The sequence below is a fragment of the Podarcis erhardii genome (assembly GCF_964252035.2).
Source record: "Podarcis erhardii genome assembly, chromosome: 1".
Classification (NCBI taxonomy): domain Eukaryota; kingdom Metazoa; phylum Chordata; class Lepidosauria; order Squamata; family Lacertidae; genus Podarcis; species Podarcis erhardii.
The window spans coordinates 133,957,266-134,029,354 of NC_138497.1; the positions used below are offsets into that span (position 1 = coordinate 133,957,266).

Here is a 72,089-nt window from a genome sequence, read left to right on the forward strand (position 1 = left end):
AGCTATCCAAGCAGATTTAATGTTTGTGCAATAATGACATCTCTCTCTCTCTTTCCCTTTGTTCCTTTCCCTTTCTTAAATTGTTAAAGAAGAGTTCGCGCCTACCTAGGAAATGACCTTAATCAATTTAGTTCCAGAGACAAGGATGAAAACTGCAGTTCTTGGGTTTTTTGCTTCTTCACAAGAGCAAATCACTATTGTGATGATCAAGGTGGCAGAAACTTTTGTTGCATTTCCCAGCAATTCAGTATTCTTGTTTTGTGTCACTTGGATTTGATTGGCAGGTATTTTGAATAGCAAGCTGATAAGCAAATGATACTAGAAATATCCTGGAAAGACGCAACACCAACATGCATATATTGGACAGTGACTCTGGCCTGGTCTGGCGTATTTGGGTGTTTCCTAAGTGAAGCATTTGACTGACACAGGCCATTTTGAGGAGGTGCCATTTTACTAGGGCTGCCATAAGTCCTGATTTTCCAGGACACATCCTGGAATTTGCCTCTAAAAATGGTGTCCTGGATTATTTTTCAGAAATCAGGCAAATGTCCTGGAAAACTGTCAACAGGGGTTATATCGTGCCCAAAATGCATTAAAAAGCTCCAAAACTAAATTATTGTAGCTTTCAATTTAAAAAAGCTCAATAATTTTGGTGGTTTCCTAAAAAAAAAAAAAAATGTCAACAATTTTGGGGTCTTCCTTTTAAAAAACTCAGGAGTTTTCAGGGTGTGCTGGTTTTTACTTTTTGAAATATGGCAACCCTACATTTTGCAATGCTTAAAATCCTGAAAAATGGTCTTGGCTTACTACAATGTACAGTATGTTGCATTTCTTTTGTATATTCAGTCCAAAAAAACCCACCCAGAAACTTGCTATCCTCTAGTTACTTACTAATTGGAAGTTCAGATGTCTAGTGTCAGTCATGCCTTTCCCAGATCAAACTGGTATTTCAGAAGCCCTGTCTCTTGTTGACCTTGTTTTGTTCTTGGGTCCAATTCTGGTTGCAGAATCTGGATTTTCAAATCCAGGGATTTGAGACTACTTCTGCTGTGCTACATGTTTCAAGAGCCTTGTGGCAACAGCCTTTTTCAAATGGTCTGTGCAAGGTATCTTTGAATCTGTATGATTAAAGTATGTTATTCAGATTCCAAAAATCTTTATGCAAGCTTTTCTCCAGGTTTTGATGATTTTTGGGGGGTAAAATATACAGTGGTGCCTCGTAAGACGAAATTAATCCGTTCCGTGAGGCTCTTCGTATAGCGGTTTTTTCGTCTTGCGAAGCAAGCCCATTGACAGCTTAGCGGATTAGCGCTATTAGCGGTTTAGCGGCTTTTAGCGATCAGCTGTTAAGCGGCTTATCAGCGGATCAGCTGATAAGCGGCTTGGCGGCTTAGGAAAAGGGGGAAAAAGGGGGGAGAAACCCGCAGGAACTCGCAAGACATTTTCGTCTTGCGAAGCAAGCCCATAGGGAAATTCGTTTTGCGAAGCGCCTCCAAAACGGAAAACCCTTTCGTCTAGCGGGTTTTCCGTTTTGCGAGGTGTTCGTCTTGTGGGGCACCACTGTATTGTGTTTTGGTACTTCTCCAAACCTTTGGGTTCCACCAAGTCTATTGATACCTTCCTCTGGTATATGGATGGTGGTGATTTGGTTATGTAAGGACTGGTACTCAGACACTTGAGTTACACATGATTATAAATGATGATGGATCCCTTAGTGCTCATCTTGGGATGGTGAAGATAGAAGAGGAATCTTTTCTTAGGAGCATTCTGAAGAGGTGGCACTCACAACACATGACCCATTTAACCGGTCAGTGGGATAGTGATAACCTGCATAACACTTAAGTATGTCTAATGCTAAATGGCTTCTTCACAAGGAGACAAAGCAATGCTCATTCCCTTGCATGCCCAGGGGCCGTGTGCCTGCCCCCATCGGCTGTAACAGTAAACATAGACACAGACAACACTGTTGAGTTAAAATTAGGCCACAACTTTACTGATTACAAATGTGAGGGAGTTTTGGCTTGACATTGTGTAGTCACCAACTCCTCCAGCCCACCTGCTAGAGGGATACCAGAGGTCAAGCCTGATCTGGGTTTGACATACATCAAATAGCTGCAATCCCTACAGACTAGCCGCATTAGAATCGTAGAGTTGGAAGGGATCCCAAGGGTCATCTAGTCCAACCACCTGCAATGCAAACATCTCAACAAAAGCATCCCTGACAGGTGGTCATCCAACCTCTGCTTAAAAACCTCCAAGGAAGGAGAGTCCACCACCTCCAGAGGGAGACCATTCCACCGATGAACAGCTGTTACCATCAGAAAGTTCCTCCTGATGTTTAGTCGGAATCTCCTTTCTTGTAACTTGAAGGCATCAGTTTGGGTCCTACCCTCTGGAGCAGAAGAAAACCTGGAGTTACTGAGGGCCCTGCCCTCTCAGGCCAGGTGGGAAAAGGCCTGCAAGGCAGGGAGCAGGTCTCCCAGGACTCCCAGCCATAATAATTTCTTGGCAAAGGCCATTTCCCACAGTTCCTGTCATCTGGAACTGGATTTTCCACCACCACACTGACTTCTAGCAACTTTTTTGGGCAGGGCTGGAAGAATAAATTCAGCAGATGAAGCTTTTCACACCACTGTATCTCCATGACAGAGAAGCGTTTGCTGCCAAATTTCTGATTGGATATACAATGGATTAAGATAGTTGAATTCAGAGAAGTACTGAGAATGATCGTGAAAAGGCAGTTTTTAAAAAGGAAAAAGTTTGGGGTTTTCTATGAATAATAGTATGGGAAGTGCATTTGTTTAGTGTTTAAAATGGCAAAATCTTAAATTTACAGGAGGTTTAAGGAGAAACAGGTTAGCAGATTCAGTAGGTAGGAACTCCATGAAGGAAGTGGGCTATGTATAGTGAATACTTATCTAAAAAATTTTCTCCTATGATCCTTTTCTTTTACTTCTTTATTTTTTCTTTGTTCTTTTTTCTTTTTTCTGATATCTTATCTTTCATTTCACTCCTTTATTGTGAATAGCATTTTATAGAGGTATAAATAACTGTAAATATGAAAAGAGACAAAGTATTTTCTAATTTTTTTCCCTCGGTTATATGTATTTTCTTTTTCTTTTGTATTTTCTTTTGTTGTAAATATGTATGTTTTCTAATTTGTACTTAATCAAAAAAATTTTTTTAAAGAAAAAGGAAGTGGGATAATATGTCTTTAAAATGCAAGCTGCCCTGAGCCTAGAAAGAGCTAGATGTGAATGGGAAATAAGGAAGGAACAGACAAATATTTACACGGTAGCCTCATACGTCATAAAGTCAAATATTATGCTCTTTCCTGGCAAATAGTCCCACATGAATTGAATGGAAAAAATTAAATAAAATGCACATTCTTAGAAAAAACCAAGAGCAGTAGCACCTGCATTTTCTCCTGGCCCAGACAAGATTGGATGCAGGAGTATGTTCAGCATTCCTTTCTGTGTATAGGGGCACAGTTTGAAGGGAATCCAGATGTGAAGGTCAGCTTCCAGATGTGGGTTGTATTTACTGGATCAGGAGTCTCAGCATAGGAAGTGTGTCAGCACTTTCTTCCAGTATCTTAGGCTGGTCCACAAATGGGTGGGGACTGGAACATCGCACGCAGGTGATCATTCCACCAGTGCAAGAATCTCTGCTTACCAGAGCGAACCATCTCCCCACGCACTGTTCTGGGGGGGATATCCTGACCCTCCTGAGCAGATCTGGATAGTATGTGTGGGGAACATGGGTGGAGGAGAGGGAGTGAAAGTCCCATTGCACTGGCTTATGCAATAACTTAGATTAATCTGTTTCTTTTGTATTATTTATTTACAAAAGAACCAACTCACATGCAATTAGAGTTTTCAAATACTATGGTCAAAAATATTTTACAGCAGTTTCAAGACTGCAAAGAGGCACCAATAATGCCCAAGGTTGCTTTTTATAATCATTATCATTATTATCATTAATTTAATAGAGCAAAGCATCTGTCAAATGAAGGAAAGTCATCATACAAAAGAAAAATGCAGAAACTCGGTATGAGGTAAACTGCCATGATACCAGTGTCTTCACCATTAAATTGCACAATGAATGAAGAGTATTCTCTTCTGGAACAAAGAAATGGCAACTTGCCTGATTAACCAATTCACAAATGGGGAAAAAGAGGTATAAATCCTAATGTTCCAACCAACTTACTGAAGCAAAAACTTTGGGTTCTTGATGTACTTATTAGTGGAGCTTAAAAGAAACGGTAGTCAGTGATCCCAAAAGTTTGCAGAATTGATGCTTCCAAGTGACTGCCTTTCTAAATCTGTTTGCTGCTTGATAAGAGTCTCATTCACCAGCCTAGAAGCCTAAAATGTTGAGCTACAGGCAGAATCAGCATCCGCTTGCTATCAGCAGGTATGCTCAGAATTCTTAACCCTGATTAAAGACTGGGAGAGGTGAGAGAGGCTGAGAGGCTTCACATGCTTGGATGAAACAGACACTATACAAATTGTTGTGATTAAATCTGAGCCAAGGCCCAGAGGGGGTCCAGTGATAAGACCTGTTTTGACTATCAGGCCTCCACCTTAAATATTTGAGCAAATAACATTGTACATCTGCATATGCACAGAATGCATTTCTAGCCCTATTTTTAACACATCTGTCTAGAACATACTTTACTAATTAAAGTCAACTTACCCTTTGATGAGGGATGTGGGTGGCACTGTGGGTTAAACCACAGAGCCTAGGACTTGCCGATCAGAAGGTCGGCGGTTCAAATCCCCGTGACGGGGTAAGCTGCTGTTGCTCGGTCCCTGCTCCTGCCAACCTAGCAGTTCGAAAGCACATCAAAGTGCAAGTAGATAAATAGGTACCGCTCTGGCGGGAAGGTAAACGGTGTTTCCGTTCGCTGCTCTGGTTTGCCAGAAGCGGCTTAGTCATGCTGGCCACATGACCTGGAAGCTGTACGGGGTCTCCCTCAGCCAATAAAGTGAGATGAGCGCCGCAACCCCAGAGTTGGTCACGACTGGACCTAATGGTCAGGGGTCCCTTTACCTTACCCTTTGATCAATATGGGGATACTTTAGCCCTAGGTAGCAGCGCTGTTGACCTTGGTCAGGCAACGCCATCCTAACTCAAATAATCAGATCAGTCAAGACAAGCTGATGGCATGTAGCGGTTTGTGGCAGCTAGACAAATCCATCCTTATTGAAATTCTTTTGCCCAAGGAGAAAACACTACAGTATCAGATAAGTGATATTGATTGCCACATTTGGGAATGCTGGGGGTGAGGGTGTCCTAAAAACTGTGTTAATTACAATATGATGCCCCGAGGGCAGGTCATATAAATAAAAAGCTGGCTTCCTTATAAGATTTGTCCAACAGCTCCACTATTTCTAAGGCCTGGTGATTCAGCAAAGTTGATGCACTTAGCTAAAAGATAGCAACAGTTTTCACACAAGGAATGAATGTTGTGCTTAGATGTACAGTCGTACCTCGCAATTCGAATGCCTTGCGACTCAAAGGTTTTGGCTGCTGAACGCCGCGAACCCAGAAGTGAGTGTTCCGGTTTGCAAACATTCTTTGGAACCTGAATGTCTGACGCGGCTTCTATAGTTTCCGATTGGCTGCGGGAGCTTCCTGCAGCCAATCGGAAGTCGCACCTTGGTTTCTGAACGTTTTGGAAGTCGAACGGACTTCCGGAACAGATTCCACTTGACTTCCGAGGTATGACTGTATTCCTATTCTACTAGCAAGGGTGAAGCTCTTGGGATGACTGAACTGTTTGTTGGTTAGCATGCTGCAGGATTGCTAATTGAAATAGTACTTTGTGAGTAGATTTGCACATTGCAAACAAGTAAGAGATATGAAGAAGGAGTTACCGCTGTGCCCTCTCTTTGTGTGCCTTCTGTGTATCTGAAACACATGAACTCCAGCTTCACAGTTACATAGAAAGCATGAAAAGAAGCAGCCCGGTGTTTGCGGTCTGGTGCCGCCTCCACTGCCATCCTCTGTCCCATGGTGTGGCTCTGGTGGTCATCGGGAAACACTATAGGCTCTCCCACTGGCCCCAGGATTCAAATTCACCTGCCTACAATCTTTGACCAATCATAGGTGGACTTGGGGGCATTGCCATGGGGGGGGGGGCTGAGTCAGACTCCTGGAGTCCTCACTCAAGTCCACTTCCTGAGGAGGAAAAGCCAGGTTGGTCTCAGCCTGAGACCGCAGTTGGCTTCAGATTTCTCTGCCACCCTCCCCATAATTCATTATATAGTGTTCTGCTTTGCAACTGTGCTGTTCCTGGATTGACCTTGCTATGGTTCTTATGGTCATCGTATTCAGGGCCAGGGAGAAATTTCTCCATCAGACAAATTGGGCCCTTCTGAGGGTTTGGCCTTCCTCATAGCAATTGTCACAGCTTCTGGTGCTTATGGCATTGAGTAAGTCTTTGGCAGAAGGGTAACTGCCCCCCTTTTGATGGTGGGATATCATGTTGGAGGGATCCATAAGGGAGGTGCTTCTATCCTTGTGCCAGGCAGAGGCTCAATGCCAGAGCACTCCCTGATGGTTTCCCTCAGGCCTCCACCCACCGCATGATGTCACAGACATGACTTACATTACTTACACTGGCAATATCACAGCTTGACTTATTACTAGATTTTTTAAATGTGGGTTGTAAAACTGGTTCTTAACATTAGAACATTTACAGTTTGTGGAGAATAGTCTCCAGAGAATTTTCTAGCAGAGAATATTCTCATTCTCGAGAATATTTTCTGGTGAATATTCTCACCTCACTTCACTACACAGATGCATGTCAGCCCCCTCAAATTTGGGCACCTGTGCTCTTCTCTATTCTTCCACACCAGTTCTCTCCTCCATCTCAGAGTCTCTTCAACAATAGTCTGCCTAAACTGAATGTGCTGGAAAACTGTGATTAGACAAAGCCAGAAATTGAGATGGTTGCTGACCTATGAGCCCATGGCCAGTGTCTTGAAACCGCAGATAGCATGTAGCTCTTGTGAAGATAGCTATACATACTTCCCATCTTCATGTCATCGTTGCTCATCATTCATCCATTTCTGAATATCAAATTAATTTTCTTTGACCGCATTCCACTAATCTGGCACCTTGAAGCTCACTCTGCTGAATCCCATTCTTATTCCCTCAGGGGAAGTTTCAGCAGGGTTTTTTTCTTCAGCCCTAAAACCAGTCCACTAAAACCCAGCCAGTGTGTAGAAATAGATGTCGCTTCATTTGAGACACCAAGAAATGGTGTCAGAAATTTTGATACTTTAATAAACTTTAAGAGATGTAAACAGCTCAATGACAGTAGCAGAAAAATCTTCAGAAACTGAAAACTTAGTTGTACAGGAAACAGTGCAAATCAGTTTTCGGCCTATTGTAGGATTAAGGCTGGTGCAGAATGGATCTTCATGCAGAAGACACTCTCTACTTGAGATAGAAGGACAAAAACTGGGAGGGGTAGCTAATGCTGCAGAAGGCAGAATCAGGATTCCAGATGACAGATTAGAGAACTAGGCCCAAACTAACAAAATGAATGTCAATAGGGTTTCACACTTAGGCAGGAAGAAACAGGTGCACAAATATAAGATGGTTTACTAGTAGTACATATGAAAAGGATCTAGGGGTCTTCATAGATCACAAGCTTAACATGAGTCAACAGTGTGATGGAGCAGCAATAATAATAATAAAAATCTAATGCTAATCTAGGCGGCATCAACAGAAGTATAGTGTCTTGATCAAGGGAAGTAATAGTACCACTCTATTCTGCCTTGATCAGACCACACCTGGAATACTGTGTCTAGTTCTGGGCACCACAATTTAATAAGGATGTTGACAAGCTGGAACACATGCAGAGGAGGGGAACCAAGAAGATCAAGGATCTGGAAATCAAGCCTTATGAGGAACAGTTGAGGGAGCTTGGTATGTTTAGCTTGGAAAAGAGAAGAATGATAGGAGATATGAGAGCCATCTTCAAATATCTAAAAGCCTGCCACATGGAAAATGGAGCAAGCTTGTTTTCTCCTGCTCTGGAGGCCAGGACCTGAATAAATGGATTCAAGTTATAAGAAAGGAGATTCTGACTCAGCATCTGACAGTAAGAGCTATTTGACAGTGAAAGGGACTCCCTTGGAAGGTGGTGGACACTCCTTCCTTGGAGGTTTCTAAGCAGAGGTTGTATGGCCCTCTGTCAGGGATGTTTTAGCTGAGATTCCTGCATTGCAAGTGGTTGAAATAGATGACCCATGGGGTCCCTTCCAGTTCTAAAATTCTATGATTTTATGAAAATGTATGAGGTTGGACAAACTGGTTGAATGCCTTCACAACCTTATCAAGGATATTTGTATATAGAGAGAGAGCAAAAAGGCTGAGCCATGGCATTTTGACTGATGTCTTCGAACTGAACAGTACATGTGGAGCCATTAAAAAAATCAGCAGTGTCCCAATGGTGCGGCCATTAAACCTCAAGATGGATATTCTGGTGGAGAGAAATAAACATTTGGAATTTCCAGTTTTTTATGCTTTCCATGCTTTCTTCTAACCGCCCCCCCCCCCCCCCGCTAAATTTTCAATGCTATAATGTAGTGAGGCGATGGATGAAGGAAGTTGATTTGTCCCATTCATATTGGCGGAAATTAGGCATTAGTAGTTATAAATATGAAGAAAGAGACTGCCAAATATTTTGACTTGATGGTACAAAACAGCCACATGATTTGTAAGAGACTGGTACAGTTTCTGCAGGAGGTAAACAAAGCCAGCAGAAAACTAGACATAAATGCTTCCTAATGGACACTTTATGGTGTGAAACCACATGGAATTCCACAGCAGTTGAACGACAATGGCTGTGGAATATATGCTTGCAAATATGCAGACTTCATCTCCTGGGATAAGCCCACTGCATTTGCAGAGTAGTCATTTAAATTATACTGCCACTCAACCAATATTTATTTATGTCTGCACCTGGAAATTTTGTTGGGGCTAAAACACAAATTACAGGTTTAAACTCGCTGTTGAATTTGAAAGCTGCCATTGACAGGTAAACCTCCCTAGGAAAATGTAATTGGTCAGAGCTCAGGGATACACCTTGCACTTTCCTACGCAGTGGCGTAGCGTGGGGGGTGCAGGGGGGCCCGGGCCGCACCAGGCGCAACATCTGGGGGGGGGCACGCTCGCCGCCTCTGGAGTCGCCAAAGAGTCTCGGGCGCAGGCTGTAGCAGAGCCCCATGTCTCGCGGAACTGACGAGCTGTGCGCGCGTCCGGGCTGAAGGCGTCCGGCAGGCAGCGGCTCTCAGCACTCGCCGCGGTCCCCGCGCATCAGGGCTGCGGAGGGCGCGCCAGGCAGCCCCTCCTCACAGCCTTGCCGCCGCCGCCGCCGCTGCAGCTGCTGGGCCATGTTGCATTTTCCTCGCCTCTCTGCCCTCCTCCTCCTCCGGGCAAGCGGCGTCGTTTGGGCGGCAGCGCCAGCGGCAACTTGCCTCAGATCACCTGACACGGACCCGCTGCCGCCGCCGTGGCTACCTTACCGTAAATACCCCAGCCCAGGCAGCAGCAAGAAGAAGCTGGCAGCGGCGGCAGGTTAGGGGTTAGGGGCGCAAATTACTTGCCTTGCCCCGGGTTAGGGGGCGCAAATTACTTGCCTTGCCCCGGGTGCTGACAACCCACGCTACGCCGCTGTTCCTACGTGAATGCTGAGAATTCTGAAGGCTGTCCTGAAGACAGGCAGAGAAAGCTGGAGGAGAGCATAGGCAATGCACAGGGAAGCAAAGGAACACATGGAAAGCCTGCTGGATGAGGCCAGTGGCCAACCAGATGCCTGTGGGAAACCTATAAGCAGGACAAAAGCACGAGAGCACTGCCTTCTTGTGGTTTCCAGCAACTGGGAAGCACTGCATGCATTCCTCTCCATGGTTTGTTTTTGTGCTCCTTTCCCTCCCAATTTCCTGCCAGCCTAGCAGTTCGAAAGTACATCAAGTGCAAGTAGATAAATAGGTACCGCTCTGGTGGGAAGGTAAACGGCGTTTCCGTACGCTGTTCTGGTTCGCCAGAAGCGGCTTCGTCATGCTGGCCACATGACCCGGAAGCTGCACGCTGGCTCCCTCGGCCAAGAAAGCGAGATGAGCGCCGCAACTCCAGACTCGGCCACGACTGGACCTAATGGTCAGGGGTCCCTTTACTTTTACCTTTACCCTCCCAATTATCTGCTTACCAAAATTAACCACTAAATGTGTAACTCCCATTCATTCAGAGTTTCCTCTCTTTTTGTCACATACGTTGCTTTCAGTATTTCTTGTTAGCTGCCCTTCTAGCTTTCTCTGCCTCCAGAATTCCTAACAGACAGCACGGCTACATGTGGCTACTTTTCACATGGCTTCTTAGCATCGCTGTCAACTTTCAGATTTGAAAATAAGGAATCAGCAGCCTCACCTGTCCCGGGGACAGTCTATGGGATATCTAACAATCCGGGATAGCAGTGGGAAGCAACGGGAAACGGCACTGGAATAAGGGAATTTCCCACAAAAAAAGGGAAGGTTGACAGTTATGCTTCATTGACAGGCCCACCCAGGAAGCAAGGTGGGCAACTGTCTCGGGCTGCAGAATCCACTGGGCATTAGATCCCAATGTATATCTTTATTCCCCCCTTGTTCCTGATGTAGATCTTCATTCGGCCCTATTTTCCTGGCAGGGAGTGGGTCCCCTTTTATGGGTAGTGAGGATTCAAGGCTTAGATCCGAGATTCTGCTGTGGAAAATTGAGCCGAGGGCCCATGACAGCTTCTGCTGCTCTTTCTTCCATTGTGTTGAGATCCAGGAGCAAAACCTAATGAAAAAAAACAATCGTCTCAAGGGAACCTCACATAATGTTTTGCTGAAAGAGTCACTGCAGGTTTTGGGAGGGAAGAATCCTTTGGACTTATTTCATTGAGATACTGTCTTCAAAGAAAGAGATTCCACACTTTGACAAATCCTATCAGCTTTCTAACTATGAGAGGCCAGACCTATCATTGCCCTGTGCTATGTTGATTTATGTCTATTCCATTTTGGATTAATTTAATTTAGGCACCACAGGGACTATCTATGCCAAAAATTCAATTGGATATAAGTGCATAGTAGAGGACCATTACATTTTTGAAAGTTTGGCTGTCTTTTGAATTAATTTGGTTAAACTTAAATTACCTGATGCTATAGTACTGTAGGCCTGTCCAATGTGGTTCATATTCAATTATGTTTTAGCTAGTATTTCTTTTCCTGTGCAGTGATTAAAACTTCTTTGTATATTTGAAATTTGTTCCCTGGTGAAATCAGGCAGTCATTTCTTCAATTAGAGCAACATAACCAGTTTCATTTTTTTCTTTTTAAGTTCCTGTGAGACAACAATGCTGTTCTAAGGTTTTTAACTAAAATTAGTAGGCAGTGTTTGGAGAGATCCCTTATTTTAAGTGGCATCCTCTATCCAGAGCCGTTGCTGGGTGACCTTGTGCCCCTGGCAGAGCCATCCAGATTGCGCCCCCAGCCACGGACAAATTAGCTCTTCTTTCCGCCTCTCCTCCAACCCTCCACCCATTCAATTAACCCTCTATTTAAAACCTTTTCTTATGAGGAAATAATCAATATTTTTTATGGACATATTTTAAAGTCGATTTTGCACCCCTCCCTTGCCTGCGTCCCTGGCAAGGGCCCACTTCACCACCCCCTAGTTATGGCCCTGCCTCCATCCCAGAGTATTATAGCTTGATAATAAATAATAATGGATCACCTTTCTCTCAAAATATTGCTGCTTCTGATTAGTTCATGAATAGACTCCACAGCACAACAGCCATTTTTAATAGCTGAAATATTTTAAAAATCTCACAAATCTAATCTTGGGATAGATCCACCAGTGCAGAATGAATGAAAATATTTTATAAAATGCTTTCTCTCTTGCAAGCTTCAGGATTTGCATGTGTTAGGTACACACAAAAGGAAGCCCAACTAAATGGTAGGTGTAGATGTAGAACCAACTTCCACTTGTGCAGTGGGCTTTCCCTTCCTCTCTTTCCATGAAGTTCCCAATACGCCCTCAGAAATCTGCTCCAGGGGGCTGGGGGCCACTTGGGGTACGCTAGGTGCTGAAGGGAGGAGAGGAAGCAGAATTTGCATTTCCAGGTGGAGTGAAACCACTGGTGGTGGGGCCAAGGCAAGATAAAGTTGCAATAACAGTAGGACAACCAACCATGATTTAAACAGGCCTCAATTTTATTGATTACAGAAGGTTTTGGCGCAGACATTGGGAGGTGTATCCTGAACTGACCTGTCTGCCGGTTGATTATTTGGCAAGATTACCCAAAGTTAAGGATCGCCCTATGATGTAAATCAAATCAGGGCAACTCCCCCCCCCCCAATCACGCTTTTTGGGGGTGGCATGACCCATCCACCCTCCCTCATCTGTCCAGACAGATGCACCTCCCTGGATCCCTTTAAGGGGATCCCCTGATCCTTTGGAGTGAGACCCCACCCCTTGGCCATTTAGACTAAGGACCCAGCCTTGTCCCCATCAACTTGTGACAATGACTACGAGGCAGGCAAAACCCCCAGACAGGCCCAATTTGTCTGAAGGCAAATTCTTCCCTGGCCCCACCACATAAGGAGCAGGGCGGGCAGGCAGGGAAACCAGCAACAACTGAGCTGCGGCCTGGGTGCCCTGGGCTTCTATAGCCAGAGAGTGGACCAGAGGGACAAAATCTTCCCCCTGGCCAGTTCCCCAAACCATGCCCCATGGCTTCAACTGTGGGTGAGCCCTAGCTTGTCACAAGAAATGACGTCTTTCCCCAGCTGTACCAGAGCCAGGAGGCCGACCCCACTTGATGCAGCTGCGCCAGAGCTCAACTTCTACATTGAATGAGTGGAAGTCTGTTCTGCTCACAAAACAATAGCGATGAGGGAGAAATAAACTTCGGTTCACATTTTAAAGTGAATTTGCACCGCCCAAAACAATACACAAACCGAAACATAGCTATCCTTTGACATTTGCACTTTTTCAGATTTGATAGTGAAGCTACCCCAACATAAGCTCTGTACAAAACTGTGTGTATTAGGAGAAAGCGTGCATAAAAATGCATGCATTCAGGAAAACAAATTTTTTAAAATGTATTATATTAGAGGCAAATTGCTTGCAAAAATGTTCACATTACATAAACTTCCATACAAAAATGTGTATATTAGGAGAAACTTGCATTTTCATGTTGATGAATTCTCATGGGGATTTTGTCTTCTTCTTCTTTTTAATGGTTTGAAGTGGAAATGTGGAAAACAAAACTTCAGACTGGAAAAATTAGGAACTGAGAAAAATGAAAATCGACAGATTTGTCCATCACTGTGGAACAGTAGTGCTGGCTGCAAGGCCAAGAGTCTTCTCCAGTTTAAATTAGGGTTTTGCAAATATATCCTACCCTTGTGGGTTAATTCAGAATGCATACAGAACCACAGATCACGTGCTGAACTTCCACATTCCCTCTTATGCAGGGCTGTCAGGTACTCGTTATTTTAAAGGACCCCTTTACACCCCTTTACAGAGTGTAACAGATGTTATTTAATTTCCAACATGCCTTACCCTATAAAATTCAACAGAAATGGCATTGCAGCTTTTACCTTTAAGGAAAATTAATCTGTTTGCCACTTTGACATATGAAGCAAATGTTCTTTGTTTTGGATATGAACAGCCAGAACCTCCGACTTTGCTGGACTGTGATCCATATACATTACTGTTCCCCAGGACTCAGAAGCCTGCCTGTGGATCATTAGTTGACCAACTTGGTGTAGAATTCAAACTCTAAACTCTCCCTGCTTTTTGCAGATTATACAAGTGCAAATTATATAGCTGTGCATCTAAATGCAATAATGGAGGAAGAGTACAAAATGCTTGATTATTCAGGTTCAGTGCCACAAACAGAACCCACATGAAATGTTTGTATAATGGCAGAAAATGAATAGCTGTGGTATGAAATCAGTGGGCCACTATCATTGGGTGTGTGGCTGCAGTTTCATTTATTTATTTCTCAGTAGATTTCAGTGGGGTAAACTCCTGAACTGATACTGTACATTCCCCTGTGTCATTTCTAGAAATGTGACATGGAACTTCTTCTTCTTTTTTAGGTCCCAATGGATACAGCCACCAACAGTGGTAGCTGTAGCTGTTCTTTGACTTGCCAATCAAGTGGAGTGGAAGAAGAAACCTTGTCCTTTCCCCCCTTCTAAAGCTTCTGGCACACTGCTAGATTTGAAGAGGTGTTTATAGATGACTTCAATTATCCTCCTCACATAGACTGGGGACACGTATTCCAGTCAAGACAAAGAGGTAAAACTGTGCCCTAGAACAGTTGGTCATGGAATCAACCAGGAAGTATAGCTGTCTTAAGATTTACTTTTCTAAAAAAGAAGTATTTTCATAGTCATTAAAGAATTTAAAGCAGGCTTTGGAGCAGTGGTTTCTCATTCTGTATGCTTGTCAAACTAGCAAACTGGCAATGCACTCAGATACCAGGGTGTGTTGAATTTTTCAGATTTCAGATTCCAAAAATGCAGGGTGCTTATTTTTTGTAACATGACTTGGAAATACAAAAGGTGTTTTGGTTAAACTACTGCAATTTAATTTTGCTTGGTACATAAAACATGTGTGAAATCAAATAGAAATCATTACAAATGATTGCCAAGTACGTGAAGTTATACATCATCATCATTATTTAGCATTACCTGACATTTTCAGAAGGGAAAATTAAAATGCTTTGGTTTTCCAAAAGCAGTTTATATGCTTCTTTATCAAACGTAGGCATGCCAAGCTAAATGTTGTTCAGTCACAAAAACAATAGCAAATTTGAATTCCTCACCTCCAAAAAACGTATTTTAAAGACCACTCACTAAAGAAATGTGCAAAAACTAAGTTTCACTCCTTAAAATTGTATGCCCTAGACGGCCAACCTGGCCACCTGTTCATCTTTATACCTTTCCTGCCTATACTGTCTATTAGAATCAAGAGCTGTTTTTATGTAGTTACTAGACACTTCTGCTACTGAGAACTTAATTAGTGTTCAGTGTTTCTATGAAAATAAATGGAGGAAGGGGCAAAAAAACCTCCATAGTATCTGACTACCATAACTAGAAATTACCATGAAATTTACCACAGCTTCTTAAGATCTCTCCATTTTTAACCAACATTATTACAACAAACCCCAAATCATTATTAAGAGTGTAGCAGTCAGTTGCATCATGCTGTATTCCCACTCGTACCAGCAGTACGCTGTTAAATCATAACAAACTTTTTCCATATTCTTGTGAAAATACATCTTCCTTTTGCATAAAATATTGTTAAATAGCTCTGGGCACAAGCCAGAAAATGCTTGCCAAGACTGAGTTTATGTGAAAGCAATGGAATGGAACGTATTTGTGACTAAGATTGCAGCGCAACCCTATCACAGGCACCTAGGAGAAAGTTACACTAAACTCAGTAGGACTAACTTTTAGGTAAACAGTATAAAATGGCAGTGCATCTTCTTTCATTGCAACTTATTAGTGACTAATTTTTGGATTGTGTCTAAAGTGATTGGTATTTAAACAGCCAGTTGTTGTTTTTTATATATCCAAATAAATTGTCAGGGACTGGGCAGAGGAGGAATGGGGGAGACTGCCTCCCCAGCCTGACCCTTCCAGAGAAGAAGAAGACAGTTCAGAATTACAACAGGGGTTTGAGGGAGGTCACAGCTCAGAGGCAGAGAAGAGGAAAAGCTGGGAAATGATGGGAGAGGAGGAGGAGGAAGAGGAAGCACCAGGGGGGTGACAGCTGATGGACTCAGTGTCTTTAGAAAGCATTCCAGACCCCCCTCCCAGAACCTGGCAGGCCTTGAAAGTAGGAGAGCAAGGAGCTCAAAGGCAGAGGGCACGTTTCACTTCTTCACTTCACCCATAGTGATGACTCATGAAGAAGTGGGAGAGATTCACTAGGGACAACGTCATTATTCTGAGAGGCTGCATTCCCAAGCCTCTTTCTGTGAAAATTGAATAAAAGCAGATGGTAAGGACTTTTCCTTGTCTTGTCTGTTCCTGGCAACCTGCCATGGAGGTTGGCTCCTCTGCCGCCTGACAGAAATCTACTGTTCTGCTCCAGATGAAAAACATGTTCTTTATTGCACAACTCTAGTTTCAGCATTGAGTACAGTGAGCCCACAACTCACGCGGGGCTTACGGTCCAAAGATTGTGCGTAAAGCCAAAATCATGTATAGTCAAAGCACACTGGATTCAATGGCGGATGGGATTGCCAAAGTCCCTTTTTCAGAGCCCCTCCGCCCTGATTTCCACCCCCCTTTTTCCTTTTTTTTTTTTTTTTGCCACACACATAAAGCTAAATATGCGCAAGTTAAATGTGTGTAAGTTGAAGGCTTACTGTATCACATTAATTGCTTGCAGAATTGAAGCATTAGATGACAATACTCCAGAGCTATTCAGATTTGAAATTGTTTCCCAGTTATGACACCACTTTGAATGTTGCCATATTTGATAACCTTTTTGAAGCACTAGCCAGTTTGGGGTAGGAAAGAACATTATTCTCTCTCTCTCTCTCTCTCTCTCTCTCTCCCCCCCCCCCCCCACGTACATGCATACATACACAATATGCTTAAAGGGAGAGGTTCATAGAAGAACCAATTATTAAAGATTGAAGTGCTGAGAATGGATTTCCAAGCAAATGAAAAAGGAATGCTATGGAAACCCCACTTTTATGATTCTTGTTTAGTTTTATAATTGAAAACACATGGCTGGCCATCTGGCTATCCAAGAATCAAAGGATTTGCACTTAACAGTAATTTACTTGCCCTGAGACTTGTATGATCCCTACATGTGTTTTCTCCTCATCTTTAATATGTGTGGTCTTCACATGCAAAATGCAGCAACTGAAACACTATCCAGACAGTTTACGGTGGCTGATTACAGAGCAGAACCAAGCGGCAATTTCCTCAAGCGGTATTTGGAAAATTCTCAGTGCCGGGTTTTATTTTCTGTTTGGATTTCTCATCCCCTCAGATAAATATTGGAACCGGCTTTGAGTAAATAATACCTTGGCACTGGTAATACAATTCACTACAGCCATTTAAGACCTGCTATTCTGTGATGACTACACTTCAGAGCAGAAAGTGGTAAATCAGGAAGTAACTTATTGAATCCTGCCGCCCCTCCCCCACCAATATACAGTCATAAAAGAAGTCTTATAGCAATTAAAGGAAACATGAGGTCGTTCTCCCCTCGTGCGATTACAATTGCAGGAGGAGAGAGTGGGGCTGCAGGGCAGAAAGATCCAAAGCAGAGAGCCTCCTGCATGAGCACAGGAGCCCTACTGGTTGGAGGGGATTGGCTACAGGGTTGAGAATCCTGCACAACTATAGCTCTGCAATGCTGTCAGGATCCTACCTATGCAAGAGGCTTCCTATTTCTGCCTTTCCATGTCAACAAGTGGATGAGGGTGACAGGCCAGCCAAGACACAAAAGCTGGGAGAGACCACTGAGCCCGGCCCCTTTCCTCCCTCGTGGGGTAACAGTCACGTTTCACTCTTCTGTTGTAAGGACATGGCTTCTCTCATAAATCGGTTAACTGCCATAACCATTTAGGCTGTGTTTGGCTAGATGGCTTAGAAGCTGTGGAAGCCTGTTCTACTGTTCTATTGTAATACTTTTTGGTAAAGGATCACTCTTTTCTCCAGATAAATGGTGCATTGATAATGCAATTTAAATTGGATGAGCGGCATGTAAGCACGTTCAGGTAATGTTGACCTGGCCGTCATTGTACAGGCTTTGTGTTGTTCTTGAGGATTCTGTACTCCACTTGCCATCCATCAGGAAAACTCAGCCTTCTGGAGCCTGTCGTAGTGGTCGTGTTCACACCACTGAACTGACTGGTCCTTTCTAATTTTATGATGGGTTAAAACTTTTTATTTTTTATTTCAACAGTCTCAGACTTCTTGTCTGATCATTCTTGGTTTGCAGCACATGACAGATTGCATTGTATTTGCTCTTTTGTGGATTTCTTTGGGGGAGATTGGCTTTCATTCTTTTTTTAAGCTGCTTTTTGCCATCATTTTACAACATTAAATTTGGGGAGCAAATGGAATAAATAAACACAAGCTTTCAAAAACCGCCACTCCCCTGCTGGGCTACTCATATTTAATGCCCTCTTTTATCCAATGAACATAACATTGCTAACACTTTACAACTTAATAATAGTAATATCATTCTTATGAGTGCAGATGAGCACTATGAGAAGAATTATTCTTAAATGCCCCCAAGGCATGTCTTTGAGAAGGCCATATATTTGTACAAAAACACGAGAAAACAAATAAAACTGCTTCACTCAGTTCTTTGGGGAAACATTTGGTTCCTGCAAGTTTCATTTTATTACTGACACTTCTTATTCTTTCACATTATCAAAGGACAGAAATGTATTTTTGCTCACCAGGGCCATTTGGAGCGCTCCTTGATACATCCTTTGAGTTATTTACTTACCATCATGGAGAACTTCATGAAATGCACTAGTTCATTTCCTCAAGGTCCCTCAGGGGATGGATGCTACATGTTCAGTCCGTAATGTAAACAGGTATTTAATTACACATTTTATACAATAAAATCTCCACATCTCAAATTCACAGGTCAAGACACAAGTAGGACATTCAATCCAAAAACTTCACAGTGGAGGAGGGCAGATAGCAGGCTTATACAAACAAAGGCTGCAATCTTGCATGTGTATCTAAGTGCAGGAATCCAGCAAAAAATTACACTCCTATACAGATTTACATAAAAGTAAATCCCTCTGAAATCAGTGAGACGTTGGGAGAGAAGCGTGAGATTATCAGAGCAAGCCCATGCATATTTATTCAGAAGTGCCACAGTGTTCAATGGGACTTAAGGTAAAGGTAAAGGTACCCCTGCCCGTACAGGCCAGTCGTGTCCGACTCTAGGGTTGTGCGCCCATCTCACTTAAGAGGCCGGGGGCCAGCGCTGTCCGGAGACACTTCCGGGTCATGTGGCCAGCTGACGAAGCTGCTCTGGCGAGCCGGCACCAGCGCAGCACACGGAAACGCCGTTTACCTTCCCGCTATAAAGCGGTACCTATTTATCTACTTGCACTTAGAGGTCCTTTCGAACTGCTAGGTGGGCAGGAGCTGGGACCGAAAGACGGGAGCTCACCCTGCCGCGGGGATTTGAACCGCCGACCATACGATTGGCAAGTCCTAGGCACTGAGGTTTTACAGCGCCACCCGAGTCCCTGAATGGGACTTACTCCCTAGTAAATTCCTTTGGGATTGCAGCCTAAAGTGATTATTTGAACAAGAAATACTTTCAGATGATAACCCATAGGGCTCTTAAGTTGTAGGAGTTGCTCAAAAACAAAATTTGCTGTGGAAATTTAATTTTTAAAACTTATGTCACAATTTGTCAACCATTTTATTTTTCAGTGGGGTGGGTGCAGGGAGGACTTCATTACAGGAGGCAAGTTTCAATGCAAGAGGCAGCTCATTTGGGGAACACATTCTGTTATTATTTTTCCTAAATCCTAAAATACTAGATGAGGTCTGAAACTTGGGGTGGTTGGCAACCCTCCCTTCTAGGTGACATTACCTTTTCCAGCAAAACGTAAAATATATATTTCTCTGAATTCCACAAATCAGTTATCCCTCACTGTGAAGGGCCATGCCCTGGAACTGTAAGAGTGGCCTCAGAAGGCACTGCTGAGCCCCCAGAGTTTTGCTGGCTAGGTGCCTGAGCCCCCTATCCATTTGGGTAAACCACAGAAGGCCTAAGACATTTTGGCACCAGAAGCAAACCACAAAATGGTGCCACCCTCTCCAAAAGGGGAGAAGAGGAGAGTGAAGATCTACAACAATAACAAGGGGGAAATAAAAATCTACATCAGGACCCACTGCCCTGTGGATCCTGCTGCCTGAGGCAGTTGCCTCACTATGCCTCATGGGTGGGCCGGCCCTAGACTGAACAAAAAGAAGGGGCTCCCTGACCTTCAACATGTGTTTTCAGGGTTTCCAGTGCTGAGTCTGAGCTCTCTTAGATCCAAAGTGTATGTAGGGAGGAGATTCTTGTAATTGGCCCACTGGCTTGAAGTGGGAGCCCAATGGCAGTCTAACCTCCTTACATGAGGCAGGGAGCCTTCTGTTTATGTTTTTGAGCTGCCTTCCTTGCTTTCTCATTCTTTCCTTTCTGTTGTCTGCTGCACACTCTGTGCCTCAACTGGCCAGGCCTGGTTTCTCCCCTCCCCTTCTCCATGAGAAGGATCTCAAGATCCTCTTTGGTGGGGGCTTGGGGGGTTATATAGTGGCACTGAGGCACTTCTGGGCCAGCCAGTCATAGCCTCATAGTGGTGCAGCTCCTCTGTGATATTCTTCTTTCTGCCTTTTATGTTTTATTTCTTCTGCTTAAGGTGGCCGTAGCGGACGCGTGTGGCGCTGTGGGTTAAACCACAGAGCCTAGGACTTGCCGATCAGAAAGTGATGGTTCGAATCCCCGCTACAGGGTGAGCTCCTGTCGCTTGGTCCCTGCTCCTGCCCACCTAGCAGTTTGAAAGCACAAAGTGCAAGTAGATAAATAGGTACTGCTCCAGCAGGAAGGTAAATGGCGTTTCCGTGCACTGTTCTGGTTCCCCAGAAGCGGCTTAGTCATGCTGGCCACATGACCCGGAAGCTGTACGCTGGCTCCCTCGGCCAATAAAGCGAGATGAGTGCCACAACCCCAGAGTCGGCCACGACTGGACCTAATGGTCAGGGGTCCCTTTACCTTTAAGTTGGCCGTATGTCCTACTTTATAGAGGACAATCCTCTGTTTGAAGGAGTCTTCTGTCTGAAGCAATGTCTGATCCAAGTCTGGTTTAAAGATAAAGAACAACTGTGGAAGCGAAGGCCCAGAAAAAGCTAAATATGGAGGCCAAATGGCCGAAATATTGGGAAATTCTGGAACAAGAGGGAGATAAATTAAAATTGCAGAGCTTTGAAAAACTAAAAAACAAAGTGCAAGATTGGCTTCATTATTATCAAATAATGGAGGCATATAATTTGGATAAGAAAATTGGATTCCAGGTGGAAAAATCAAAATTAGAAACAGAACTGTTAGATCCCAAAACTAAGATTTTGTCAAGAATGTATAACTTGCTGTTGAAATGGAACACTCAAGATGAAACGGTGAAATCTGCTATGATTAAATGGGCTCAAGATGTTGGACACAACATTATGTTGGCTGACTGGGAACAGTTATGGACCACAGGTATGAAGTTCATGGCATGTAATGCCTTAAGAGAGAAGTTTATGAAAATGATATACAGGTGGTACATGACACCAGTCAAGCTTGCAAAAATATATCATTTGTCTGATAATAAATGTTGGAACTGTAAAGAGACTGAAGGAACATTCTTTCACCTTTGGTGGACGTGCCCAAAGATTAAGGCTTTCTGGGAGATGATCTATAATGAAATGAAAAAGGTATTTAAATATACCTTCCTGAAGAAACCAGAGGCCTTTCTCCTGGGCATGGTCGGCCAATTGGTGCCAAAGAAGGATAGAAATTTTTTTATGTATGCTACAACAGCAGCAAGGATACTTATTGCAAAGTATTGGAAGACACAAGATTTACCCACCCGGGAAGAATGGCAGATGAAGGTGATGGATTACATGGAACTGGCGGAAATGACTGGCAGAATCCGAGACCAGGGAGAAGAGTCGGTAGAAGAAGACTGGAAGAAATTTAAAATCTACCTACAGAAACATTGTAAAATTAAGGAATGTTAGAAGGATGCTGGAATGAAGCTATGTGGTTTTAGCAGTAATGTTATAAAGGATTAAGTAAAAATGGATTGTTAACAGGTCAGAATGTAAAGTTACAATATATTAAGATAAATTAGTAAGATTAAAACAAAGAAGGAAAGGATTTGCTGAAACAACTAATGAATACAAAAAAGGGAGGTGCGAGGAGGTCAAGGAAACAAGCAAATGATAGATAAGATATGGAAAGATGGATTTGTTTTTAATTGTTTTTATTTTATTTTTTTGTATTTTGTATTTTCTGTTTTTCTTTTTCTTTCTTTTTTATTCTTGTAACTTTTTGAAACACCAATAAATATTATATATATATATAAAATAAAGATAAAGAACAACTGCAAGGGAGAGCAGAGGCTGCCTATCAGCACATAAATCTGCATGCAAATTTTACACACATCTAAGTTTTCCAGAGCAGCAACAAAGTAATGAAATTGATGGGAGGGAAGGATGGGACAAAGGATTTGGCAGCATATGATGGAAAGAGAGGGAGGAAAGGAGAAGGGATTTGATTTCTTCTCTGGCTTGGATTAAAATCTGAGATGAGAAAGAACTTTTGGGATTCTGATACTATAATATTTGTCACAAGCAACAGGAGCCACCAAGATTCATATTTACAGGCTAGGAAATATGAAACTTGAGGACATCATTTAGAAAACTCCTGTTTCTCCCAATCATCTTTGCCAGTTCAAGGTATTCAATCATAAGAGCCTGCCATTCTATGATGACAGGGAAAGTAAGAGGGCTCTCAAACCAGAAAGTATACAAAAAATGGAAAATATTCAAAGATTACCTAAAAACCTATTGTTCAAATAACAATCTCCTTGCAGAACTAAACAGATCCTTGTAAAACACAATGTGTAAATGTTAATTTACTAGAGTACATGAAAACAAATCAGGGTAATAGGAGGCTGTGTGTTAAACGTAAATAACAATAAAAGTACAATAAGAAGAACTGGAAGTCTTTTATTTAGAAATTCAATGAATGATTGTATAATAATGCAAATTCTTTTTTTTTTTTTTTGGTATGTTTTATTTCTTCCTTTTTCTTTTTTCACCTTAAACTTTTCTTTTTTATCTCAATGTATGTATATATAGAGGGACGCGGGTGGCGCTGTGGGTTAAACCACAGAGCCTAGGACTTGCCAATCAGAAGGTCGCGGTTCGAATCTCCGTGACGGGGTGAGCGCCTGTTGCTCGGTCCCTGCTCCTGCCAACCTAGTAGTTCGAAAGCACATCAAAGTGCAAGTAGATAAATAGGTACCACTCTGGTGGGAAGGTAAACGGTGTTTCCATGCACTGCTCTGGTTCGCCAGAAGTGGCTTAGTCATGCTGGCCCCATGACCTGGAAGCTGTACGCCGGCCCCCTTGGCCAATAAAGCGAGATGAGCGCCGCAACCCCAGAGTCGGCCATGACTGGACCTAATGGTCAGGGCTCCCTTTACCTTTACCTTTTATGTATATATATTTGTATTTTAATTCAATAAAGATGACTAGAAAAGAAAAAGAAAACTCCTGTTTCTCAAAATCTGTTTTTGTCCAGCAAAATCTTTAAAAAAATTCTATTATGTTACAAATTTTGTGTTCTTACATTGTAACCCACTCTGTGATTCTTGGATGAAGGGCGGTATATACAGTAAATCAAATGAATGAATGAATGAATGAATGAATGAACAACTTGGCAAAACCTTAATTCTGATTTCTACATTTCGGTGTCACACAGAACAGCTCATTCTGCCAGTTTCCGCATTAAAGAAAAGAAAGTCGGATATACAAATGTTTGCAGTAACAAGAGCCCAGATCCCTTTTAAGGGTCATAATCTCCAAGGCTGCGTGACATATGAAATTTGGCAGGTGATAGTATCAGAAGTACCATATATTTGCTGAGAAAAGCCTCCAGTGATGAAACACTGCATGCAGGGAAAGAGGCGTGGGCCTGAGCAGGAGGAATGCGTAAGGAGAAGGAATCTGTGGAATGTGAACCTCTGTTGCTGCAACTCGTTTTTCTTGACTTAAGCGAAGAAGTGAAAGGTAGATAAGCAAAGCAGTGTGAAACTAAGGCTGTAATCCAGTGATGCTTACATGATTTTGCTGCAGCAAAGAGGGCTACCCCTCTGGAAATGGTTGCTTCAAAGCCCCATTGAACAAAGGGGGCTTCTGAGCAAGCAAGCATGCATGGGAATAGACTCTTCACTGTCTTTTGGGTCGTTCTTGAACTTGATATCCTTCTGGACTGGACGAAGAGGAAGGTAGAAGAAGAATTACTTGTTGATGAGTTCTAAACTGAATTTATACATGTTTCCTCAGAAGAAGGCCGACTTTGGTTTCCTTACTTGCAGGTCAGTGTGCACAGAATTGCAGCTTTAGGGCTGGGCTGGTTTTTAGGGGCCCAGTTTTCTAGCTTTGTGTGCAACACTACATCCATTCAAACATGCTGCCTCTCAGATTGTATATGCCAACTATATATTTGAGAAAATGTAACTGACTGTGCCAGCCTTTGCCAGCCTAATGCCCTGCAGATGTTTTGGAGGACAACTTGGCTGGGTCTGGGGGGGGGGGTTGTCATCTAAAACACCTGGAAGCACCAGATTGGCCAGGCTGGCTTATTCCTTTTCTCTAACCCATTGATTATTTCCATATGCATATTGGAGGCAAGGGAAAGGGCCTCCATCCCATCTAGCTATCATAAAGGTGTATACTTACAGCAGGCTTTTTCCTTTTGCAAAAGTGATATTTACACAGTGTGGGGAAGAACTAGACGTGGCCATCCATTTTCTCTCCCCAAAGGGTGCATTCAGCTGAGCTAGCAGCTCTTTGTCACAAATCACGGTGCCCCTTGGGATGGGAAATAACTCTTTTATTGCATTCAAAACTTGAAGATCAGCTTGTAAACTCTCAGCACCCCCCCCACAGCATATTCTGTGTATGCCCTAAAACTGCAATTCTATGCACGTTTACCTGAGAATAAGTGCACAGGGTCAATTTGCACACCTGTTTAACTCCATTATAGACGACTTTCATTTTTATGTCTTTGATTTGCATTTCTATAAGGCTGATTCCAGATAAAAGGCCCTGTCTGCTGCGAAGAGTCTGCTTTCCTCTATTGTGCTACAGGCATTGTTGTAATACACTCATTTTTATATTATGAGAATCCATTCAACCACTGCCATACCCTCTAACATTCCTTAGATGAAAATAGGAACATTTCTCACTCCCCTGCAACTGACCCTCCTCGACCCCCATTTTGTTGTCCCCCTCCCCTCCCCCTGAGCATTTCCTATCAGAAGAAGAGCGAGTGGGACACAGCATCCTGAGAAAACCCCTTAATCCTGATCTTAGTTTACAAAACCAAATAACCCCACACCAATAAATAAATTTGAGAAAGGTCAAGATTAGACGCGGACGCACATAGCATCATTTTTTTAAAAAAACACGCTCCACTCTGCTGTGCCTTTCTGCCCACCCAGGGTGGCCCTGCCCTCTGCCTGCCCCTCAGAGACCACCATCTCTTGTCACATGGGGCCAGGCCCCGGTGGCCGTAGCCTCTTTTCCTCCTCCCCCCTCTCTCCAGTAGTCTCCAGTAGTTGCTGCAAGCTGCCCAAGGGAGGAGGCTGGCAGCGGTGGCCCTGGAGAGGCAATGGGATGTTCCCTCACAGCTGAAGCCACCATCATTTGGGACAAGTGCTTGCTCATCCTCCTCCCTGAGCTTGGTGGCAGTGGCACTGACAGGGGAAATTGGGGCATTCTGGGATCAAATTGGAAACCTGGATGGCTTTTGTAATTCCAGGGCTGTGCCTGGAAAATTGGGGCACTTGGAGGGTAGGGCTCTATTTCCCTGTGACATCCAAATCAGGGGAGGCCTGGGCTTGGTGGTGGGCTGGATGAACTCCAGTAAACTACCTCTGAATCCTGACAAGATGGAGGCACTGTGCCTAGGTGGTTCCCAAGTCCAGATGGGTCCGTTGCCTTTTGGGATAGGGTGATATTTCCCCTAAGGGAGCAGGTTAATAGTCTGTGGTTACTCCTGGGCCCATCATCTGAGGTGACCTCTGGTGGCCAGAAGGCTTTGGCTGGTTATAGAGTTACAACATTTCTGGGTCAGGATAGGCTGGTCACTTTCATCCATGAGCTGGTACAGCTTGCATACCTGTGATGTGTCGTATGAGCCCTTGAGGCTGCCCTAGAAGTGGCAGCTAGTGCAGAATGTGGGAGCTGGACTGCTCAGTGGGGCAGAAGATCACCATCGTATTTTCCTGCTACTGAAATAATTGCATTGGCTGCCAATCAATGAGCTGGATTTGGTAGACACAGCTTGAGACCAGGATACCTAAAATATCATCTCCTCCCCTACATACCCAGCTGATGACCACGGTGTTCTGCAGGAGGGAACATCTTGCAGATACTGCTCTATCATCAGGTTCCTTCTGCATGAACGGGACTTCCGTGTGTTGGAATCAGGCCTTTAGGATGGAGGAACCTAACCTTTGGAAGTCCCTCCCGTTGCTTACCAGACAGGCACCTTCTTTTCAGTGCGTGCTAAAGATGTTCCTCTTTTAACAAGCCTTCTAAAATCTTTGTCTCAGTTGATATCTGTCTTGGAGTGGAATTGATTTTATATATGTGCTGCTGTTGTTTTAAAGTGTTTTAAAGTGTCTTTAGGCATGTGTGTAATTTTGCTTTTATATATGAAATTGTTTTAGCTGTTTTCATATACTGTAAATAACCACTCTGTATGTAAACTGTTTTATATTTTGCATTGCTTTCGGATGCCGCAAAGGAAGCAATGCATGAACAAAAGAATAAATAACTTCATGGCAGATGAAGTTGATGGACTATATGGAAATGGCGGAAATGACTGGCAGAATCCGAGACCAGGGAGAAGAGTCGGTGGAAGAAGACTGGAAAAAGTTTAAAGATTATCTACGGAAATATTGTAAAATTAATGAATGTTAGAAAAAAGGTGGAATGAAGCTATATGGCTTTGGCAGAAATGTTAGAAGGAACTAGGTATAGATAGATTGCTAATGCATTAAAAGGGAAAAAACTAGGTTACAATATGTTAAAATTAAATTTAAGATAGAAAATAGATGAAGATGGAAAGGACTTGCTGAAATAGTTAATTGAAGTGGAATACAAAAAGGGAGGCGTTGAGGAAGTCAATGAAACAAGTGTATAAAAGTTAAGATTTGAAAATATTGGAAGTGTTTTTAATTGTTTTTGTTTTGTTAATTTAATGTTTTATGTAGTGTTTTTGTTTTTGTTTCTGTCTTTGTATGTTCAATTTTTCTTTTTTCTTTTTGTAATTTCCAAAATCTTAATAAATATTATTATTTTTTTAAAAAAAGAATAAATAACTTCAAATTTTAAAAAAATATGCTTTTATGTATTGGCGAGTCATTCAAAATGGCAAGGGAGAGAAATACGACGCCTTATATTGATGTTAATAGATCATCCAGTAAGTGCCTGTGACATCACTTCTGATATGGGGAAGGGGAGGTATGTCACACTCACCATTACTAGGAGCAAGAATTGCTGCTTTTTAGGAACTTTTGTTGAGCACATGGAAGCTGCTTTCTGCTGAGGTCTTTCCCAGCTTTGCTAACTGGAGATGCAAAGTCCTCGGTTTGAACTTGGAGAAAGCATGCGCTTCCACAGTGACCTGGGATCCCTCCCTGGTTTTGTTACACATCAATGATGAATCCCCTACTCTGGAAACACATTCTGGGGCCATGTTACCTGACTGGTTCAGCCACAGATCAACAGTTATTCTGTCTCAAATGCAGTATCTGGTTAAGGCATAAATAACATTTTAGCCTAAGTCTCTGAAATTTCCTTGCACACTTTTGTCTCTTATGCTTAGTGTCATGACCCAGTAACTCACATGCCAGAGGGTCTGATATCAATTCACATGTGTATCCCAGGCCAGTGCTTGGAAACAATGCCTGTATTAGAATTAGCTTACCTGCCAACAAAATCTGTAGGCAACCCATGATTACATGCTGTTCCTGTTTCTTGCCTTCCTTTCATCAAGCTGCTAAATCACAACGATGGAAATAGATTCATCACTGTCCTGGTATTAATTTTCCACATGAGCAACTGCTGCAGTTGTCACAGAGCTGCTACTGATCACCAATTGCAGGGGAGGTGTCCGAGTGACAACCTATCAACACTTCGGCCACCACACAGAAAGATTTGCATGATGCCCACAAGGAGTCAAGGCCACCTATTTAGATGCTTCCAGGTTCGTCTAAATTAAATCCCTTCTTTATAAACAATTTATTTATGCTTCTGGGACTTGATTAAATCTTTCATACTTTGACTTATATCTTTGCCTGAAAGGTTCTATTTATCTTTCCGTTTTCTTTTGTAGTTACCTTCCAATTAAAAGAAAAGAAAACCAAACCAACCACTGGGCAATCCGGGCTCTCTTACTCCAATACCACTGTTTATGATTTCCAGTCATCAAACTTCTTCTATTACTGAAATCTCACCCCCACCCCCACCCTGTAAAGAGGAAAGCTTTAATATTTGCAGAAAATTCAAACTTTACTTATGGTTTAAAAAGACATGTGTTGAATTTTCCTGTGCACTGTAAAATTGCACATTGAAAATTTAATTCAATTATTGCAATTTTAGATGTAGAAGGAAGCTGTAACTCTGGCACAGAATATAGAAAAGAATGAACAGTGTGTCTATTCTATTCTTCACACATGCACACACAAACAGAATACAGTGGTACCTCAGGTTACATACTCTTCAGGTTACATACGCTTCAGGTTAGAGACTCTGCTAACCCAGAAATATTACCTCGGGTTAAGAACTTTGCTTCAGGATGAGAAAAGAAATCGCGTGGCGACAGCGGGAGGCCCCATTAGCTAAAGTGGTGCTTCAGGTTAAGAACAGTTTCAGGTTAAGAACGGACCTCCGGAAAGAATTAAGTTCTTAACCTGAGGTACCACTGTAATAATAATAAATAATAAAGTTGTGCAAAACTCTAGGAGTCCTCTCCCCGCAACACATACAGCTTAATTCCATGCTAGATTTTTAAAGGGGGACATTGATTTCATTTTTGGACAATGCTTTGGTATGATGCTGGCTCCAAGGGTAAAGAATTCTGTGGGCCAGGGGTGAAGACTGCCACATTATGAATGAATCCATACAGCCCTCCCTCGCCTCCACGAATTGTTTCAAAAGACACTCAATATCCTGTTTGCTGAAAGCCTAGTGGCACCATGACGCCCTGAAAGCAGTTTTCATTTGGATCTGTGATAGTGGCAGTAAAAGCCGCTTTCTAAAGAGGGAAATGTTTATCCACCTATCATATTCTGACTGCTCTGTTCTTGTCCTCAGGTGAGGTAGTGAGGAAGCTGCCCAGGTCTCCGCTTTGAAGATAATCAGAGGACATAAAGGATACAGCAGTCTCTTAGATACAAGGAGTCAAAGCCATTTTGGTAGCTAGCCTCTTTTTATTACTACAGCTAGAATAAGGGTTTAAATATTCTCATTGACAAGACCAAAGAATGAAACTTGGCACAAACATTTGTTTAGGTGTTTAAAGTAATATTAGAAGAGGCCTTCAGGGCCTCAAAGGCTTAACGCAGATTTTCAATCAAATGTAGTGAGAGAATTACAATAAAGATGGATAATACCAGGATCTTTGCCAATACCACAGTCAGACACAGGAGGAAATTGAAGAAAGCTGATAACACGGCTGTGGAATGAGCCTCGAGCTGTTGTGTTCATGGATAAAGGATTGCGGTTGTTGCTCGCTAGAGATTCTTCTGGGAAGAGGCTGCCCTGCCCATCATGTTCAGGCACCAGCAACCGGCGTAAACATGGCTCCAGCAGCTCCAAGATATACAAACTCTGTGCTGATTATGAATCAGAGGATAATCAGTGCAGGATTGCAGCCCCCCCCACTCCCCACTGCAACCTCCACACATTGGTTGGCATTTCTGCACAAAGCATAGAAATGTGCAAAGTGCAGGTGCGAAAGTCTTTCTGCAACGATCGGCTGCTGTGTGTGTGTGTGTTTCTGCAGGGGGCAGATTGCACATTCAGCTCATACATGCCTAAACTTTAGCAGAAGAACCAAGTGGCATGTGGATGTTATGAGCAAGTCAGTGATCCTATTTCTCTCCCTCCATGACTTTTTTTATCCTCATAAACATGGAGGAATTGAGTGACAAATTCAAACTTCTGGGAACCCTGGGAGGAAGTGATTGTGTCCTCATAGGTTTCATGACACGAAGGCAAGGGAGCACTGAGTGTAGTTGAATGTATGGTTTTTGGATGCTTCAGTTGAGATTCCTGCATTCCTCAAGGCCCCTTCCAACTATGGTTCTATGACCCTTAGGTATGTCGTCTGTATAGGTCTAAAGCCTTCAAGGATGACAGTTTGCAAAGAGACTTGCTGGTTCATTGAGCATGAACTCACAGCTAACTGTTATTTTTAAAGGTGCATCTTAAAGAATAACTTGATGGGGAATTAAACTTTTTCCAAATCCACTTTTGATGCTGTTAAAATCCGTTGCTTGTCTCCAGCGCCCACTAACTGGAACTGAATCCCTGGTCTTTGCCAATTCAGTATTGCCATTTAATAAATTACTAGTTATAATGTAGCAATTTCCTTTAATTACTGGTTACAGTAATTTCTTAATTAGATATCTGATAATAGCTTATGATTAATTCAGAATTGGCTATCAGGACTAGCCTTCAATTTCTGCAGTGGGGGAAACAAATTAGGAGAGGTGGAGATTAATCACATCTATTAAATTTAAGCTTTTTGAAAAATGCCATCCACACATTATAAGTTGTCTTTAAAGCACAAGAAATACAATTTCCGCCAGGTGAGCACAAAACAGTATCTTTTTAAAACACGAAGACACCTGTCTGGTTCTCCTCTTCTCTGGCTCTGGGGCTGCCTGTCCTGGTCAAAAGCCACAGGCTGTGTGTTTCTACAGGCCCCCCGATAGTGCAAGACCAGGCCTGCCAGCATCTTCTGCAAGGCCTTGCAGCTGGGCTGTGTGCCTCTGCTGAGCAGGCGTGGTGGTGGGTACCCTGCTGGACTTTAACTGGGGAGGAAGTGCCATGTTAATACAGGCTTGAAACTGCCAAGCCCAGTATGCCAATACGGTGGGGCATCAAGCGATCTCTATCTCTGCCAATGCAGCAATGATGGAATTGATCACATAATGGCTGAGAAGAGCTCCTGCTCCTCTCGCCATCTGCATGGGCAGCGGTGCCCACACTGTGCCAGGCTCCTTCCAGCCTTGTTCCCCCCTCTCTCAGTAAATAGGAGGCAGGAAAACAAAGCAGCCTCACCTGCTAGGCCTGCTGGCCCCTCCCACTGCCTGCTATGGACAGGGCCATTACGAAAGACGTCCTGGGTGTCCTCACGCCACCCAACCTCAAGGACCCATTTCCTGTCACTTCTGGCAACACACACGGAGATCCAAGGCTTTGCCACGCAGCCACCTCCTTGCTTTTACCTGGAAAAAGATATTTCTTTTCTTGTGAAAATAACAAAAGGATATAGGAAACATGCATTTAAAAGTGATAGCTCTCAAATGGTCTTATCTTAATATGAAGCATTTCCAACACGTTACCTCATCTCAATATGAACTTCATGTAACTTGCCATATGTAAATGTTGTTTCTCACATTCCTGACATTGCAAGAGAGATGCTATCTGCCTCCTCACTCTGCACCGTAAAGCCACTAATATGCAAGTTATTTCTTCCCTTCTTACTCTCCGCAACCACCACTCTCACATCATTATCCTCTCGCTTTACATGAGACACTTGTGCAGCTCACTCCGATTCACCATTACGTGATCTGGCAACCTAGTGGGAGGCAATGGGGACAAGGAGCAGTGCAGGGGAGAAGAGGCATGAAGGATCACTTCACATAGTTGTGCCACCCCCGCCCCCACCCTCAGGGAAGCCTGAAAAGGTAGATTTCTCGAACACAGTCATTATCTGCAGTGCAGATAATCCCACAACGCCTAGATAAAATAATACTTGCCCACACTGGGCAAATATCCCAGAGGCGGTGGAAACTGTGGAGGCTCAACAAGCTCAGTTAATTGCAAGAGACGGAAGAACTTCCAGGCTGCAGCCGATTTGGGAAATGGAAGGGGCAAATACCCCAGCAAAGGCCACACATTTCTCCCCCAACAGAAGGAACTTCAGATGTGCATATCAAATTAAAGATGCTTATCTGTGCTTATCCAAATACATGAACCTTATTTGAGAATCTTGATCGTTCTGCATAGCAGGGATATTTTCATTTATATTTTTGACTAGCAGGAAGTGCCAGTACCAAAGAAATACTGTATGGACCATGCAATTTGTGAGTATTAGGGCACACACACACATGCACATACACCAACCCAGGGCTCTCTCCTGACCCAGGGAACACCTGACCCAGCCCCAAAGGATTGGGGGGAGGTAACCTCCCCAAGTCCAACTCCCCCCCCCAACAAAGGCTAAAGCCATTGTAGCTCTGCCCTTTCATATACCAAGAAGCAAGGGCTTCCGAAATGCTGCTTGCGTGTCGAAGTCCACAGGTCCACCCCAATAACTCACACATCATACAGAAATTTTTGTTTAAGATTTCTGGCATAATTTTGGCCACAACTTTATTAAAATACAAATTTGTGAGTGGTTGCGTAGGCATTGGTTGCGACTATCTGCCCCCACCATGGGGGACAGACTGACAATCCGCATGATGCGAAGGTCAGAATGGGGGAATACACTTGGGGGTTAGGCGGAGCAGGGAACCTGCCCTCACCCCAAAAGCAACCAGGAGCTCATTGCTATGGCCCGAGCCCCCTTGACAGAGTGGACAAGCAATAGTTAGCTCCCAATTCCTTTAACAGAATCCCTTGCAGCAGCAGCATTAGAGGGGCAGGCACAGCCAATTCATGCCCCTCAACCAACCAAACCATAAACCAATGCCTAACCGTGAACCTTACAAGTTGTGACGATTTGCTACGCAGTAGGCAAAAACCAAATGGCCCCAGCCAATCAGCCAGATGGACAAAATTCCTACCAGGCCCCCGCTCCAAAGCAGACGATCCCATGACAGGCATAGCAAGGTCAAAGCAAACAACCCTATTCTAGGGAGGGAGGGACGGGCAATCCAATGCACGGGCGAAAAGAGGAAGCCCTAGCCTCGTGCAAGGAGTTTTACTATTTCTGGCTGTCAATCAATAAATGGCAACATTAACTTCTTCCCAACAACAAGGGAAGCCCCAATCGCATCAGTGGCCAACGATCAATTAGCCCGCCCCCCAACTTTGGAGTGTCCTGGCGGCCCCCACCGCAACACCTGCTCTCCATGAAGGAGAACACGCTTTGTAGAACAGTGATTTGATTATTTAACATATTTAAAGTATCTCTAAGTGGTGTATAGAAAACGGAAGCAACAATGGAGAACTAAAACAAAAACATTACAGAAATGCTCAGTAACATAAAAATATGTTACAATAATAAAAGGTTAAAAAAAAGAAAAGGTAAAGGACCCCTGGATGGTTAAGTCCAGTCAAAGGTGACTATGGGGTTGTGGCACTCATCTCACTTCAGGCCGAGGGATGAGTGTGTTTGTCTACAGACAGCTTTCTGGGTCCAGTGGCCAACATGACAAAACTGCTTTTGGTGCAACGGAACACTGTGACGGATTCCAGAGCGCAGAGAAACACTGTTTCCTTCCCACCACAGTGGTACCTAATTTATCTATGTGCACTGGTTAGCCATGTTAAGGGAATTTCTGGACAAAAATTTGGCATGCGGATTCATCCACTTCCGGGTCGCTGCAGCGCGCAACCCAAAAATACTTATCCCGAAGCTACTTCAACCCGAGGTATGACTGTATCTTTAAGGATAATTATGTAAGAACCTGGAAACAAATAAAGAAAAATATGGATGTTTGGGGAAGGATGAATTTATCACTATGGGGAAGAATTCAAGTAATGAAAATGAATGTATTGCCAAGAATGCTATTTTTATTTCAAACAATACCCATAGCCAGTGGAGTGGGACACATCAAACAATGGCAAAAAGATGTTTCTAGATTTATCTGGCAGGGGGAAAACCCAAGGATTAACAGGTGTTAAAGAAAGAGGTGGATTTTCACTGCCGGATTTGAAATTACAGTGCTACCTCGGAAGTTGAACGGAATCAGTTCTGGAAATCTGTTCAACTTCCAAAACATTCAGAAACCAAGGCCAATCGGAAGCCAACCAGAAGCCGTGGAAGCCGCGTCGGACGTTCCGGTTCCAAAGAACGTTTGCAAACCGGAACACTCACTTCCGGGTTTGCAACATTCAGGAGCCAAAACGTTCAACTTGCAAGGAGTTTGGGATCCAAGGTATGACTGTATATTATGAAGCATCCTGCCTCTGCTGGCTGTGGGGATGGATAACTTTTTAAAAATACAGATATTCTAGACCTTGAGGGTCATGATAACAGATTTGGATGTCATGCATATTTTTGGTATGAGAAGACCAAAGTGCACAAAGTGCAATGGTTTTTAAATCATTTGGTGAGAATATCAATTTATGGTGTATGGGGAAAATATAAAAATCTGTTAGAACAGAAGTCACTATGGTGGCTTTCCCCATTGGAAGCAATATCCTTGAAAAAGACTAATGTAAAAAGTGAATGTGCAACCTATAAAGAGTTATTATTGGAAGTGGAACAGCAATTAAAGTTGAAAAGATTTGAGGATATAAGACATTTAGTAACAAATTGATTGCAATATCACCAATTAAATGATGTGTTTAAAATTGATAAGAAAAATAGATTTAGTAAGGAAATTTCAAGGTTTGAAAAAGATTTATTGGAAAATAATGTGAAGTTGTTTCTAAAATGTATAAGTTGTTGCTAGAGTGGCACACTAAGGATGAAGAAGTTATGTAATGATACAATAGGCACAAGATATTGGGCATAATATTCAATTTTCATCTTGGGAAAAGTTGTGGAAGGAGAACCTAAAATTTACAGCATGCTGTGTGCTGAAGGAGAATTATATGAAAATAATGTACCGGTGGTACCTAACACCGATAAAACTGGCAAAGATTTATAGACCTGCTTCAAATGTATGTTGGAAATGTAAGGAGAAGGAAGGCACATTCTATCACATGTGGTGAACATGCAAGATGAAAAAAGCATTATGGGAAATGCTTTGATGAGTTGAAAAAAAATGTTTAAAATAATGTTTGTGAAAAACCCAGAGGCATTTTTACCATGAATTTTAGGAGCAGAGATACCAAAGGAGCAGAAATGAATATTTATGTATGCAATGACAACAGCACGGATACTACTGGCCCAGAGATGGAAAGGAGATAAAGTCCCAAACAGAGACGAATGGCTGATGAAGATGATGGACTACACCAAAATGGCGAAATTGACCGGGAAAATCAGAAACCAGGAAGAGAAGGATTGGGAAAGATTTACAATGTATTTAAGAGAACACTGTGAACAACTGAAAACTTTGGCAGGATTTGAGGAATGCTTGTAATGTATTAAAAGCTAAGGTAAAATTGGATTATTTAAGAAAATTAAAGAAAATAAGTGAAGCAGTGGGAAAAGATTGAAAACGGTAACCATAGAAGGGTGGAGGGAATCCTAAATGATTATGATGATGTTTATTGTTTGAATTTCAATTTGCAATGTAAAACTCAATAAAAAAGATTTATTAAAAAACAGAAATTACCCCTCATTATGGGGGGATGCTGGTGGTGCTGTAGGTTAAACCACAGAGCCTAGGACTTGCCGATCAGAAGGTCAGCAGTTCGAATCCTCGCGACGGGGTGAGCTCCCATTGCTCAGTCCCTGCTCCTGCCCACCTAGCAGTTCGAAAGCACGTCAAAATGCAAGTAGATAAATAGGTACTGCTTCGGTGGGAAGGCAAACGGCGTTTCTGTGCACTGCTCTGGTTCGCCAGAAGCAGCTTAGTCATGCTGGCCATGTGACCGGCTGTACGCCGGCTCCCTCGGCCATTAAAGCGAGATGAGTGCCGCAACCCCAGAGGCGGCCACGACTGGACCTAAAGGTCGGGGGTCCCTTTGCTTTTACCTTTATGGGGGAGAGGGCTCCCCCGCTTTTACACCATGACCTTCCAGACTCTGCCTGTGGTGTTTCCTGGGCTTTGAGGTCCTCTCCTTGTGCTGCCCACCCACTGCCTGCATCCTGATTCCACAAAGGTGGAGGTAAAAGTTATCTTATGAATAAAAAAGAAAAAGTCCTTCAAAAAGGAAAAAAGAAAAGGCGGTTCTGTTGAATGGCCTGGGTTATTGGAATATTAAATGTGCACTATATATCTGAATGAAAGGGAAAATGGTGGCAGGCAAGAAACATGGATTATTTAATTTTCAGAGTAAAGACAGGTGTGAGCTATTTACGTGATAAATTCAGGAAAGAGAGAGCAATACTCCAAATCCAATGGCAATAAGCGAATCTCTAAAAATACAAGGGATTGATCAATTTATTTAAGCTGAGTTAGAGCTTTCTTTCGCAAAGAGAACTGACCAGATGTCTCTTTATTGCCACATACAATGCGCCACTCACAGTGCAACAATCCGTCAGGGGTCTCGTACTGGCACTACAGAAAAGTCTCTGGCACATTTTTACAGAAAGACCCATATTCTCACAACTTTTGTGCATCTTTGCACTTGACAAATAGCTGTTTGACTCCGGTTTTGTTCTGATTCACTATTCTGTCAAGCACAGGGCCCCTATTCAAGTGGCCAGCAGTGGTGGCCTACAACTTGCTGTTTTCTTTTCTTTTCTTTTCTTTTCTTTTCTTTTCTTTTCTTTTCTTTTCTTTTCTTTTCTTTTCTTTTCTTTTCTTTTCTTTTCTTTCTTTGTTTCCCCCATGACAGACACTTGTGTACTTCTTCTATCATGTATCTGGGCATCTGGAAAAAACCGTTTTCAATGATTTTACAACAAAAAAATCACAGAGCATGTTAAAAAGAGGTCTGAGTGACTCTGGTAGGATGTGAGAAGAAACTGTTCATGTCACTAAGTTCTCAGGCTCTATCCCTCCCCCTTCCTCATATACTTAATGTTGACAGTTAAAACTGGGATGTAAATAATCAATATGATTGCGTTTGTTTCTGTGTTTAAGTTATAATGAATATTCTAGTACTAAAATTTGGATGCAAATCTTTTCATTGTTTGCATATTTTGATTTTACTTCAGAATTATTCCAAATGAATTTACTTTTCTTGGTTCACACACTAAAAACTGTTTCCCAAACTTACACTTGCTATTGGGTTTTGTTGAGAACTTGTTTCCCCTACTGAAACAATTTTTGGTAACCTGAATATTCATTTTACTTTTGGATTTTCAGACTCAGTCTTTGAAGCCTGAAAATGTTCTTAAAATGAAGATATTTGAGAATCTCCAAAGTAAAATTGACTGAAACTTTTGAAGCAATTCAGTGTTCAGTGTTACTGCTTTACCTGATAAAGCAAAAAGTAGTGGTACTGAAATTAGGGCTGGCTGGCTGTCCTATGACATCCTGGGGTTTCCATGGTGATATGCTTAAGTCACTCCTTCCATCAATGAGATTCCTTGATTTTCCATTACCTTATTATATCAGGTCAAGTTTTCGGAATGGTTTTATGTGGAAGTCAAATAAAGGAGTAGTGGTGTACCAAATTTGGTTCTTCTACCAAACAGTAGCTGAAGTTATTATCTTCCAACTCTTTATTTACCCCCTATCCTGCAATTCTTATGTTTACCTATTACTACTGCTATTGTTATTTCAGCGAAATAATTGCATGAGTGGAATGACTTTTGTTTGTGCAACGGAACTTCCCCTCCTCTCTGCCCCCCTGCACCCTAAATCTGTTTTGGGGGTTCCCTCAACCCTTTGGAGCAGATTTGGGGACAGGGCAGGGCCTGTGTGGCAGTGGGTGGGGCAGGGGGAGTCCTGTTGTGCAAGCGGAAGTTGTTCGGTTTGCTCAGTTATTTAGCTGAATATTGCCTTTTGTCTTAAATCAATTCTATGTTAAATTCATGGAATAACCCCTAGTTCTATTATTACAGTACATAACAAAATAAGAAATTGATTTACATTTACAACTTTTAATCTACCTGTGATTCAAGCAGATTTTTACTATCAGTAGGCCCAGAACTCCAGTCAAATCTACAAAAACCTACCACAAATAATTCCTGCCACTAAGACACCCCAATGTAAAATATATGAAGGCCAGAAAAAAATGAGGTTGATGACTCATGGGAGGAGAAACCAGAGCCAGCCCAATATATTTCAGTGCCTGAGGTAAACCACAAAATGGTGGCTCCTTCCTCACCAGGAAAGAAGGAGGTAATGAAGACCTACATTAGGAACAATGAGGAAATAAATATCTACAGTGGGATTTGATGTCCTGCGGCTCCTACCACCTGAGGTGGGTGCCTCACCTTGCCTCATGGGTGCACTGGCCCTGTGAGACCAAAACTCCCATGTGACCAGGGTTCAAATTCCCACTCAGCCATGAAACTCACTGGGTGACATTGGCCAGTCACTGCATCTGAGGATGAAATAGAGAGGGGGAGAACCAGTTATGCCACCTTGAGCTCCTTGGAGGAAGGGTGGAATATAAATGTAATAATAATGATGTTGTTTGTTGTTGTTTAGTCATCTTAGTCGTGTTCGACTCTCCGTGACCCCATGAATCAGAGCATACCTTGGGAACTCTCATTTTCTTCTCAAAGCTTCTTTTCTATGTCCATGGAGTTTTCTTGTCAAAATACTGGAGTGGATTGCTAGTTCCTTCTCCAGATGGATCACATTTCGTCTAAACTCTTGGCTATGACCTGTCCGTCTTGGGTGGCCCTGCATGGCATCATAGCTCATAGCTTCTCTGAGTTATTCAAGCCCCTTTGCCACGACAAGGCAGTGATCCATGAAGAGGAATAATAATGATAGGGTTGCCATATTTCAAAAAGTAAAATCCAGGACACCCCAAAAGTTGTTGAGCTTTTGTTTTTTTACAAAAATGCCCCCAAAATGTGATTTTTCTGGTGCATGATGGTGGTCACAAGCTCTCAAAGAATTCCTTTGAGCACTGCCCTTTATTCTCCCATAGTAGATTATGTTCATGAAGTATTGAAACTCCTCAAATCTACTTGGTTAGGGACAGCCCTATAATATTTATTCAGAAAGAATGTCAGCTGAATTCACTGGGACCCATTTCCAAGATATTTGTGCACAGTATTTAAGTTTAAGATATTGAAGTGCCTTCGGAAGGCATGAAATACTGAAGGAAAACATTCCCCCCCCCCCCCCGCTCCACAATTATAGCCTACACCAGCCTTTCTCAATTTTGGGTCCCCAGATGTTGTTAGACTACAACTCCCATCATCTCCACTCCATAAAACATAAAACACTATGTCCATCGGGATCACACTGCCTGCTGGCCCACCCAGAATTCAGTTGACCCAGCCATTGCCATTGGATATAGTGGGCAGATGTGCCACAAGAGTGGGGAGTAAAAGACTCTCAGCATTTCACACCGTGTGTTGCAAGCTGGCAGGGGGTTGGACTCAATGGCCCTTGTGGTCTCTTCCAACTCTATGATTCTATGATTCTATGACCCAGGCAGAAGCAGAACAGGGCTGAATGTGAAAGCAAGTCGCAACTAAAAACCTACCAGCAAAACCCTTCCTAGGCTATTATTAATCTTTTGAGTCCTGCCATTCCTTTTTGATGTTTGAAAAATGTGACTTGACCTCTAATGCTCTGTTAAAGCAAGGTGCTTGTTATTAGCTCTCTGAAATATGAATCTCTGCATGGTATTTCTCTTGCAACCCATCCTGCACAGAAGTCAGAGGCTGAAACGTATTTGTGGCAGGTTAATTTTTGCCTCTTAAATCTGGCAATATATTATGATTTATCTTTCCTTCAGTAATTTTTTTCTGTTCTATCACTATTCTCCTATTCATGCATCATCAGTATGGAGATTTTGGTTTCTTCGTATGCACCTATAATCTTTCCAGCCGGTGGTTTATATGCCTTCATCCAAGCATCAAAACCATCTCATAGCTCATTGCAAAAATGTCTAGTATTATGAGAGCCTGGGGCTCTTCTGACAGCTGACAGAAACTACCTGAATGATCATTTTTTAAACTGGATCCATGATTAATCTCTGAGAAATGGGCTAGTTCATATCATCTAAGTGAATTTTGTCTAGTGATCATTATTAATTCCAACAGTAAAAGTGTGCCCTTTTCAGAAAGCTACAGGTTTGAGAAAGAAAACTTAAGACGTTTCCCCCCAAACCCCCCTACTATGAGATTATTTGCATCCCTTTCTGGTTTGGAGGGAGGGATTACTTCAGAGCATCACCCTAACCATGTCTACTCAGAAATAAATCCAGTTTAATTCAATGGGGCATACGCCCAGTAAAATGAAGTTACACTTGCAAACTTAGTCTCCCAAAGTAGTTCTATGAAGCAGTGAGTATGCAAACTGTTCTCGAGCTCCAGTTCTGTATAGTGTATAGTGACAAGGTTAAGTATTCATTAGAATACTGGGAACATCTTCTTGATGAACGTTTAAGTGCACCATTGAGATGGGCTGCAACATCCCTGCTGGTGACATTCCTGTTCATTATCCCAGTCTTGGGATCAGTGATGCAGAGGAATGCATGGGAAGGGAGAGAGCAGTTTAGGGTCCCCCGCCCCAGACCAGGAGCAATGATGTCATCTGCTGGAGCAACAGGGTACTGAATCAACCCTCCTTGCCTTGGTAAGGGTCCTCCTTGCACTGGGAAAACCCGAATGCAAAAGGGGGCTTTTAAGCTCTCTGCCTTGCTTGGGGAGCAAGGCCCTCTTGGAGCAATGGCTCCAGAAGGCATGGGATGCTCTTCTTAGATCTTGTGGGAACTTGACCTCTTCCAGCCTCCACTTCCTGCCCCCATGCATCTCCAAAGCTTTCATTTCACCTTCCTTGTCTCTTTTATTCAACAGCCCTTCTTTCCCCCAGTTTTCACCGTCACCTCCTGTCCATGCCTCCCCCTTCTTTTGTGTAGCCTCCCTGGCACACAGGCCACTCGCATGGTCAGCTCCCGCACATTGCAACTGCAAAGTGCCCCTTTTCACCTCACCTTCCACCAATTTATGAAACCACCATTTCTATTCTGAAACTTCTGTACTTCCACGTTCGTCTGAACCTCAGTTCCACTTCCTCCTGCTCTTCTTCTTGCAACCCCTCCAAGTTCACCTTCATCCCCTTCCCCTCCCTCCTCCTCTTTCCTTTTCTCTTTTCTTCCTTCATTTGTTCCTCTAAATCCTACCACCTGAAGCAGCTTGCTGCATATTCAGGCAATCCTGCTCAAAACTGACTCTAGCATTTGCCCAAGATCACCTCATCTTTGGGAAGCCACATGGGTGACTAATGCACAGAGAGTTCTGGCTTGCAGTTAAAATTCTGTTTACTGGCACACTGTTCTGGCGCATGTCTTGGAGAGGATGCCTGTTCGTACTTGGCTATTAAGCAATGACTCTCACCGAAAAATATGGGAAAGAGGAATGAAGACAGCATGTTGTAATCTCAAATTGCTTTAAAGACAGATGGTTCCCCTAGGCAGCCCTCACCGTGACCTTCTGAAATAACTTAGTTGCAGGATGCATTCTGACTTCAGAGCCTCTTCAAAATGAAAAGGAAGGCTCCCAAGAGTGTCACATACAAAACCCAAAGAGAGTCGCACATTTTCTGTCCAATAAAGGTAATATTTTATTTTAGATTAGATAAGATTTTAATTTCTTTCCCATGTGCCTTTTGTCCTCACAGAAGGAATTGTGTTCAAAGCAGCACACAATATATGAAACAAAACAAAAAATATATACAAAAAACACAAATATCAAGGATCATGATAGCACAGTACTATCATTTCAAGAAATGCCAATATTCCAGACAAAGATTCATTTCAAAACAAATTAACAATTTTCTAGGGCTGTCCAGTTGGAAGATTTTGTAAGGAATTGTATATGTCACAATCCATCCCCCAGAAGGTGCCTCCATCTCCTCCATCCACATCTTGGATGCAAGTGAAATGTTTAGGTGTGGAAGGATGTGGATGTGAGCGAGAGCTTGGGAAAGCTGGCTAACAAGGAGCCACGAGGAGAGGAAGAGCACACGTTGTTTGCGAAGAGATGTGTTTGTGAGCCAGGACTGAAAAGACAACAAGATGCTTCTAGACATGCAGAGAAAGTTGTGGAAAGGCTGCCTTGTACCCAAGTCACAGGTGTATGGGAGGGGGCTGGGGCTTCACTGTTACAGGCAGGGTGGGGGAGGTGAATATGGACAATGACCCTGCGCTCTGTGTTTTGGGGTGACCTGTGCCCAGCACTGGTAGCTGTGGCCAGCAGCTCTATCACCCACCCCCTGCCCCGCAAGGATCTCCACCACCTCCCTAACCAGAGCCATGCAGAGAGGGAGGAGGCAGAGGACCTGGGCAGTTCTGTGGGATGGCTGTGGTTGCAGGAAATGTATCCTCACAGGTTATGCTCTCTTCATCACACATCTCAGGCTACTTCTAGTCCCCAATACTTGGCTCTGTTTCAGTCTTGACATAATTACATGTTCTGAATTGTACAACAAAGACTTCTGGCGCCATTCGTATTGTGGACTAACTATGCAAACATCATAGTTTTAGAAAGCTGGATGCTTATAATATACATGTATTCTGAACAGGACAGCAGATGTGGTGAGAACATTCAAGGCCCACCTGCAGTCAGAAGTGGGGTAGACCTGAAACAGCTCCACCTGCTCCTCTGCTACTTGTGAGAACTCGGCTTCTCCATTAGATTGTGGCCCAACACTCTCTGAATTAATTCTCCCATAGAAAGTAATCAGCAGGGGCAACTTCAGAAAAACTACTGTTTTGGAACAACCAGTGACTTCTTTGCCATTTAGCCAAACTATTAACTAGAACAGATAGAACTTGTAGCTGTCATTGATTATTCTTGTATAAATGTTTCTACAGATGGAATTCCAGCTTTACTCCATGCTATTTTTAAAAGACTTGCATACTTACTTCTCTGCATGGCAGCACATGCGTTTCCAAACGACGTCTTTTAAGAAGCAGATTTTTTAAAAATCACTTTCAGATGGTTTCCTAGCAGATAAAAGAAAGGCTTGAAAGTTCTTGAAGTTCTGCCCAGAGCTAAGTCCTGGAGCTTCAGGAGAGAAGCGTGTGGCTGATTCTCCTCCTGCTCCCCAAAGCTTTTACTTAAGGAGAAGCTGGCTGAAGAAATAGCAGTGGGAATAACTGGATTGCCTAATTCTGAGAAATGTGTGTCTTGCTAGGGATGCTGGAGAATTCATATGAAAATGAAAACAGAAGTTGGAATTGGCAATGTTTACTTATTTATCTCATATCTGGAACAACAATCTGCCCAATTAATGTCAATTGGTATTTGCGCCTGTTATTGTTTTTGGTATGCAAAAAAACACACATAATTGATGACATCTTTCCATTTAAATTGTGTTTCCTTTGCACTGAAATGAATGGTGTGGAAATGATTGTGCCATTAATTACATTAAATCTGTAACTTACATGGATAATTATGTAAATTATGTTAAATAGCAAAAAGCATGAAGAATAACCTAGGGTTGTTTTCAGTGTACTGCTAAGGTGTACTGCTTGAGGATTTCTCCTTGTGCAACAAAACATTCTAAGCCCAAGCAGATTTGGGGAGGGCACTGGTTTCATGGAGGGTAAGGAAAGGGGTGGGGAAATTAGTTGAATACTGCTGATAGAATTTGGTGGAAATCGAACTGTAGGAAAAGGGGGACAGTGCTGATTGCAACAAACAGAAATCAAAGCGGAAGCAGCTGTTTTCTTACATGACTAACCTTGCACCACCCATTCCCTGCTGCTACTCAAATCCATCCAATTTACCTCTTGCTGTCCTCTATGAAACTCTGTAACTTAGAATGCTAATTGCACTCTATAGAACTCTATAGCATCCAGAGGAGTGCAACCTCCCTGTATTAAAATACAGATCCCCTGAGAACTCTGCAGCTCTGAGGTGAACCCTGGACCTTTGCACCTTCGTTTGTGCAAGTCAGTCTTGAAGAAGGTGGCATGGTCCACTACACTCTTATTCAAATGTGCAAAGTTCCAAGAAGTTCTGATTAAAACTTTGAACTGGCTGTAGTAAATTCACATTTGTTCCTCGCCTCCCTGCCAAAATAAATCCTTTATTTGAGAAATATTACAGGTGGCTGGAATACTGTGTCCAGTTCTGGGCACCACAATTTAAGAAGGATGTTGACCAGCTGGAACATGTGCAGAGGAGGGCAACCAAGATGATCAAGGGTCTGGAGACCAGGTTTTATAAGGGATAGTTGAAAGAACTGGGTATATTTAGCCTGGAAAAGAGAAAACCGAGAGGAGATATTATAGTCATCTTCTAATATCTAAAGGGCTGTTCCATGGAGGAAGGAACAAGCTTGTATTCTTCTCTGGAGGGTAGGACTCAAACCCATGGCTTCAAGTTACAAGAAAGGAGATTCTGACCAAACATCAGGAAGAACTTTCTGTCAGTAAGACCTTTTCAGCAGTGAGGTGGTGGACTCTTGTTTTTGGAGGTTTTTAAGCAGAGGTTGGATGGCCATCTGCTATAGATGTTTCATGTAAGACCCTAAGGATCCCTTCTACAATGCTATTATTCTAATCCCTTTAAATACAGGGGTGGGGGCCCTTTTTCAGCCCAAGGGCACATTCCTTTCTAGGCAACCTTCCAGGGGCCACATGCCAATGGTGGGTGGGCCAGGGGCAAAGGTTGGTGGAGCAGCAAATGTAACATTTATATTTGTTTGGTAGGCTAATGTCTACCCACAATCAGATGCACAACTCTCAATCATCCATCCATCAGGGCAGGGAAGAGGCATTATCACAGGTCAAGGGCGCATTGCAGCCAGCTGAACATGCTCATGGGGAGTGCAAAAAGGGGCTAGTGAAGGATATGATCTGGGGAGAGGGATGTGGCTAGGAATTAGATGTGGCCTGGGGGGGGGGGAATCTCCAGGGCCAGTTAGAGGAGCCGGGGGGGGCTGCATTTGGCCCCTAGGAATGCCTGAGGTTCCTCATCATTGTTTCAAGAGGTGACTAGGAATCCAAGGCTGGCAATTACGAGTGAAATAAAGGAGTGTCCACCCGTGCTTACCTTTGCAGTGGACCTGAATTGGAATTAGGGAATGACTGAGCCTGGGGGCAGCGACTCCTGCACAACTAATAAGCAGGGCATCTCTCAGCATCTCTCTGTGAGGGACGGCTTTGGGATGGGGGGGGGCGAGTATGTGCCTCATCCATCACAACGATATAATCACTAGCTAGGTATGTTCAAAGACTTAAAGACAAACAGAAACATGTCCTTCCCTCCTTCCCTGTGTCTTCTGGGCTTTGGGGAAATCAACCTAAAGCTTCTCTCCCCATCCCCACCCTGCCCAGAGCTGGGCTAGCAGGAGGTGTCTTTGTCAGCAGGGTTTAAAATCCCTTCCAAACAGCCCGGCAGCTGTTCATCAGGAGGTTAACGCTGGCCACTGGCAGCCTACAAGGATTCCTTTCAGAGGAATGTTTACGAAAGCTGGGATGCATCAGGACAGAATGTCTTCCACCCATGATCCTGAAGTCCTCCAGATCTTGGAGCTGGCACCAGGGGTAGGTGCTCGATAGATCAAGACCAACAGGAAGAATGTGCCAGTTTGTCACAGACAGCGCTTATGGTTTCTCTCTGGCCTGTAGGGAAGTGTGGCAGAGTGAAGAACGTTTCCATTTGAAACCTCAGACGAATTGGGCAGGAGCACCAGGATGGTTCTCACACAAATAATGCTTCAGCATTTGTGTCAAACATTTTTGAAAGAAATCTCTCACACTTCTTGACGCACGGCTGCTTTCTTTCTCCTCAGCAGGATTGGGCATGTGGCCATAACGGAATGGAAAAGCTTGATCTTTGGCCAACTCTGCCTCTCTCTGTAGATCTTCATTAAGACGATCTAGCCGCCTTTTCACCACTTCCATAACAAAGAAATCAGGAGCAGAATGAGTGAGAAAGCAGTATGATTTCATTAAACGTTTTCCTTGTCTTTGAGATCATTGACCCAAGAAGTCTCTAAAATAAATTTTGAAACACCACTCATCCCCATCTATTCTCTGTTGGATAAAATGTTGCATTATAATCACAATTGCTATTTCTTATATCCTGCCATATATATATATATGTGTCCCATGAGGAGCCTGGCGGGTGGCTAAGACATGCATAAACCAGGACAGTACAATAGTTACAAACAATATATAATATTATACATCATTTCATAGCAGTTTCCATTTCTGAAAACAAATTACAGAGAATATTTCATTTATGCTCAAAACAAACCTGTGAGGTAGGTTCCTAAATGTTCCACATTTTCAGATGGGGAACTAAGGCTGAAACTTGCCTGTGACCTCCCAGCATTTTCAAAGGTCTCAGGAATTTAAACATGTCTTTTCACAGTTTAACCCCTGGGCTAGACATTCAGCTTTTGCCTGACCAAGTGACAAACCTCTTCCTTGACTGTACCACTTCAGGCTGCAAGTGGGGATGCTGAATTTATGAATAGTCCCCCAAATGGGAACAGTAAGTTATATAAAGAAAACTGGCATGTTGAATAAAAGGTTAGACTAGAAGGCATCATAGAAACATAGAACTGTAGGGCTGGAAGGTATCCCAAGGGTCACCTAGACAGGGAGGAGGCTTATTGTTTTGTTTTGTTCTTGTTGTTAATATGTATTTTGTGTTTTTATCTTGTGAATTGCCCTGAGATCTATGGCTGAATAGCAGTATAACAAACAAGCAAACACACACACACACACACACACACACACACACACACACATTGACTCTCAACTAAAGGACTCATGAAAGATGCCTATCTAACCTCCAATGAACGAGAGCCCACCACCTTCCAAGAGAGTCTGTTCCATTATTGACCAACTCCTACTGTCAGAAAGTTCTTCCTGATGTTTAGTTGAAAACTCTTTTCTTGCAACTTGAAGCCGTTGGTTCAAGTCCTACCCTCAGGACAAAACAAGCTTGCCCCATCTTCCATGTGACAGCCCTTGGGCTATTTGAAGATGGCTATTCTATCTCCTCCCAGCGTCTTAGTATCTCAGGAACCAACTCCCCTCATAAAGCTTGCTTTCCAGACTCTTGAGCATCTTGGTTGTCTTCTTTTGCACACATTCCAGCTTATCAATATCCTTCTTGTTGGTTATATGAGGTTGGATATATCCCAGAAGCAGAACAGAGTGGTACTGCTAGTTCCCTTACTATAAAAGGTAGCTGAGTACTTAGGTGAGTGAGTGGGATAGAATCTGTGTAGTAATGCAGCAGGCACTACTAACAGTTCAATTTGTGTGGATTTATTAAGACCTGATACACAGAGAGAACAAAAATGAGAGGTTGCCTTTTTAAAAAAGTTTACCACAAAATTGATTGACTAGTGCTTACTTAACAGAAATCCTAAAGTACATAGCAGACCATGCTGGCTTACAGGCTAATCCTGCAGTTCCATCAGTGGATGACAGAATTCCTCTGGGCCATTGCAGATGGAGACAAGCTGTCCCCCAAATCATGCTATGTTTCTGCTGTGTGCCAAAAAGGGGCTTGGAGTTGAGGGAGAGTAGCTGAATTCAATCAACAGGTGAAGTAAACCCTGCTTGGAGCAACACCTGCAACCTGTCACATACCTGTCAGTAACTGTGCCCCTGAAGGACCAGGTGCGCAGCCTGGGAGTCATTTTGAACTCACAGCTGTCCATGGAGGCGCAGGTCAATTCTGTGTCCAGGGCGGCTGTCTACCAGCTCCATCTGGTACGCAGGATGAGACCCTCCCTGCCTGCACACTGTCTCACCAGGGTGGTGCATACCCTGGCTTTCTCCCACTTGGACTACTGCAATTTGCTCTCTGTGGGGCTACCTTTGAAGGTGACTCGGAAACTGCAATTAATCCAGAATGTGGCAGCTAGACTGGTGACTGGGAGTGCCTGCTGGGACCATATAACACCGGTCTGGAGAGACCTGTATTGGCTCCCAGTACGTTTCCGAGCACAGTTCAAAGTGTTGGTGCTGACCTTTAAAGCCCTAAATGGCCTCAGCCCAGTATACCTGAAGGAGCATCTCCACCCCCATTGTTCAGCCTGGGCACTGAGATCCACCTCCAAGGGTCTTCTGGCGGTTCCCTCACTGCGAGAAATGAGGTTACAGGGAACCAGGCAGAGGGCCTTCTTGGTGGCTGCACCTGCCCTGTGGAACGCCATCCCTTCAGATGTCAAGGAGATGAGAAATTATATAACATTTAGGAAACATCTGAAGGCAGCTCTGTATAGGGAAGTTTTTGATGTTTTTAATGTTTTACTGTGGTTTTATAAATCGTTGGCAGCGACCCAGAGTGGCTCGGGAAACCTAGTCAGATGGACGGCATAGAAGAAGAAGAAGAAGAAGAAGAAGAAGAAGAAGAAGAAGAAGAAGAAGAAGAATTTGAACAGACTTGTCCTGTTGAAATGCCTTTATTCTAACAGGAACAGGTCTTACAAATTTCTTCAACAGTATTACTGCACTGAAAGTATGAAAAATGCATGAAAAGCAAACAGATTTATGCATTCGCCCATGTGAGGAAAGCTGAAAATTCAGGATGAAATGTTTCCATTAAAAACATGGCTTTTGTGACTTGGAAATGCTCTGAATTCATGCAAACCATTTACTGTGGGTATGCAGAACTGCTTGTTTGTTTGTGCTTTAACACTCTTTCAGAAGGCATCTGCTCATTATTATTTTTGGCTATGATTACAATTGTGCAGAGCACAGCTCAAAAAGAACAACCCTTTTGTTTGCATAGAAATTTAAAATGAGGGCCTAATGTACTCTGCAAATACAACTTCTCAACTGAGCCACCTTCAGTAAGAGCTTATAGCAATGTAGTTTCATAAAAAGAGTTCTGTTATTAATACAACATTAAACCACTCTCGAAATTTTAGCTCTGTGAAGGGAATAACAATTCTCAGGACCCTTAAAAACCCACTGTTCCCAGTACTCTTGGGGGAAGCCATGACTGCTTAAGTGGTATGATTCTGCAGGGATGGCCCAAAAGGGTCAGTTCTAAAAATTATAAATGGAAGAAACCATTTATGGGTGGTTTTAGGCATAGGATGCAGTGTCCACATCAAAAATAGAAGCATGAAATGTGCTTCTGTTGTTGTTGATTGATTTAATGTGTCCCGCTGCAGGAGAAAAGGTCCTTGCCCAGAGGCGCTTACCTTCTACAATTCAAAAGAAAGTGAAATAAGGATAGAGAAAGGGAGGGAAGTGGTAGCAGGGGGGAAACAGGGGAAGAAAGTGCAATTATTTCTCTTAAAAATACACTTAGGACTAGTTTCTGTTTGAATGTTATGTGGCAGTCAGGCAAAGCAGATTGCAGAGACAGTGACAGTTTGTTTCGATACAGTGGAACCTTCTTCTCGAACTTAATCTGTTCCAGGAGTCCGATCGACTCCCGAAACAGTTTGACAACCAAGGCGCGGCTTCCATTTGGCTGCAGAAGCTTCCTGCACTCAATTGGAAGCTGCATGTCAGGTGTTCGGTTTCCAAAAAACGTTCGCAAACCGGAACACTTCTGGGTTTCCAGCGTTCGGGAGCTGATTTGTTCGTCAACTACGGTAAGTCATTCGAGAACCAAGGTTTGACTGTATGCCTTTTTTGTTATTATTCTCTTTTCACTTATTTCAATCATTAAATATACCTCTGAGGAGGGAATTGCTCTGGCATGAACTATAGAAATGCGATCCCTTGTAAAGAATGCATAAAAATAAATTTAAACATCAGCCACGTGTTCCCAAGATTTAAGATGTCAGAGCTGCTGACAAAGCTACATAGCACCACGTTATATTTTAAGTATTTTAGGACAACCCTCATCTTTTATTATTGCTTGTTGTTGTTGTTGTTGTTGTTATCTCATATATAAAAGTCTCACTTACCATGAGCAAAGCTAAACAGATTTTTTCCCTTTTTTTTAACATAATATTTTATTAAGTTTTACACAAATAAAAAACATGTAAAAAACAGACATAACATAAGAATAAAAGAAAAAAGAAACACAGATAAAAAAAGAAAAAGAAAATTTTAGCATATAAAAAAGAACTCACATTCCAATTATAACATTCAAAACCTTATTTTCCTTCCTTCCACCCGCCTCCCGATCCTGTATTCTATGTAATAATTAGTTCAGCAAGATCATTCTTATTAATTTTCGTCCTTCGTCCCTCCCTTTGTACTCTTATTTAACTTAATCACTAGAACCCCTTCTTTTCCTTTTCAATGTCCTCAACATTCAAAAATTTTACAGTGTTTTTGTAAATAAAGTTTAAACTTCTTCCAGTTCTCTTCCACCTGCTCTTCTCCTTGATCTCGAATTCTGCCGGTCATTTCAGCCAGTTCCATATAGTCTATTACTTGCATCTGCCATTCTTCCAAGGTGGGTAGATCTTGCGTCTTCCAATGCTTTGGCAAAGCTAAACAGATTATGCCAGTAAAGAAGCTGTCCTTTGCTAGTAATATTCATTCTCATATCAGCTCGGGAGTTGGATAGTACACATTTCATACAACTTAGAGCTCAAACTAATACCCACAATAATCCATAATTTGATCATTTCCCCAATAATTCCACTCCAAATTCAAATTTGCAATATCCAATTGAGATTTTTAATGTGATTTTTTATTTTAAAACTAATCTTCAGTCTGCATCTGTATAAGAGCTTTCTTTCGCATGCAATCTAGAGATGCAGGTACATTGCAGATTCCACTCTGAAATAAACACATATATTCAGTCTATTGAAATCTATGTGTGACAAGTCTACACTTGGGTTGCAGTGAAGGAAAGTTATAGAGCTGAACACAGAAGTGCAATACATTTGTAGCTAGGATTATGCTTGGTATGTACAGCAGAAATATAAAATTTTTGCCCACACTTCTTAAGATATACATAGACTACATGTTTTCATATAGGAGTGGAGGCATGGAATTTGGAATCTTTCCACAATATGCAGTAATAACTAGAGAATTAGCTGTTACGTGTATTTGCCAGATGCTTTTGTAATTCACATTAATTTCAATCGCACCAGTGTGTATATATGGGATGCATCTGTCCTTGGCACTTGGCTTTTTCCAGGTGGAAACCCCTAACTAATCCAGAGGGCATAAGCAAAATGGGAGAGACATTCGATTTAATTAAAAGCAGGATGTTTTATTTGGCATTCTTTAAATATTTGTGCAAGAGTGGTGCCCATTTTTGGAAGCGCTTGGTTTTAGCTTTTATCTTTGTGATCTAAAGCAGGTTTCAAATTATATACACTGCGTTTCCCTCTCCATTTAGTTCATTCTTTGCTAATTTATTCTTTCTCCTATATATCCTATAACAATTCCACTCCAAACCTCAAAACTCCATTGTGGTTACAGAACTAGTAATAGAAGATGCATGATTACTTTGGAGCAGTTTGACTCGGTTGTATAGGAAACACAATAGCAAAGTTGCCACGGCACTCAGCTGCATTCCTGGAGACTGTGGGGTCCAATCTTATTTTGTCTGACATTTATTCCACCTCACAGAAAATGTTCTCCAGATCAATTGACATGGAAAGGTTAAAGACAGGGGAAAATGAGATTTGTCATATGACACCATGGCAATCTTAGTAACTTGTGTATGTTAACCCTGTTAACCAAACCATTCTGCATCTCTCATTATATGACTTCAACATGTCACCATTCTGAGCTAGTAGTTAGTTGAGTCTGAGTAATGGGTGAGAGAATAAGGGACAATTTGGAGATTACTTTCTGATGGTAAGAGCTGTATGACAGCTGAGTGGACTCCCTCAGGAGGTGGTGAACTCTCCTTCTATGGAGGTTTTTAAGCAGAAGTTGGGTGGTCATCTGTTGTGGATGGTTTAGTTGAGATTCCTGCAATGCAGGAGGTTGGACTAGATGGCACTGGGTCCCTTCCAACTCCTTAATTCTATGATTCTAGTTTTAAGTCAAGCTCACTGGCACAGTGGGTACACTTACAAAATGTTTCGGAAACCAGTAACATACCACCAGTCTTCATGTGCAGTTCTTCAGTCCTTTCCTCTGATCAGAAATTGTTAATATTTGATTGATTGATCATAAATATAAGTTGCTTTTAACTGCCTTTATCACCATCAACACTACTGAGCAAAGCATGCTTTGCAGACATCAGTATACCTCCTGCAAAAGTTAACATTGGCAACTTGTTCTGGCCACAATTCAATATGGTTCTGCTTATTATTTCATTTTATTACCCGCCCTCCACCATAAGGTTGTTGTTGTTATTGTTAACAAAATATTAAAAACACAGTAAAACATAAATTATTTAAAACTTCCCTATACAGGGCTGCGTTCAGAAGTCTTCTAAAAATTGTATCGTTATTTATCTCCCTGACATCTGATGGGAGGATGTTCCACAGGGCGGGCACCACCACTGAGAAGGCCCTCTGCTTGGTTCCCTGGGCTGAGTGATGGGGGTGGAGACGCTCCTTCAGGTATGCAGGGCAATACAACAAATTAGAATGCAGCATTAAAACAAGTTACGTTCATAGAATAGGACGGGTCCTTAAGGCCCATTGGCTGGAGTCTTAAGTTGCCCTTCTTTTTTGGTTGTGCCTTTGTTCCAGCAGAGGCTTCCATTGGTGGAAGGCAGAAGACAATATTCAACCATCCCAAATCATTCTCCCTGCACCCTTCCCACTTTAGTGCTAACTATGCTTCAGACCATTACTTGTTCTTCCTGAGCAGATGTTTAGTGGCCCTGAGGGGCTGTAGGAAGAAGGGGGATTGGGGGAAATGACCTTCCCTCACTTCCTTCAGTGAGTGTGATTCTGCTTGGCGAATCTCAGGAACCAAGCCATGGATTACAGGGGTTTAAATGCTGCTTACTATTTGTTGGACTGTGGCTGTTAACAAAGATCTATCAACTTAAACCATCACATGGGCCATTCCTAGACAACACTGGTCTTACCTGCTTGCCTGCTCACTGCGGGTGGCACTGTAGTCTAAACCACTGAGCCTCTTGGGCTTGCCCATCAGAAGGTCAGCAGTATGAATCCCCGCGACGGGTGAGCTCCCGTTGCTCAGTCCGAGCTCCTGCCAACCTAGCAGTTCAAAAGTACACCAGTGCAAGTAGATAAATGGGTACCACTGCGGAAAGAAGATAAACAGCGTTTTTGTGAGCTCTGGCACTCATCACAGTGTCCCATTGCGTGAGAAGCAGTTTAGTCATGCTGGCCACATGACCCAGAAAGCTGTCTGTGGACAAACGCCAGCTCCCTCAGCCTGAAAGCGAGATGAGCGCCGCAACCCAATGGTCACCTTTGACTGGACTTAACCCTCCAGGGGTCCTTTACCTTTACTTTTTACCTTGCTCATTAACTGAGACCAGAAGCCACCCTATCTCATCCCACTTTGCCTATCATGAAAAATGTACAAGATCTAATGAGTAGTCCTTTTCTGCATAATGTTTTAGACTGTATCATGGCTTATCACATTTTACATGTTCATTTGAAAATGCTAGAGTTTCTTGTTGATAGCTCTGGAAATAATCTTATTACATTATTTCCTTTAGGAATCCTTATCTGATTGGTGCAGCATTAAAATTCCAGAGGGGAAACTAAGTGGTTTTGTGGTGTAGGTTTTTGACCCTCCTCTCCTGCAAATTCAACAAGATAACTATCACATATGAAGTGTGCTCTGAAAGTAAGATATGTTAATCTCTCAACATCTTTGTCATTCCGACCTATAGTTTTAAACCAATAATGGACATGAAACATCACAAAACATATACACTGCTTGAGATTGCCAAACCGGATCATTATAAAGTACTGTAATGATCTATTATGCGGCTCCATATTCTCAAGGAGCTGAACTATACATTATTTGGAAACAAATCCTGTGGTTTTCAACAGACCCTGCATTCAGATGAATGTACAGTACCTTTACTTTCCCCCCTCCATGCAGTAAGGGACAATGCCAGGGTATTGTGAGTGAAAAAGACAGGGAGCAGGCAATGGGAACCTTCACTTTGAAGGCTAACCACTCCTGTGGGACTTACTTTCTGGAAAAGTGTACGTTCTTTTGAAAATACCTTCAGCTAGAATAAGGAAAAGTTTTCTGACCTTGGGACAACTCTTGGATTATTGTAAATCCACTTACTATCTTCTTCTTCACGACAGGATTTTTTTCCTCGCACCTACAGGAATAAATCAGTCTACATGCTAAGAGGCATATTTATTGTCTCAGAAAGAGTGCATTCTGTTTGCTTCTCAATAGCAATCTATAACTCTTCAAAGAATGACAAGACGGTTTCATTTTATTACAGTGTGTCATCTTATGTCTTACTAAATAAATACAGGTGCACTCACAGCTATATTCAGCAACAGGCTCAAACTCAAGCAGTTTAAGTATATTGTTAAGTGCTTCTCACAAATAGTGAGGAGTCCAAGGGCAGGGCTTCATTTTCAAATATATAGCAGGAGCAGCTGGGCCTAAGAACCATCTCTCCTGCTGAGATCCAGTTCCCTTTGTGGTAAGCCATTGCCTTTTAATAAGTACTATTAACGCTGATCATTAGAGCTGAAAAACATGTTCAGAAACATCACATGTACCTTCTTCATCTGCAGTTCCCACACTTCTGCCAATCAGACACTTGCTGAAGACTTTGTGGTTTAAGAGAAAGGTAGACTGACTTCAGTCTCTCATCTATCAATGAGAGACGAACCCATCTTATTATTTAATCGTATTATTTTTGAAATAATAATTAAAAAGTGTGGCTTTGTGTGTGCACTCTTGCTAAGGAACATAAGAATTGCCATTCTAGGTCCAACTAGTTCATCGTTATTTGCAATAATTCCAGCGAACAGTACATGTTAGGTGGTCCACCAGAAGCTGGTTAGTGATTCACCAATGGACCATCATCTGTGTTTTGCCATCCTCTAGTTTAGGAAAGAAAGAAAAGGTTGCTGAGGCTGAGCAACAAATGGAGAGTGTATTAAAGGGGTACATTCTGTAGATGTCTGGAGTTTGAGTATGGAGCTAAGGTCATTATGAATCCCAATTCTATATTCTGCAGTATTAGCTACCCCTCCCAGTTTGGTGTCATTTGCAAATTTGATTAGCATCACCTCAATTCCTTCATCCAAGTTGTTTATAAAGACATTGAATAACAACGGGCCAAGGACGGAACCCTGCAACACACCACTTGTCACTTTTCCCCAGGATGACGAAGAACCATTAGTGAGTCCTCTTGGGGTTCAGTCAATCAATCATCTAAGAGTTACCTCATCCAGCCCACATTTTACCAGCATCCTTGCAAGAATATCAAAAGTCTTACTGAAATATACTATGTCGCATACAGATTTTGGCCAAAAATGATGAGCAATATAAAATTCCTAAATAAATGAACAAATATATATATAAGGCAGCAGCCAGAGCTGATTTAATCATGCTCCAGAGAGCTTTCTTGTCCAGCTCCCGCTGTAACTTTATCTATTTTATTTATTTAATAAAATTTATACACTGCTTGATGAGAGGGACGTGGGTGGCGCTGTGGGTAAAATCTCAGTGTCTAGGACTTGCTGATTGCAAGGTCGGCGGTTCGAATCCCCGTGGCGGGGTGAGCTCCCGTCGTTCGGTCCCAGCTCCTGCCCACCTAGCAGTTCGAAAGTGCAAGTAGATAAATAGTACCGCTTTATAGCGGGAAGGTAAACGGCATTTCCGTGTGCGGCGCTGGTGCTGGCTTGCCAGATGCCACTTCGTCACACTGGCCACATGACCCGGAAGTGTCTCCGGACAGCGCTGGCTCCCGGCCTCTTGAGCGAGATGAGCGCGCAACCCTAGAGTCGGACATGACTTGCCCGTACGGGCAGGGGTACCTTTACCTTTAACTTTTTATACACTGCTTGATAGTAAAAAAACAACAACTCCTCAAAGTGGTTAAAAAACAACAGCCATAAAATCAGGAAAAGAATTGCAACACAACAAATTAAAACCACCTCAACTTTCTATGCATCTCGGTAGGCTAGACTAAACAGATGTCAGAAAGAATACAGTGAAGGCACCAGCTTGATCGCAATCAGCCGGTAATTCCAAAGCCTAGGTGCTGGTGTAGGTATCGGTAAAGACGCAGCTCAGCTGAAAGCGAGGTTTGCAGGTAGCCCCACTTGCCACCACTTGCAGAGCACTGTGCCTGTACAAGAGTCACCTGATTCTTGGTGATGTGCCAGTGAGCAGCTGGCCATGGGCCTTTGCAAAGGCACAGTTCTCTCCCTGACCTGTTTGATTTCAAACGAAGCAGGCAAAGGAGAACAGATCACCCAATATCACTCGGTTTGGCCCACAGAAGTCGGGGGGAATCAAGGATCCAATCTGCCAATCAGATTCAGTTTTCCACCTTTCACTTAATGAGACATTTTTTTGGGGGGGGGGTATTAGTTTTTCCTAGGTGCTTCAGTATGCCAGTCAAATGCTATAATTTTAACTGAACGCTGAGGCATCAGGGACAAAATGGTTTAAAAAATAAATAAATCAACCAACAGGCAGTTTGTTCCCTGGAAGTCCCCTGCATTGAAGAAAACAAAACTCTGCATGTTCATAGCAAGCAAGATACACTGTGCAAATGATATAGTGCTCTTCAATGGGCAGTTGATCTGCAGAGTGCATGTAGTCCATGTCAGAAGGCACCACTAAATCTTGGCTCATGGGCTATTTCTTTTCACTGTGAGCTTATGAGCTGAGGAATGATGGTGGGTAATAGGGGTATAAAACCTCTAGGTAGCAATAGATTCTGCGCCAAAAGCTGTATTCTGAAATGCACAATATCCAGCAGAATTTTAGCCTCTGAGACCTAAATTGGAAAAAGTGGAATACAGCTGTCTTAGAGAAGCAAGTTTTTGCACATCCATTTCCCATGAAAACCTGTTATTTTCTCAGTTTATAAGAAGTTTATGGCATACCAAAAGAAGAAAAGAAACCTCAGTAAATGTAGAAGAGAGGGAGAATTGTATTGGTATGGAAGAGGTTAAGCTCACTGTAATGCCCCCCAGTGTGTTAATTTTCAAGAATAATTAGAAATAGATTAAAGCTCTGAAGAAAAGGGTGAAATCTTTCAGGACATATTCACATTCCTCAGGCAGCGTATTAAGAGCAGTGCTGACAAGGTATTCTTTTCATGTGGTGTTATAATGCAGCTAAAAATCGTTTGTCATTTTGTGGCATGAGGCTTTATAATTAGTGAATATAACTGGAGGTTGAGCGTTTAGACTGGTTCTGGCCTCCGTTTTAATTAAGGCACTTAAAGGCATTTTTATATAACCTCTGCTGCAGGTCATCTGATAAAACTAATCTGGACATAATGCCCCAACCCTTCCTAACCTTCAATTGTTACTTGTATGGTTTAATGCTAGTTTTAAAGAGACATTACCCCATAAATTAGATGCCCAAGTACTAAGGAAGAGCCAGAACTGCTGCAAATTAAAATACTTTAAAGCTCTAATTGGACAGGCCCTTCAGACAGGCTCCCAAAAGACTTTCCTGGCAGCCTTTCATAAAAGATCACATTGTTTTGCAATTCTTCTTTCTAAAGTTGCCCATAAGCTTAATCCACCCTTTGGCCTTTAGATGAAAAAGAAATCTTACCACATTTGATCTAAGTCATGATATGGGTTATAGAGGGGATGATGTCTGCTTATGAACAATCCGTTTGTGGTTAATTAGGAGCCAGCATGGAGCTACAAGGAACCTTCAGGTCAGTTTCAAACCCCATCCCATGTCAGGCTCTCTCTTTCGCTGATCCTTTGTAAACTAGGACATGCATGCTTCCACATCCTCTGTTTAGGCATAATGCCACAACAGGGTGAAGGAAGCAACCCACTACAGTGGGTTGGATGCAGATTTAGTCAGCAGAACCTCCCATTCAAGTCAATGGGATTTAAAAGTTATGAATAACTTGCCCCATTGATTTCAATGGCACCTAAACTCATCTAATGGTTCCATCTGGCTGCAACCCAACAGACTAAATTGTTTACAATTTGTCAGATAGCAGCAGCAGAGCTGTCCTTTGAAAATTATGAAAATAAGATAGCTTAAAAGTTTAGCAATGGTGTAAATATTTTTCCAGGAAAAATAACCTCATTTTGTTGTTGTTGTTGTAAGGGATGAGTGACAGCTTCCAGGTCTGCATTCTCAGCAGAGAGAAAGGGTTGTACCAGTCATTGGAGGTTTGTAAACAGAAGTTGGATGGCCATCTGTCAGGGAATCTTTAGCTGTGACGCCTGCACTGTTGAGGGCTGCCACCAACTCTACAATTCTATATCCACATTCCAGCAATGCAATCCTATGTGCGTATACACAGAATAAAGTCCATTGATTTCAGTGGGGCTTACTCTCAAGTATGTGCATGGTAGGATTGTAGTCTAAGCCGTTTCAGGCCCGTTTGGTATCTATGTGCTTAAGTTTGTCTGTGTTGGTTGTGACTGATCTCTTCACCAGCTATAAATTGATCTGAGTCAGCACAACTGGTATTGCCCTATTATGCAGCTTTGCTGCAAATAGTTCTCGCATTCGCACTTGTAAAAAGAGGCTGAAAGTTCAAAGGCAGACCTCTCAGAAATGCTTTTAAAATAATCTAATTTGAAATGGGAGCTGATGCAGTGTGGCTTAAGAGAGTGCGCTCAGCCAAAATGTCCCTTGTTCAATGAAAGGTTGCCTCTTCCATGAACCCACTTGGTGGCCTTAGGCCAGCTCCTCTCTCAGCCTCTGCTCCCGCAGACTTGCCTGCCTTGCAGAGTGTAAGAAATAAAACATGTTCATCTCCCTGTAGCAAACTCAACACTCAGAAATAACAGCGATGCTTCTTTAATCTACGAGCCACTACACACATTAACAACTTCTGTGAGATGGAGTAAAAAGCTTTAAATGAAAATAATTAAATTATATTCATTAAAATTATCAAGAGAAGATGCAACTGTTTCTTCCATAGAATCAGTGTTAACTTTTGATCATGGTTAAATATTTTAAACATCTTTCTCCTTCGGCTGCAAATTATTGGATTGGGGCCAAATCATTAGTTTAGTTTTGTGGAATGTTACAAGGAAATCACATCAGAGTCACTCCCAGAATATAGGAAATATACCCTTATGTATCCCAACTGGGACTAAACACAGAGATGTGAGTGGATATAAGTCAATGTGTGCAGATGTTGTCATCCCCAATGCAAACTTATTTGCACAAATTTTATTCAAAGAAGGGAAGGGGCTGATTAGCACCAGGGACCCAGACTTCTGCCTGAAGGGGAGGCAGCTTTGGAATGGCACCACTTTCACTTGAGCCGTATTAGGAGTAAACTGGCAGGGGGAAAATTGCCCTAGCCATTGTGCAGGAATGGCTTAAGTTGCCCCATGTAATTTGCCACCATGTAAAGCAAATAGGAAGCTGTAACGTATAAACCGAGTAATGTTGTGAAAGCAAGTTCTCATGTTTCGGGGGTAGTGAGAAGTTCTGTTCATTTGCATATGCTAATTTTAATGTACCCCAATTAAAAAAATTCTCCTTTCTGCAATATTAAGAAAGAAACACGTTTCTAATGAATCTGGAAAAGAAACAAGCTTAGATGGGGGGGGGGGATCGTCCAAAACTTAAACCTGTCCCTATAATTTTGAGAGGCCTTTAAAAATAAAATGCATTTGTGGCTTAAACCTCTGTTAAACCTGCTACAATTCTAAAATGAATGTATATTATCTGAAGTAGTCACCCAGTGTATTATGTATTTTGTAGGTGATAGCCCATAAGCCTCAAACCAGCAAATTCAAGATCTTTTGTCTCAGACCTGTACAGACAAGAACATGGCTGTACCTCCTGATGCTGCTACTTTTGTCATGGCACAAAATGTGAGGTGTTTTTTTCAGCACTCAAGGGGGACAGTTGGCACAAGGCCCCCCGAGATGACTTCATCAGGCTGCTGTCTGGCTCCCCTGCTGTGGCAAAGGCTTTGTGCCACAGTGCCATCTGGCTCCTTCCCTGGGGGTTTGTGCAACAAGTATCGCAAGCGCTTCAGGAAAATCGCACTAAATGAAGCCCCCAGTGGAACTATAAGGCATTTCTCAATTCTCCACAACCCCACTGCCAAGCAGTAAGCACAAAGCCCTCTCACCCTGTTCCCTTTAGACATTTTGATTTCATAAGCACCAGTTCATTCAGAAGACTTGCTTGAATTTGCGTTCTTCACTCCTTCTCCACATTTATTTTCCTTTCCACCTGCATCCTATCTGGATTAACACCTGTGGGTTGCAACACCTGGGGGGGGGGTTCAGCTGGACAACAAACCCTCAAGATATAGCTTTTCTCTTGTTATGTGAGCTGAGATGGTAAATAAGTTCAACGGGAAATAAAAAGCACATGCATTTATAAACCTCCATTCGCCCCACCCCAACCCAAAGCCTGCCAAAACTAGTAAAATGGGTGGTGCTCAAAGTGGGAGAGATAGAAGAAGGTTGATGAACCTGGCAATGAAGAAGGGGGAGAATGGCACAAACAAATGTATAGGTGCCTCCCAGGTCCAACTGCAACAGAGTACATATGGCACTCAGTTTCTCTTACTCCCCCCCTCCCCACATTGCCCCCCCCCCTTGGTGCTGCAATGAGAAGAACTGGCTAGTCTAGAATGAAGTCTCCTCCAGAAAATAATGACATGCTGGAATAGGAAAAATTGTTGTTGTTGTTGTTGTTGTTGTTGTTGTTGTTTAGTCATTTAGTTGTGTCCGACTTTTCGTGACCCCATGGACCAGAGCACACCAGACACTCCTGTCTTCCACTGCCTCCTGCATTTTGGTCAAACTCATGTTGGTAGCTTCAAGAACACTATCCAACCATCTCGTCCTCTGTCGTCCCCTTCTCCTTGTGCCCTCCATCTTTCCCAACATCAGGGTCTTTTCCAGGGAGTCTTCTCTTCTCATGAGGTGGCCAAAGTATTGGAGCCTCAGCTTCAGGATCTGTCCTTCCAGTGAGCACTCAGGGCTGATTTCCTTCAGAATGGATAGGTTAGATCTTCTTGCAGTCCATGGGACTCTCAAGAGTCTCCTCCAGCAAGATTTAAATGGAGAATTCCTTAAGCTCAATGCAACTCACTTGCACTTGTCTCAGTAATCATAGAATCAAAGAACTGCAGAGTTGGAAGGGACCCTGAGGGTCATCTAATCCAACTCCCTGCAATGCAGGAATCTTAGCTAAAGCATCCATGCCAGATGGCCATCCAACCGCTGCTTAAAAACTTCCAAAGAAGGAGAGGCCACTACTGATCGAGGAAGTCCATTCCACTGTCAAACAGCTCTTATACTCAGAAAGTTCTTCCTGATGTTTGGTTGTAATTTCCTTTCTTGTAACTTGAAGCCATCAGTTTGGGTCCATCTGGGCCCATTGCTCCATATGACAGCCCTTAAGATATTTGAAGATGGCTATTCTATCTCCTCTCAGTGTCTTAGTATCTCAGGAACCACTATAACAATGTACTTACCTGGACTTTCCCCCATCAAATAAGGTGACTGCTAGCAAGAGCCATTTTCAGAAGGGGTGCCCCACTTATGGAATGCCCTGCCCAGAGAGGCTATCCTGGCACCTATATTTGTGTCATTTTGGTGCTATGTGAAAACCCATCCTGCTTCTGCCCTTTACTCTGTTTGAGCTATAAGCTGCTTTTCTGGGCTTTCTGTATTTTCTTTGTACTCTTATTGCTACCACACTTTAAATTTGATTTCACCTTGAGAGCTTTGTTATAGGGCAGCCTACACATACTTGGCACAAATAGATAAGGCAGGCCAGTATTAAAAACTTTATATTGCAGGATTGGGGGGTGGGGGCTTGGCTAAGGTCCCTCGGTGAGGTTATGGCTGAGGTGAACCTTGAACCAGGAGCTTCTTTTAAGCACTAGGCTGCATAGGACTTGTATGGCCCCCATCATATGCTGTGGGGCTGAAATCAGGAGCCATGCAGATCAGACAATGGCTCCTTGCTACCTGTGGCAGCTGAGCTGGAGGTAGGCAATTCCATAACCACCCATAACCTTCTTGGTCAGAAGTTAGGAGATAGAGGAAGACCAGCCTGGTGATAATGGCAAGTTCAAAGACTTTGAGACCTGCTGACTTCCTCAGGCTGGGCGATGTGTCCCAGAGGTTCTCCCTCCTCACACCTTTGGCCACTCAGCCCCAAGAGGCCTGCCTGAGCCTGAGCAATGGACTTCCCTTGGCATTGATGGCAAATCGTGCAAACAAACAGCCATTCTCAATGCACCCTGATGGCGCACACGCAGCGAGCTGTGCTTTGTACTGTCAAGACAATAGCCTTAATTCCCTATCAAACCTGAACCTAGATGGAAAGTGGCAGTATTGCACTTCTTAACATGATGCAAGTCACTACCGTGACTCCCATGAAATATGATTGTGTTATGACTTGTTATGCCGTGTCAGCTCTCCCTGCGTAATTAATAAGAGATGATCTGATGCGGCACCAGTGGTTTTGGAATTGAAATTAAAAGTTGTCCGCGCACCACAGAACACATCTGCTTCATGGCATTATTCAAATTAACTTCAGGGGATTGACTCCATTTTAGTGTCTGAGTCAGGGACATCAAATATAAAGGAGCACAGGAAACCCTGGAAGCTTCTGTGGATTCTTGTTAGGCAGATCGCTTTAAGTAGCTGCTTTCCCTGCTAAATGACTGACGCAAACAATTTTATTTAATATGTTGTAGCACACCAAGTGTAATTCTATTAACAGGAACTTAATACTCCAATACCCAAATTGGTTTCTGCTCTAACGTAGCCCAGGGTACCAACTTTGTGCTTGTTCAGCACTAGAGAGAAGGCTTGAGGGAGGCAGCGTGACTTCCGCTGCATTTCTGAACTTTGCCCAGCCTTCTTCCGCAAGCAAAAGTCAAATCCCAAAGGAGACAAAAGTGGGTTCCACATATGTGTGAATGCAGAGTTAAACCATAGCTAGATGCTGCAGGTAAACAGAATTCTTAGTAGGAAGGACATTGCTACAGGTGAGTTCAGAGCAGTAAGACAGAAAGTGCAGGGTGAATAAAAAAGAAAAACCAGGAAGAATGAGAAAATACCATTACCTAAGAGGATTTTTTTTTTATGATGGGGAAAGCCAAAGAGCAGGAGGTCAGACATCAGTAGAAACATTTTGTGATTTGTAATTGCACCTCCAAGGACCTCAACGTGCTGGGCAGGGTTCTTCCTCTCCCTGTTGTATCATCACAGGCAGGGGCGAACGGAGGTGTTGTGACACCCGGGGCGGCAAACCACTATGTACGACGCATGTACGGCATTGCTACACACAGCAAATGTGCCGTACGATGCTGCACATACACCGTACATAGCAATTTGCCAGTGCCGCCACTCTAGCGCTGTACGGACAGTGCCAGGATCCTCTGCTCATGGCTGCAGCTGCGAATGGAGGATCCTCCATTCGCAGCTGTAACAACGACAGAGGGATCTCACTGCTGTCCGCATGGCGCTCAAGCACCGCTATGTACATGTACAACACTGTACAACACTGCATGTGCAGCGTTGGCTGTACATAGCAGTTTGCCGCCGGCACCGGGGTTCTCTGCTTGCGGCTGCAGCAGCGAAAGGAGGATCCTCCACATGCGGCTGTGGTGGCGCAATGGCTGCTTGCGCCGCCGCGAGCCCCCGCGGGGTGCTTTCTTGTCACCCCCTCAGACATGGCACCCGGGGTGCACCCCCCTCCCCGTTGCGACACCACTGATCACAGGTTAGGCTGAGAGACTGTGATGGGCCCAGGGAGCCTCATGACTGAGTGGGGATTTAAGCCCCGGTTTCTCAGGCCCTGCCTGGTCCAGCACTGCAGCCACCACACCACACAGACTCCTTTGGGCAGTAAGAAGAGTTGGGCAATGCACCCACTGACCAAGAGGGATGGTGGGCTCTCCCTTGCTGGAAACTGTCGTGTGACGGGCCAATGGCCATAATAAAGATCAATCCAATCCAATCCTTGCTGGAAGTCTTCAAGCAGAGGCTGGGGAGCTGTGTCTTGAAGGTGGTCTGGCTTTGGGTTTCCTGTGTGTTGAGCAGGGTTTGCACCTAGATGGCTTCCCAGGCCCCTTTCCAGGCTATGCTTCAATTTTCTATTCTCTTCCTTCTGGAGCAGCTGTAAGCGATGGCCCAGCTGGAGGCAACGAGGTAATCCCCACATCTGGAGCCAGGGCAGGCTCAGGCCCCTGACTCGGACCAGCTGGTGCTTGTTGCAGGGGAACCAGTGCAGACTGTGGCTCTTCAGGATCAGGCCCCAGACTAGGTTCAGCTGCCGCCTGAGGCAAAGGATCGAGTGCGGACTGAGACTCCTCTGGCTCCGAGTCCGAGCCAGAGTCCCAGGCCATCACACACTATCTCAGCCGCACCTACCTCACAGGGTTCTTGTGAAGATAAAATGGGGAAGCAGGAGAAAAGTGCATGCCACCTTGAGCTCCTTGGAGGAATGGTGGGATACAAAATATTGCTATTATTACTGTATATAATTCTTCTTCTTAAAAGAACAGAATCATACAAAATGTAACAAGCCTCTGTAGGACCATACTCCAAAAATAATTCTTCCATGGACCAAAAGCTTGGCCAATGTAATATGCCTGTAGCCTTTTCTTAAACATTTTCTGGGGGGTGGGGGCGACTGCAGCAAGTGGGAGGGATCAGTATTTCTTCTTTATCCACTTCTGTTCCAACTGAGGTCTTGCAGCTCTTAGCTGTGGTGAAACTTGGGTCTTCCAGAGAAAATGCCCCACTTGAATGGTCATTTCAGTGACATTGCCCTCATGAAGGTGGTCCAAATCAGACATGGCAAAGAGATCCATGATCAGGACACCTGGGAGCAGGACTGTAATCCTTTCATCGCAGCCAAATCAAACCCTGCCCTCCACAGATGCTATTAGTTGGGAAAGGACAGGTCCAACCCAATTTCCCTCCGTTGTGTGTTCATGGGGTGGAACTAGGGGAAAGAACGGGGGTCAAGGACTGAAGGAATGAACCAAGGAGGGTAAGGAAACTCTTCTATGTGCCAAAGAGTCAGAAACAGCAAAGAAGTAGCAACAAAGACAAATTGTTTATTTGTTGGCAGTGCTCGTTCTTGTCCTCCAGAAGCAAACAAATCAGAGGGAAAGAAGCCGAGCCACATGGCCCCACAGCAGGAAATTCTCTTCCATGCTGGGGAAGCAAAAGGCTTGCCAAAAGGAAGCGAGCATCTCCTTGATTTCCCACAGTGAAATCAACCGCAGCAGACATTTTTCTTCCAGTGGCTTTTTGTGGCAACTTTTCTTTACTTATTCGTCAAAATTCCATTTCATACGTTTTGGACTCTGTTCTGTCCGATACACGTAAATAGGCCAAATAAACCCATGCATAAATTTATCCCCCTCAGATCAATATAATATAAAAGTATTTCACTTGGGCTGTATCATGCCCTACATGTTTATATGCATCTGACTGAATCTTTCCTGCACTCCTTCCTCCTTTCTTCCACAATATTATGTAGCTAGAACTGTATGTGAGTGTGCACGTTGTTGCATCTATACTCTGAGCATAACTATATATATTTTTTAGATTGTATACATTCTTTTGTGTGTGGTTGTGAAGTAAACAGGGACTGCCATCTGTAGTGAGCAGTGAGCTGACACACACAGGAAGGTTTCTAAGCTTCCCCACCCACTTTAAAATATGGGATAAATGCCCAACATCACCTAACACGCTGCCATCATTACTCAGGGGCAACTTACAGTTCAAAAAATTGTAAGTGGAAGAAAATATTTAAGCAGCCCAGTGGACCTGGATGGAGACACTTGGATGTACCTAAAGGCTGTATGTGGATTGTGGCCTATGTTGTCAACTTTAGTACTGTTATATCCTGTTCTGACCACAAGAAACTAAGGCCTGTAGGTGGCTTAGTCAGTCAGGTGACAGACAGTGTCGGGCTTGAGTTGCAGAACTTTGGATAGCTCCAAGCAGTCAACAAAGCTCCTACAAAGCTCACTCACACCACAGTCACTCCTGCGAAGGAAGTCCACACACTGAAAGGGAAGTGGAACCCAGTCCATGACATCATGCAGCTCCTCGGCTCCACCCCAAGATCTACACATTGAGTATGGACACAGAGCTGTATGAGCATAGACTTACACATGACCAGAATCCTATATGACCAGGCATTCACCACAGCGGATGTCCATGTGTGTTGGCCCAGGGTGACATGCATTGCCTTGGTGCCCCCACTGCCTGTTCTACTCATGAGGTGGCCCACCATGAAGTGGCCTAAAGTCTGAAAGCTAATGGAAGCCTTTTATTCTACCATTTTACTCCATTTTACCAATGCACAGTTCATGTTCCTGGGAATGTGGAAACTCAAGGGGTGCGTCAAGAAATAATTAGAGACTCAGAATTTCAGAATTTCAGAATTTCATACATACAAACTTGCACACACATTCATGTTAAAGGATGTATAACCCTTCCAGTAGTACTCTATGAATGTTCATTTGGAAAAATCTGTGATTAACAGCTATAGTGGGCCAATTCGCACAACCATTATTTTCAACATTTTGGCTTATTCTTCTCCATCTGTGTTTACACTAACCTGAATATTACATCATGTGGCTAAATAGTTATTAGTCCTGGTAGTATATTCAACACAATAACGTGCTCTTGCTAACTATATGTTGTATCCAATGCTGCACATGTAAAGTTCTGCTAATGCAGCAGGACTTCCCTCCTCCCCTCTCCCCATACACCCCCCAAGTCTGATCTTCAGGGGCAGCCCATCCATGAGGCTAGGTGAAGTTATTTGCCTTGGGCAGCAGTTCTGACTCCTGCCCTGCCCTGCCCTGTCCCCACCATCCCCACCAGGGCTTTGCCCATGCCACCAACACAGTGCCATTACAGTCACCACTCCCACTGTGTCCTTGCTCCCATCTTGGGGCAGCAGTGTGGATGCATCCACAGCCAAGGATGCAGCAGCAAGGGTGTGACAGTGGGGCAGGAAGGGACTGGCATAAGAGCCAGCCCTCTGGAGCAGTTTTTGAGGGTGCATGGGGTGCTGCATGGAAGTGGAAGAGGGGAGGAAGTTCCATTGCACTTGTACAAGTCTTTTGAACAAGTGCAACAATAGTGTTGGGTAGAACCTCGTCTTTTCTTTCAAACGACAGTGTAGTGTTTTATATATCTTATGCATGCTGTTATAAATTTATAAAGGTAAAGGTAAAGGGATCCCTGACCATTAGGTCCAGTCGTGACCGACTCTGGGGTTGCGGCATTCATCTTGCTTTACTGGCCGAGGGAGCCGGCGTACACCTTCCAGGTCATGTGGCCAGCATGACTAAGCCGCTTCTGGCGAACCAGAGCAGCACACGGAAACGCCATCTAGCTTCCCACGGGAGCGGTACCTATTTATCTACTTGCACTTTGATGTGCTTTCGAACTGCTAGCTTGGCAGGAGCAGGGACCGAGCAACGGGAGCTCACCCCATCGTGGGGATTCGAACCGCCGACCTTCTGATTGGCAAGTCCTAGGCTCTGTGGTTTAACCCACAGTGCCACCTGCGGTACCACCAAATGCTGCACCAGCTGAAGTTTCTGAAGTGTCTGTAGAGGCAGTCTTATGCATAGCATGTTACAGTCCTCTATCCTAAAGGTTACCAGAGCATACACAACAGTAGTTAGGCTATCGCTGTCCAGACAGGGGTGCAGCTGGGCCACCAGCTGATGCTGATAGAAGGCACTCTGGGCCACTGAGGCAACCTGAGCCTCAAGTAACCGCAAAGGATCCAGGAGAACCTGCAAGGTGTGCATGCTCCTTCAGAGGGAGTGTAACCCCATCAAGAGCAGGCCACCTCCCAGCCATCCGGTCTAGGGAACTGCCCTCTAACAGTACCTCAGGCTTATCTGGATTGAGTTTCAGTTTGTTGGCTCTCATGCAGGCCATTACCGAGGCAAGACAGCTCTACTTCTCCTTTACATCTGCACTTCCAGTCCAGCACTTCCACTGCTTCACCTGCAGATGTAAGGAGAAGTAGAGCTGTGTATCATCAGCATATTGCTGGCAATGTACTCCAAACCTCTGGATAACCCCACCCAGCGGTTTCATGTAGATGTTAAACAATGTGGGGGATAGGACTGAGCCCTGTGGAACCCCACATTCAAGGTTCCCAGGGCTGAAAAACATTCCCCAAGTAACACCGTCTGGGAACGACCATCCAAGTAGGACTGGAACCACCACAAAGCAGTGCCACTAACCCCTAACTTGGACAGCCACTCCAGAACGATTTCATGGTTGATGGTATCCAAAGCGGCTGAGAGGTTTGGAGGTGTGAAAGCTAATTTCGTTGGAGGAAATAGCCAGACCCAAGTTTGTATTAGGGCGTAGTAATGGTTGTGGTGGACCCACTGATACGTCTCTGTTATTAGCACACGTAAAAGCTACTTTTTGGGTGCTGCTGCGGTGAGACCCTCCATAAGTAGGCTCAGGTTTGTATATATGTGGAAATGAAGCCATATATACTGCAATCTCTGCTATGCCTAAGTAATGAAGAAAGCACAAACCCTGGTTAAATGCCAAGACCCCTGGAATTCTGTGCATAGAAAGATAGAAATGTAGAATTGTAGAGTTGGAAGGGGACATGAGGGTCATCAAGTCCAAACCCCTGCAATGCAGGAATGTTTTGCCCAACACAGGAGACTGGATATGTGTTGATGTTTTGGTTGGAGAACAGGATTACAAAGTCCATGGAAGTATGAATTCTGGAGGGTAGCTGTCTCTGTCTGCAGTTCCTAAAGTCCAAAGTTGGACCAAATAACCTTTTTTTGTATGCCCGGACAAAAGTAGTTGTCTATGGAGTGTGTTAAATTGATCCCTTTCCAGAATCTCATCCTGCCCAGATGGGATTTCAAAAAGGCTATTGCCAGAACAAAACTCAGAAGAGAAAAGGTACGTTTGAACTGATATTTACGTGTTTAGGAGTAATGGCATTCTGGGTGATGCAAAGGAGGATAATGGCTCTCTCACCTTTAATCGTCATGTAGAAGAAGGAATTCCACAAAACAGGTGCAGATCTTTCACACCTTGTATGTAAAGCAGCACCTGCTAAGATTCCTCCCTCTATATTGTATCTTTAATGAAGTTACAGGGCCCCTGAACTCCTGTCACTCTCATTACACTCTATGTGCAAAATTAAAAAAAAAGCCATCACCACATAATTTATTCATTATTTAATTAATTTATTAGACATCTGCTTGTGTCGAGGTGGCTTATGGTGGTGTTGTTGTTGTTTAGTCGTTTAGTCGTGTCCGACTCTTCGTGACCCCCTGGACCAGAGCACGCAAGGCACTCCTGTCTTCCACTGCCTCCTGCAGTTTGGTCAGACTCATATTTGTAGCTTCGAGAACACTGTCCAACCATCTCGCCTCTGTCGTCCCCTTCTCCTTGTGCCCTCCATCTTTCCCAACATCAGGGTCTTTTCCAGGGAGTCTTCTCTTCTCATGAGGTGGCCAGAGTATTGGAGCCTCAGCTTCAGGATCTGTCCTTCCAATGAGCACTCAGGGCTGATTTCCTTCAGAATGGAGAGGTTTGATCTTCTTGCAGTCCATGGGGCTCTCAAGAGTCTCCTCCAGCACCATAATTCAAAAGCATCCATTCTTCGGTGATCAGCCTTCTTTATGGTCCAGCTCTCACTGTGGCTTATGGTATAAATATATAAATGGAATTTACGCATATATAAATGGAATTTACGCATGGACTTATGCAGGCAGAAGATGTAAACACAAACTGATCTAACAGCCAATAAAACAACCTGTCCCCTCGAGTGTCCACCCCTCTGGGTACTCTTGAGTCTGTTTCTCTCCTCTTGCCAGATCTGAGCATTCATTGCTGCCCATGCTGGAATCATTAGGTGCTCTGGCCTCCTCTCTTTCCCTGCTGGTTTCCCTTTGTGAAACAAACTCTCATCTTTTTGGCCAAGGAATGCCATCTGTTCTGTCTCTACAATCCAGCTGTTTCGCCTCCTTTAATCCCACCCTATTCCCCTGGTGCCTTGGGAAATGCTACTGTATTCCAGTTTGTTTTGATCTTGAAATTAAAACCTCTTTACACCCATGCACCCCATTCCACAGCTGCTCATTAGCCTTTGGATAAAAGTAAGGATTACTTGGGCCATTTTGAAAGGATGGGGTGGATGGCCCAAGCAGAGGCTCCCCATTGTAATGTTAACACTTATATCAAGGTGCCTCTCTAATGAGCCACTCTGGGGAACTGTAATTAAACTTAAAAAATCAGGAGTCATTTTCTGATTTATTTTTTTCTGTACACTAAATCTAGGCTACAGGTTTGTAGAGATGGGGCAGGAGAAAGTAAATAGTCCCTTTTTAATTTACTTTCTTTAAATAGAAAGCTGAAGTTTGGTTTAGGGCTTATTATTTCAGCAAGTTAGAGTTTGCTTGTTTCTCTGAGATACCAGTCTCCATATTCTCAGGTAAAGGTGTGGTTAGAAAGAATATTTTCATCCACTGGCTGCCTCCAATCTCTCTCAGTTCTGAAGTAGTGTGCTGGTCCAGGGGGGAGGTTACCGTGGGGCGAGGTCCAGGACCTGAGTTGAGGGTCGGCAGACAGTCCTCCTCGGGCGAAGCGGGGTCCACAGCGGGAAGCAGACAGGAACTCTGGGGGAAACAGGACTGGATGCTGGCTGAAACAGCTCATCAACGACGTTGCTCCCGCAACCTGGGACTGGGCTGACTGGCCTTTATCTTCTCTGAGGCCAGGGGCAGTCCCGGCCCCCAGGAGACCCGCCTCTCCTGGCCTCAAGGCAAGCACTCCTCCTGGGAGAAACCTGTTCCCTTCACTTCTCTGCCCTGAGTCTCTGCAGTTCAGGAGAGGCTGAAGGGTTACTGGGCCCAGGGGGAGACTCACCTGTAGGCACTGAGTCCTCAACCACCTCTGGAGCCAGAGTGGATTCATCTGGTTCCTGCTCCTGAGGATCCGGCGCAGGTGCAGGCGCTTCAGAATCAAGGCCCTGCCCCAGTTCAGCCGGCCCTGGAGGCGGGTACTCCTGTGCAAGCTGGGATTCCTCCGGTTCAGCCTCTGAATTGGATTCCCAGGCCATCACAAGTAGTATGTCAGCGTTTGCCCCTTGATTTGCTGTAAGCTGCCTGCTATATTTCTGTGGCCCAAGCAGTGAATGCAATTCACAGTTTCTAAGGAACATGGCTTTTGAACATCTGTTGTCTGTGGAAATTTATGGATACAAAAAAGTTACTAACACTTTTTGTCCTGAGGGGTGTGTGGGACAGAGAGGAAAGGCTATGGGGTGAAACTATTTAGTTGTATTGTTTTTGATATATTAAAAAATCCAATGACAATATTTTTGGGAGGGTAGAGAGTGAATGCAGTGATGCCTTCACTTGCAAGATAACAGAAAATCAATCAAGACATGGAACCGGGGTGCATCTCAAGCAAGTCCCATCTTCAGAACCATATTTGCTGCCTAGTCTACACCCTGAAAATCCAGACATATAAGTTGCTGAGCTTTTTAAAATTTTGCCCAAAAGTTGCAAAATTAATAATAATAATAATAATAATAATAATAATAATAATAATTTAAATGAAATTCACCAAAAACTACACTTCTGACATGGGCTGACATACGTCCGGATTTTCCAGGGCATGCAGCATTTTTCAGCCCGAATGCTGTTTACTAGGGGCAAATACCGGCGATGTCTGGGAAATTCCAGACATGGCAACCCTATTAACTACAGCCCTTAAACAGTGCAGTACTATGAGTACTACCGGGCTGCTAAAAGGGAAGGGATATATTACATAAATGAATCAATACTTGCTAAACATTTGTTTATGCAGATATTCATGCACTATGACATATTGTGCTACATAGGAGCCAATATTATCAACATTCAGTTGGATGTTTTCATGTGCACATGTAGGAGCCAATATTATCAACATTCAGTTGGATGTTTTCAAGAAGGCCTGCACAATATAAGACTGAATGCAGCCCTGACTCAGACAATTGGCCTGTGAAGACTTTGCAAGTACTTCCGTTTCTGGCTTTTGCAATGTTTCTTGGACT

At 43.4% G+C, this 72,089-nt stretch overlaps 1 long non-coding RNA gene across 1 annotated transcript; it reads right to left on the reverse strand.

The window, feature by feature from the left end:
- Positions 1–30,107: 30,107 nt before the first annotated feature.
- LOC309335964 lies at positions 30,108–43,081 on the reverse strand. The gene is made up of 3 exons (XR_014153830.1): positions 42,906–43,081; positions 31,176–31,342; positions 30,108–30,233 (listed from the first exon to the last, which is right to left on the reverse strand). It is a non-coding gene; the product is annotated as an uncharacterized lncRNA (long non-coding RNA).
- Between the last annotated feature and the right edge of the window lie 29,008 nt (positions 43,082–72,089).